Raw genomic sequence first — 72,089 nt, forward strand, 5'->3', positions numbered from 1 at the left:
TTTTCTAAATGTGTGGGGGGTCCTTGGAGGCCAACTAGCTCACCAGGCACCTCCAGTAAGCGCCACAGAGCTGCGTTGCAGAGAGGTGTATAAATGGGGCGTGGCCTCTGAGCACCTCCCTGATGCATACTGGAGGTACCTGGTGGGCTAAAACACGCAATGGGGTGTGTTTGCACACATGTCACCTCAGGCTCTGCCCCCTTCCTTCACCACTGTTTAAACGCGCCCCCTGGTGAGTTGTAAGTTGGGGAATTAATTCCCCTTGAATAATGAGGGCCCCTGGGTGCCTTTGCGCAGTGGTAAAGGGAGGGGGCGGGGCCAGAGGTGACGTGTGCAAACACGCCCTGTGGCGCGTTTTAAGTTGGGGAATTAAGTCCCCACCAGTAGACCACAATGTACCTCCAGTAAGCACCACAGAGCTGCATTGCAGAGAGGTGGTCCGAGGCCATGCCCCATTTTACACCTCCCTGCAATGCAACTCTGTGGCACTTACTGGATATACCTGATGAGTTAGTTGGCCCCCAGAGACCTTCAGGATTCAAGGGGACGTTAACCCCCAACTTAAAACGGCCACAGGGCATGTTTGCACACATGTCACCTCAGACCCCCACTCTCTTCACCAGTGTGCAAACGCGCCCGGTGGCACGTTTTAAAAGATAGTTTTAATCCCCCTGCCCTATTATGTACTAGGGGTTTACAGAGGAGGTCATGCTAATCACAGGGGTACCCCAACACAGAGGGTTCCCTAGTGTATGTAGGTGTTTTCACTGTACTCTGAGTGTCTTATAGCATACCACTGGCTCTAGGCCTGGTTAGTCAGAGTCACTTACCACCAGTACCTGTCTGAAAAAGTTGTAAGCACAGGATGATTTTGTAACAAGGCCTCTTTCTGCTCCTCTGTTGGTTCTTTATGCACATGTCTTGCTTCTTCCTGCACTTTTCTATGTCTTTGAGGACTTCTGTTGCTTCTTCTGCATTTCTCTTGCTTCTTTATGTGTGTTTTTCTTCTTTCTTCACATGTCCTACCTCTGGAGGCATAGTTAGAAATTAGCATTTAAAAAACTTTAGAAATTCACTGAAAAACCATAGGTTTCAGGAGATTTATAGTTAGTTGGACATTTTCACTCGTACAAAAACCCTAGAAATGAGTGGATGTGTTGTGTAGATCTTGGAATTAATGAATAGGTGTGTTGTAACTGGTATTGGTATGCCCATTGTTTTGAAAATATAGGTTTCTATTTTTGATGGGGGAATTTCTAGGGTTTTGTATGAGTGAAATGTCCAACTAACAGTAACGCCCCTGAAACCTATGGTTTTTTCAGTGAATTTCTAAGGTTGTTTAAATGCTAATTTCTAACTATAACGCACCTGAAACCTAGGGTTTTTTTCAGTGAATATATATATGTGCAATTGCAATGAAAATAAATGTTGGCAACACTATATAGTATTTAGAACAACGTTACTAATCAACACAAAATCATTGCTGGAAAGCACTGGTTGAAATCCAGGTTATTATCTCAGTAGAGCCAAACTGACATGATTCATGTTACATGTATCTTATACTGAGAAACACCTATACAAATAGGCATCCTCAATGTGAATTTATCCATTCCATCTTAGTTCTGGACAAAAGTATGCTTTTTAGTAAAACAAATGTAGAAGAAAAATGTCAGAGCACAAACTATATAAGCAACTGACTAAATTAATGTTTATTAATTAAATGGGTATAGCAGAAATCAAAGCATACATGTTTGTTTGCTCAAGTGAATAGATGGACATGCAAGCACTCAGATCCTTAATGCTTTCCAATCACTTTCCACAGGAACATGCCTCCTCCTCAGGGTATCCATAGACCTCCACCTCACAGGGTGTAAGGAAGTCCGCTCTGCCTCGGGTGTAGAGGTTCACATACCGGCCGACCATCCCATTGCACTGAAATGTCTGTGTACCACCAGAAGGGATTGACGAAATAGTTGCACACCTATAGTAATAAAAATAAGAATATGAAAATAATAATAATCATACAATGTTTTTTTCTACACTACGCTCTTCAATATATAGAACAAGGAAGGACTTAGTGTCTTGTCATAATTCCAGGCTCCACTTTCCACTGTCACACAGTGGAGCTGCATATTTAGGAGTATAGTGCAGTGGTGTAAAGTGGGCTTTAGTTTGGTAGAGTGGAGTACACTCAAGTGGGTAGTGTACAGTGGAATAAAGTGTCATAGAAAGTGGTGTGTTGCATGAGTTTGATGCTTTGTTCGGTTTCATCAGATGCCTAATAGGCAGGATAACCCACCACTACAAATACCAAACCATGTGCTCCATCATACTGCGCCACAGGCATGTAGTTTTCCACCTTCGGCCAAAATTACGCTAAACTGCAAAAAGTAGAGGAAGCAGAAATCATCAACCTTGTTGAAGGCCACACACAATGGGTTTCCCCAGCTCTCCTGTAAAGTAAGCTTTAACTACCCCACAGAGTGCATATATTCGCCTCTAAATACAGCAATTGAGAAGGAAATCTATGTAATAGAAACAGTGGATGAACTAGAAGCTGAAGTCATAAGTGCTTGGGTAGTTTTGTTAGCTCGAGCAGAACTCAATGTATCACCAACATTCCCCACACACATCGTACAGGTACATTACGTCGTTCTCCACTTACATGTAACAAAGGAAGAATAAAGGGATACATTTTGGAATTCTGAGTACGGCAGTGGTATTTCAGGACTTTATCTTTCGATACAGGGAGATAAAGACACATCACTTTCATTCTGTTGAAACACCATTGGCTCTCCTTCCCAGCCCACACATCTTCTAAATCAGCTACATCCCTTTACAAATCCATCAAAACCAGCACTCCTGCTTATCTTGCAGACAAGCTCACAGTTTCTTGCAGTTCTCAGCCCACCCACAGTGAGGATTCCATCAGACTACAGACCAATAAGCATAACAAAGAAGGAACAAGGCAGCAGGCCATTTCCATCTATCCACCCAGTCTAGAACAACATCCCCATATCATAATGCCCAAATGCAGCACCAATTTAGGAAAGTGTTGAAGACTCACTTCTTTAAAGTACACTACAACACAATGCATTAACCGTCTACAACACAGCTTCCTCTACTCTTACTCGCTGTCTTTAACCTTAAACCATGTTCAGCTCCCTGCTGCCTTTTGGCTAGGTTTGCACTATAAAAATAACATATACATACATAATGGAATTGGAAATAGTGCCTCGATATATTAATAAACATACCACTCTTTCAAGGATTGGAACTAATGACCTGCAGATTGCACACTGCTCTCTGTATTAGAGCTAGACACATTGATCCCATGCTTGCCTCTCTCAATTTTTGTTGTGTCTCAGCTATACATTTCTGGTAGTTTTCTAAATATATCATTCCCAGTGTCTACCATACAATTTATATAGAGGAATGTGGGTCAACACCTTGTTTCTGAATGGATTGGTTTCTTGTCCTTCTCACTTTCATTCTCCTTATTCATTGGCATTTCTCTGTATTCTTGTGTGTAATGTCGCTCAGCATTTCTCTTGTACTATGTTTCTGACTTGTACTTTTATTGGTTTCTGCACTCCATTGTACTGCATCTCCTTGCTCTCCTCCCTGTCACTAACTTAATGTACATATTTTTCATTTAATGAGGGCCTAGCTAGTGCAGATTCCTTAGCGGCTCAGGTCTCTACCACTTCTCAGCAGCCACATTTTTGGGGGAAATTCACCGTTCAGGGATAGCTATCTGTGAAGAAGTACATCTCAAATATAGGATGATGAAAAAGGTTTCTTTATTCTTATCACAAGAAGAAAAGGATCTCATCCACAGGAGACACAGGCTGGCTGTAACTGACTCTGTCCTAGCCTCAATTGGAATCTTAACATAACTACATCATACATTCTAAGAATAACATTCTGTAACCAACAAGTCAGACACTCATAACATACTGAAGAAGGATACCACACACCTTCCCCTGAAACATAAAATTTGTTACTTTAAAACATAGTCACCAAGAGCTGCAGGAGCACGGACCATAAAAATTGTTATTTTAATACATAGTCACTAAGAGCTGTAGGAGTACAGACTCGACGTGTACTTTTCCTGACAGGAACATCAGACTCAACATTTTTCTTTTTATTAACTAAATTGCTATTTGTTAAAGTGTTTTCAGCAGAAATATCACTACTATTCGACCCTTTGTCTTTTAAAGCAGAACCTGAAAATGAAGTAACACGATTCAGATTCCAAATCCTCCCATCATTTAGCTTAACAGCATTGTGAAAGAGTTTCGTGACACAAAAAGGAGGAGAGTACTTCGGCCCTGAAGATCTAATCCCCAACACACACATTGGAATGAGCAACTGCATGCCTGCTATCAAAGTTCTTCTTCCTCAGCTTAGATTTCGCCTCCTGTCTCAATGAACTTAGGCCCCTGTTGTGATTCACCGTTTCCACCCCTAATTTTCTCATCCAAGTTTGAAATATCGAAGTGTTTGGAGTGCGACCTCGGAAAATTTCAAAAGGAATCTCTCCCGTAGTAGAATGTGGTGTAACTCTATACACCATTACTCTTTCCATCAGGTTATTTTTCCAATCTGAGCCCTGATCTTTAGAAATCTGAATAGACTCCTTAAGTACTCGGTTGAACCTCTCCACCATTCCGTTACTTTCCGGATGGTAAAGAGAACAACGCTTATGTTTAATACCTTTATTCGCTAAGAAATCCTCCATCTCCTTTGATACCAGCTGTACACCATTATCTGTAAGGATTGTTTCAGGGAAACCTTCCCTAGCAAAAATATCTCGTAAAAATTTGACAACATCCTTGGTCTCAATGTTTTGGGTGATTTTTATCTCTGGCCAACGTGAGAACATATCAATCAAGACTAACACATACCTTTGACTAGTCCCAGAAAAAATCGGACCCAGAATGTCTAAGGCTACATCCTACCAACACCGTACCGGTATCTCCCTAATGACCATTGGTTGCGTCCTTGTCTTGCATACTTTATCAGAAGAGTTACATTCAACACAATCACGAATCAAACGTTCTACAAAAATATCTATACCAGGCCACCAGAAATGCAACCGTATTCTCTCCTTAGTTTTGGATATGCCTTGGTGCCCCTGGTGAGCTAAATGAAGAATTTTTTCTCTTATCAGTGAAGGTGGAATAAGTCTAGTGCCTCTCCACAACAACCCATCCTTTAAAGATAACTCGTCTCTAACATTCCAGTATCACTTGGCAGTAACGCTCAAATTCTTAAGACAAGGCCACCCTTTACTCAATAAATCACAAATTTCCTGAAATTCAGAATCTGTACTCATGGCGTCTCTCCAATCATTCTCCTGAACAATTCCTTCTACAATTTCACACACTTTGAATTCATCTACCGCCCATGAATCTTCAGAAGATAAAGAAGTTTGGTCATTCCGTTCCACAACTAATCAAGATAGACAATCAGCCACTTTGTTATTCACCCCTGGTAAATACTTCACATCAAATTCAAAATCTTGGAGTGCAATTACCCATTTACAAATACGTGAAAAAATGGCATCTAGACCTTTTTTGTAAAAGATTTCCTTCAATGGTTTATGATCAGTGTGAACCACAAACGAATTACCCCAGAGAAACGTCTTCAATTTCCTAATTGCCCAATAAATACAAAGAGCCTCCTTTTCGATTACAGAATATGATAACTCAGGGCCGACTAAAGCTCTAGGCAGAAACAAGATAGTGATTTCTTTTCCACCTCTCATTTGCTTGAGCACAGCTCCTAAGCCCCGAGAACTAGCATCTGTGACCAAAATGGAATCATTACTTACATCAAAACTCTGTAAAGAAGGAGCTAGACTTAAATCTTGTTTGACAAGTTCATACTCCTTTTGACACATCTGAGACCAAGAAAATGTTGCTCCTTTTTTTAACAATTCTCTCATGTTAGATGTCCTGTTCGCAAAATGAGGCACAAACTTGTTATAATATTCTGCCATACCTAGAAAGGTAATCAATTCTTCCCTAGATTTTGGCGTAGGCAAACTGTGTATGGTCTTTACCAATTTATCCTTAGGTTTTACACCATCAGGAGTCAAACAGTGACCTAAATAGTCAATCTCAGTCAAGTTAAATCTACACTTATTTTCCCTTAGAGTCAATCCTCTGTCTTCAAAACGTTCCAGAACAGATCTAACTCTAATATCATGTTCACTTTGTGACAAACCAAAAACAAGTACATCATCCTGATAAATTTTAACTCCAGTAATACCCTTCAATACATCTTCCATTACTCTCTGAAAAACAGAGGCTGCAGAGACTAAGCCAAAAGGTAGACGAGTAAACTTATAAGTGCCAAAGGGTGTGATAAAGGTTGTGAGACCCATGGATATGTCATCAATCCTGACTTGATGGTATGCAGCCCTAAGGTCCAGTGTGGAGAACATGCAGGCATCCCCAAGTTGAGTTAACATGGTATTGATATTTGGAAGAGGGTATCTATCCGCTACAACCTCTCTATTAGGACCTCTAAGGTCAACACAAAAACGAATTTCGCCTGAGGGTTTGCGCGCTAAAACAACAGGCGAAACCCACTCACTTGCTTCAGATTTCACAATGATCCCATCACTCAAGAGTTTCTCCAATTCCTGCCGCATAGGCTCCTGCATAGCTAAAGGAACGCTACGCACTTTACATGCCACAGGAACTGCATTTGTCTTTAAGGTAATATTATGAACATAATCAGAAAGACAACCTAGTTTGTCACTAAAGACATTTTTAAATTGACCTTGCCAGTCAGGATAAGATACCTCATTTGTATTCAGATCAGTGCCTTTTTTCACACTTACAACATTGCAGCTAGTTGAGCATTGGGACACATCATTTGAAACACCATCATCCCTCCCGGAGTGAGATATTATGTCTCTTAGAACAATGCAGGGGTTTTCACCAGGAACTAAAGCGACATGTAAGTCTGCCTGATGGAACCAACTTAGAATGCTGTCTCCCCTGCAGGAGATGTAAATTTTCCCCGCAGTGAGTCGTCCCTTGTAATCAATTTGCTTGTTAAAATAACCTACAAGTTTAATAGGCTTTCTCCCATAGGCCAGTGGTCTTATGTCAGGCTTAAAAACTTTTACCTTTCCAAAAAGTTTTTCTTCAAAGAAAACTTCGGGTATTAAAGTGATTTTTGCACCAGAGTCAAACAACATTTTGACTTCGCAATTATCAATGCGTACAACATCAACAGCACCTTTACACTTTTTTCCATCAGATAAGGAAATTTCACGACAAAGTACGTTGTCTGAATCAGAATTAGCGTCTTCACCAAATAAGGAAATTTCACCACAATGTAACTCCTCTGAATCAGAATCTGAGTCTTCATCAATTATCACTTCTTTCACTTGTTTTTTTTTCCATTAGTTTGAGACCTGCAAGCCTTCGAGTAATGCCCAACCTTACCGCAATTATTACATTTAGAAGATAAAGCAGGGCAGGACCTATCATTGGCCAGATGATCAGAGGCATTACAACGAAAGCACTTTAGCTTGGAACTAGTGGGGGATCTGTAAATTTTAGAAGATGAAGGAGTGGAATTGGTCATTTTCTTAATGGTTCTAGTCGTAGTTTTTTGGTCTGGTTTTTCCAGGGACTTATTCTTATTAACAACTAGGACTTTTTCCTCAGACGTTTCTTTTTCCTTCTTAAAACCTTTTACGCATGCAAGAGAGTGTTCTAATCTTTTGGCTATAGTGATGACTTCATCTAAATCAGGATCATCCTTTTGCCACAGTTCATCCTTAATTTTTCTAAACAACATCCTAACATGAACTGATCCCGTATTCTTTCCTCTAAAGTACCTTCAAATTTACAAGTGGCAGCCAATTTGCATAAAGCTGTAACATAAGTTTCAACAGACTCCTCATCTTTCTGCATACGCCTGCCAAAGTGGTATCTTTCTACGATGGTACAAGTAATGTTTATCTAGCTTTTTAATGTTGACCTCAAATTCGTTCAAATTGTTTGCCTCTTCAGTAGTCAATTCAGGCAAGTGCTCAAACACTTCCTGCCCTTCGGAACCTAAGCAGTGCATTCGAAGTGCTGACTTCCTTTCCGCAGAAAGAGAAGTGCCACAAACCCTCGCATAATTCAGAAACACTTTTTTCCACTTTGACCAGCGAATGGGAGGATACCCTGGTTTTGATAGGAAAAAGGGGGCAGCAGTAACGTTCTGCATAACTCACTATTAGAATAGAAGAAAACTGGGTTGAACACAGTAATAGATCAAACAAGTAGATAATATGAGTAAAGTATGTCAATGAATCTGTAAGGAAGTAAAAGTAAGTGGCATAAATTAATAGCATATGAATAATTTTTCATTAAAAGACACCAGATTATCAGTAAAACCTGTGAAAAGAAAAATTGATTAAAAGAAAGTACAGTATGAGTACAATAAATACACTCTAATAAAGCTGAGTGTGTCAGCGTAGATAAAGTCTTTGAAACCATACACACTACAAAAGCTGAGTGTGTCAGCGTAGAAAAGGCCCCTTTTTTTTTTATAAATTCCACAAAGCACAGTTTAATATTGAAGTGTTCTTGTTGTTATGAAATTAACGTTGTTACCGTAGACAAAATCTTCAAAACAACAAGTTCCACGAATTACAGTTCAGCCAGTATTCAGGTTTTCTTTCCGCTAGCAAATGAAACGCTGTCAGTGAAGCGCCGCTGTGAGCCGATGTACCGGCGCGGCGTTGTCAAGGAAGCCAGACGTTGCCAAGAGTCAAGGAAGGTTCATCCCTTTTTCAAGTGTGACGCATGTGAAATGCTGCGTAGAGAGGCTTGAAACGCGGCGTCAGGAGCATGCGCGTATGGTGTTAGTAACGAGCTTGGAGCGCGGCTGGAGATGGAGGTAATTGTTTACTTCTAAATTTTCTCCGTTGCAGCCTCGCGGTCATTCAAAGCCCACATTTACACAAATCAACACTTAAAAGCGATTAAGGGAATATATATATTTTCTAACAGACTATCCATCCCTTAGGAACGAGAAAGAAACTCGGCAGGCAGTCATAGAAACGTAATAAATAAATGAATGTTCTCCGTGAGGCGAGACTCTAGCTTTCCAAAACTTCAGGGGTTGCAAATATCTCCAAAGCCAGTAAATGAAAGTTATATTAAAGGAAAGCCAGGGAAATCTGTCACTTTTAAACGTGTGATAAGTGGGCAGATACTTTCAAGCCTCAAAAGAAAGTACATTTTAAATTGATGTAGAATTTTCCTTTCCTTAATTTTTAAAGCCCAACAGGAAAACGAATTTAGTGTAAAGTACCTTAAGTTGAGGTTTGGTGTTGAGATCCTTTTGAGAATTTCCTTTTTCCTTTTTTTTTTTTAAAAGAAAAGTTATCCTTCCTTTTCCAAATGAATGTTGAAAGTTGGAAGAGAAATCTTCATCCCGTCCTCGTCGCCAATGTGAAGAAGTACATCTCAAATATAGGATGATTAAAAAGGTTTATTTATTCTTATCACAAGAAGAAAAGGATCTCATCCACAGGAGACACAGGCTGGCTGTAACTGACTCTGTCCTAGCCTCAATTGGAATCTTAACATAACTACATCATACATTCTAAGAATAACATTCTGTAACCAACAAGTCAGACACTCATAACATATTGAAGAAGGATACCACACTATCTTTCTGTATCAGTAACTAAAAATAAAGTTAAAATTCAATGCCTAGATGTCTGGTGTGCATGTAGGCGTGCGATGCATGCACCAAGACTGCTTCCTCAATCACACACTAGCATACAAGTCTACATTGCAGTCAAACAGTATGAGTGTTAAAAATTCAGCTGCAAGCAGTGGTCCTAGGCTGAAGGCAAATGTGCTATGATACATGCGATTCTGTAATCCCTGTATATTAACCTATCTCTAATTTCTTTTTAATAAGAAACTTGTGAAGCACCCAGTCGCCTACTATATGTAGGATAAAGTACTCCCAGTCTTACATACTTCAGATATTGCAAATCACAGTAAAGTTCCCTGACAATATGGAGGAAGGAGGCCAACGGCTGAGTTTCTTTATAAGGTTATGAAACTCCCAGGTGACAGGCAACATCCTCATCATGTTCGGTACAGGTGACTTTATTCTTAATAATACATAGCCACAACTTTACCTTTCCATAAACCATTTAAATCCTATGTGCATAGCTCTTTTATATGAAAGAGAGAGCAAGTTTGCAAACCTGGAGAATACAGTCTCCATTGCAAAATTAAAAACATCAAAAAAACTTGTTAAATGTTTCCTGTAAAATTATAATAAAATTAGTTTAATGCAAGTCATCTGTTTAAAAAAAGGTGCAGTAGCTTGGAATGAGTAGAAATATGGAGAAAGATTCTAACTTTTCTGTTATTACCTAAGTAATGCAAAAAATAAACATGCTGGCATAAATGTATCTGTTCTGCTTGTCACTGTACAGCAACAAAACAGAACAGCAGCAGTTTTTTTTACATTAATTCTTCAAACAGCTGCTTGTATTATGCTCTGTGTTCTGACCTGCCCTTCTCATTAGCTACTGGCACTGGCAGAAGGTATTATAACGGTATAACTCAACTGTAACAAGGTATTGTGGTGAAGCACTGACATTGTGGCGAGGCACTGTCATCTCCTCAATCTATACAGAGAATTACTGTCCTATTACACAATGAAGCTAAATATTTTGCAACACTTGTTTTTCAAGACTTGACTGCATGGGCAGAGGCAAAACAGGTAATTCCAACAACTGAAACTGGTTTTAGAAGGGGTTCAGGCGTTTTCCCAAATATTTTGGCGATGTCAATTCTATTTGACCAAATAAAAATGCAGCATTGTATGACTTATCTCTGGTTTGTTGACTTTAAGGCGGCTTTTGACTGTGTAAATTGAGCGAAGCCCTGTGGAGGTAGCTTAAGGCTTAGAGCATCGCGTCTCACCGGCTTAGAATCAAAGAGCTTTGTGCTTGGGTGTGGCTCAAAGTTGGAAATGGCTAATTTCCATTAAGAAAGCTCTATACACATCATGGCTTAAAGCAGGGATGTTTGCTGGCACCATATCTCTTCAATCTCTTTGTGACTGACCTCTCCCCAGCCTTTGATGCAACTAATAAGCACGCCACTTGCCTAGGTCTGCAAAAGCTGATAAACACCTTGCAACTGCACCGGACGCAAAATAATTTAGTAATGTTATGCTATAGATGCACAAATACATAGAGGTATCCAGGTGCTGCCATTGATAGAGGGTTTGAAGCTCAACTAGTTGTTAAAAATCCAAGTTTTTAGAACCTTTCTGAAAGACAGAAGATCAGGCATGGATTTGAGGTTCAGAGGGAGGGTATTCAACAGTATAGAAGTACCCACCACAAACCTTTCCCCATTGGGAGCATTTGAATTTAGGGACAACAATGTTTTTGGCAGCCTTGGAGCATAGAAGCCTGTTGGGATAATACCACTTAAAACTACCTTTGAGATATTTCGGGCCTATAACATGCAGTGATGTGTAAGTGATACACAAAGCTATAAAGTTGATTCTTTCTTTAATAGGTAGCCAATGAAGCTTCCGCAACGCAGGTTTAGCTAATTGAAATTAGAAACCTTTGTTGTGTTGTTCCTAGAAATCCCCAGGACCTGCATGTTTTGGATGACCTAAACTGAGGGCTTGGTGTCCAAACTGCTTTAAGACAACCGCTCAGGATACGTCGGCTGTTAGACCAGCTAGCTCTACAGTGCCACTACCACCCCCCCCTGTATTCTACAGTGGTGTAGGTAGTTACTGGCAACCGTTGAACATGACACACCGATTCCTTAGGGATCGTGGAAAACAGTACTGTACTTTTAGCTCAGTAACTCATGCTTGCTTAATCTCAGAAAATACACAGGATGGTGGTTAGGACGTTTCAATAAGTATTTATTGATCCAGCGTCAGTCTTGTGTAAAATATATCTGCTGCAACAATCTGGAGACAGAAGCATATAAAAGAAATCGCAAATATTAATATAGTAAACAGTAGATACATTTCTACCATAGTGCTAAGAAGATGAACATATATAGTTCAGATAAGACAGTAGCACTTGCATACTCCTATAGCGCGTGCACTGCATAATTTGCCAAACGTACCTAGCCTATATATGTCGGTGTGGCATGTATATGTGTGTATATACATATAAGTTCTTTTAAGTGTTTTATGAGATATATGAAATATGTTTTTCTAATGGAATTTCCCTTTTTCATATTCTCTCTTTTTTTTTCCTCTTCCCTTATTTTTAGAAAAACAAATATACTGTGAAGCACTTGCACTTTCGATAGTTTTGTACTGTATTTAAGTATTCAAGATTGGTGTAAAAAAACAATCATTTCTTGTTTACTAAAGCACTGGCACTTTATTTAGATGATATGATTATGAGAAATATGGTTTACATTTTGGGAATATTCTCTTCCTCTAATTTGAAAACAATCATAAATGTTTTGAAAACAATCATCATTTTTTGTAAACAATGCGATCATGCACAGCAGGCCTGTTGGTCATGGATGAAAAAAGTGGTGACCCTTTTACAGAACAATAATGCAGTGCCTGAGGACATGTTTATGTACATCAGGTACAGGGATTATGATAAAATACTAAGGGGGATATTTACTACCTTTTTGCACTGTGTTTGCATCACAAAAGTGACGCAAAACGACGCAAAATCTTTTTTTTTGCAGTTTACTTTCTGGCAAAATAACGTAAAAATAATGCGGAGCAGCACATTATGCTGCTTCGCATTACTTTGCGCCATGGGGGCATACCAGGGGTGGTGCATGGGCGTTAAACCCAATTTACTATAAACAGTAGATTGGGTTTCACATGAGAATACTGCGCCCTTTTCAACTAGGCACAAGGAAGGAGAAATGCTTTCATTTCTCCTTCCTTTTCCGACTATGCATGCGTGCTGCACTGTGCAGCACATATACAAAGTAAGAAAAGATTCCTCTTGTGTCTAGCATAGATTTTTGTATAGGAGGGGTAACCTTCCAGTACAAAACCTATGCTAGACTCATGCATCATGCACCCTAGCGCTGCGGCACTAATGTGTGTGCATGGCGCACAGCAGCTGTATTCAGTGCCGGCGCAAGGAAAAGGGGAGGAGATAGGCATATCTTTGAAGATATGGATATGGTGCTCTCCTGCTCCCTCTCTGTCACGCAATTCAGCGCAGCTTCGCGGGGGCTGCTCTGCATTGCATGCTTTCTTTGTAAATCTCCCCCTAAGAGCATGGTGTCGAAGAGACAGGAGCAAACTACTAGGTAAAATGTCCCCTATTCAGAACCGTCATTGTCTTGTGGATGGAACAATGTTTGTGAAAAGGGGCATACATGACAGGACTAGCCTAAAGGACATGACACCTTGCCACTGCATTTTGAAGGGAGTGGTGCTTGTTTGCAAACTGCAGTTGCATATTCACAACTGGTTTTAGCAGGGCCAGTAGAATATAATAGAAGATTTTCTTCTATGTTTTTAGTCTGTAGAAAGAGAAAGAGATAGTGGCCTTCACTTGATCCCCAAAGGCGAGCTGTCCATTAAAACCCATAGGCTTTAACCTTCCTGGCCAGTATTGAGAGATTTCCATGTTCTTGAATCTACCACGATGGTTACCAAAAGGAGACCTCCTTGCCGAATAGGAGGACCTTCATCTTCCCAGAGGTTAACTTCAGGCAGTTTTTATCCTTCCAATCGCTGACTGCTAACATACAGTTATGGAATCTATTACTGGTGTTGTCATCATTACTTGAAAGAGAAACTACAATCTGGGTGCCATCCACATAGGATGTAAGTGAGAAGCCAAATGATTTGATCAAGCTGGCCAGTGACCATATATATAAGTTACACAGTGTCGGTCTCAGCAAGGACCCTGAGAGACTCCGCAAGTCAGGGGAATGGGTTCTAATTCAAACCTCTTTTTGCTCTTTCTCCCTGAGGAAGTATCTCAGAAGGGCCAGTGCAGCTGTCAACCAACAATCCATAGTTAACCATATCGAATGCAGCTGAAGGTCTCATAGGATGAGACGTGCTCTTCCACCCTTATCAAGAGTAGCCCTGATTTCCTCACTGACCACTATCTGCTCAGTTTCCATTCTGTGGCCGATTCCAAACCCAAATGGAGAAGGATTTAGGAGCTCATGGTTCTGAATAAAGCGGGTTCAAGGCTTTTTCAATAATTTCCAAAGGGGAACAGAAGCCTAGAAATCAGGCGATAAATGTTAGGGTCCGTTGTATCAAGGTTAGATTTTTTTAACAAAGGAAGGATTGATGCTTTTTTCCATTGTTTAGGAAAATAGCCAGATTTTATCAATGTATTACCAATTTTCATAAGATGGTTAGCGATTATATCAGGGGCCATCTGAACAATGTAAGCAGGGTAAGGATCAATGAGGGAGCCAGATTTAATGGATTTGATCAGCTCTATTACCTGTTCTTTATTAAGAGCAGTAACAGCCACATGCATCCAAGTGCCCATTTGCGATTTCTTAATTGCGACAATTAAGGTATCGCAATTAAGAAATCGCTAATTGGTATGCATTAAGAAATCGCACTTTTATTTGTGATTTCTTCATTTTCCTTAATTGCGATTCACAATTTGCGAATCCAAAAGGCCCGTAGGAATGAATGGGAAGACAATCTCAAATTGCGATTCGCAATTAGCTAATCGCAAATTGAGATTGCGATTTCAAGGGTGCAGGGGTGTCCAGAGGACACCCTGTTGCACCCCTGAAATCAATCTATGCACAACATGACAGTTAGAAAAATGCACAAAATTGCATATTTCTAATATTTCGCAAATTACCATGAGGTCCAACCTCATGGTAATTTTTTCCTCCTAATTGCGAATTTGCAATTTTTTTAAGTGTCATGCATTGCATTTAAGGAATCACAAATTGCGATTCCTTAAATGCAATCGCATTTTTAGAAATCGCAAAAAATAGCGATTTTTTGTATTTTTTGTTAATGCATCCCAAATAGTGATTTAGGAATCACAAACGGCCGAATTTTGCGATTCGCACCGTTTGCGATTCCTAAATCCTTTGATGCATGTACCTGTATATTCTGTAAACATGTTTTTTTCTGTATTATGGGAAGCAGGCCTACTTTCCTTTGAAGTCGGTTTAGAATTACAGGAGAACCTGTTAGAAATCTGTTCAACTTGGCTTTTAGCCAACGAGTTGCAAAAAGATTGACTACTTTATGTTGTGTTATTATAGGGATCAGTGGGCAGTTTCTTAACTGTCTGAAACTTTTATTTCACTGACTTTTTGGCTATTTCAATTTCCTAGGTAAAGTACAGGACTGTTCTTCCACTAACAGGGATCTCATAATCTGCGACACACTGTTTGTATTTGTCTTTCTCTGCCTTATGATAGCTTTTCCTCCAATTCCGTTTTTTCCGGCATTCTTGTTTCTGACTTCTCAGCTGTCCTAAAACTATGGCGCCTAAGGCTTACTTCCTCAGTGATTAACTGGATTAACAGGTGCCATTGCAAGAGAAGTGCAATGAAGCCAGTTGGAGCATTTGGAGGAGGATTGATCTAAATCTTCAATCCAATGGGGCTGTGACTCAGTTAGGAGCTGATTGCATAGAACAGCAGCCCAATGAATTTGAGGTGTGCAGCTGTGTGGCTCTGCATCCATAATGAGCAACCTTTATGCCAAATAATACTGCATTATGAGCAAACCAGCTCAACAGTAGCATGTCTGATTGGAGTCGAACCACGCACCACTTGGATGAGACCAAGAAATGACATTATGTCAGTCAAAGCCTCTGAGTCTTTGTCCATATGCACCTCCAAGTAGAGGCTTAAGTCCCCTAGAACTGTAAAATCTGGGGGATATAAACAGGGTTTCAGGAGGGTTGTGACCTCTTGTTTTAGGCCCCGGTGGATGATAGAGTTACAGTCCATTACATGACTGAGTTTTCAATAGTTCAATACTAAAAGATAGTGCTTTGCACATCATTGAAGATATTTATTGAAAAATAGCAGACGTGTTCTCGATAGATTACCGCTAACTCACCACCTCTCTTATGAGTCCTATCCGATCTGTGAAAGGAATGGTGAAGGGGTACTGCTAAAACCAGGTCTGGGCCGAAGGTGGGATCTTCCCATGTTTCTGTTATAAAAACAAAGTCAAGATTGTAGAGATATAAAAAAGAGCAAATTTCATTGTATGTTTCACTAGTGACCTCGTGTTTAATAGGTCACAAGTGCATTTACCTTGTTAAGGGTTCTTCTTAATATGTAAATAGGATCCGGTTTCCTTGGTTATAGCCATTAACACAAATTGCAACTTCTACAAAAGGCTAATACAACCATGGCTGGTTAAGTTAAGGGCAAACCACAGAACCTGGATTAATTCTGGTGCAGCTATTGTCCTTACCTGCAATATTCAGTGGCAGTAATGCCTCACAGTAGGCCTGAAAAAACCGCCAGGGGATAAGGCGCTAGGCATGATCCGGGCATGGACAGGTGCAGAAGGGCTTGCCTTAGTCTCGCCTTCGGTGTGCTAGCTGATCACATCTGTGACAGGGACTTGAAATAGCCCGCCATGTGAGGGGAAATATCTGGGGATGTAGCCAAGTTCTGAATATCTCATCGTGTAGTGGCCAAAACCAAGAGGGAAAAATAAAAACGCAACCCAGAGTTCAGTAACCCCTCTTACTTTCTGAAAGGTCCCCTTTGGGAGGAAAGATACTGGTAAATGAAAGCAAGTTAAAATAAAGGTGTGAAAATGTACTGATAAAAGCAATAAAAATAAAATAAACCCTCTACAATAAGGTCCCCTCTGAAGCAGGAGCCAGGCACCTCTAAAAAGGGCTGAAAAGTCCCTCCAATTAAATGGAAATGTGGGCTGAGCAAACCTTTGTATCACGGCATCAATAAAGGTGATGATGGTCAGGACAGTGGTCGAGAAGACTGGATCCTGGTGTTTAGGCACGCACACCTTGGACACAGTAAAAGAATAAAGTGCTGAGGAGTTTTATTGGATAATAAGGAAACCTTCAATCAATAGCTACAAGCAATCTCCAGTAGGAGTATTGCCTTAATGATGGCCCTCAACACTCTATACAACACTCAACCCATTACTGAGGGTAATGGCGGTTAAGGTCCTGCCAACTTTAACTTACAACAGCGAGTCCCTTCATGGTTGTGATGCAGCTCTACTGGATAAACTTCAATAAAGGTATGTCTTCAGCATAGCCCAGAGCTCCTCCCCTAGTAGATATGCTTGGAATTTGGTATTTTGAGGCAATCAGATAATAAGCAGGGCACAACTGTCAAGTGCTGACTAAGCTACAACATTTTGCGGCCGATTTACAAGGAACTACATAGATGCGTCAGTTTCCTTGCACCAGTGCCAATTGTCCTTGGCTACCATGGGTACACTGTATTTACAATACTGTGCTCCATGGTGCAAGTATTAACAGGTGCCTCAGAAATAATGATGCATCTGTTGGCACAAAAGTGAGGCATCGCTGGAGTTACTCATGAAAGTAACGCCAGCAATGTGCCACAACAGATAGGTGAGTCCCATACAAAAAGCCCTGAATTATTCCTTTTGCCTGGTCTGAGCATGTGTAAGGATTTTGACGCAGTAAAGTTGTAGAGTGACACAGTGAAATGTACATTTCACTGTGTCAGTTCTACATGGCTTTTTGTGTGGGAACACCTAGCCTACATACATTATACCTGGTGCAGGTAAAACGTGAAGCAGGGCTTTACAATGTGAGCCATCTCCCTAGATGTGTCACATTTTAAATCGGTCGCATTGTTTGCCCCTTAGTTGCGTCCAAAAAAGTGACACAATGGCAGGGCAAGGGGCTTGTAAATCTGCCCCTTTGAAGCTAACACTCCAAATAACAGCAGCCTAGAAACAAAGGCAATATTAACAGCAGCAGATTTAAAGAGTATCTAGACCAATCTCTAGCAAATTTACAATTCAGAAATGTATGGGCGCTGGAGGTTACATATCGGTACAAAAGGGGGTGGTGATGGACGAAGCATCTGAACCAATCAAACACTCACCCCCAGTCAACAGATCTGGGTTTAATCCATCACCGTTCTTTAGCCCACTCTGCCACCCCAGTTCAGACATGGCCATATGCAAATCAGTCTGACCCTGTGCCTCATGGGAACAGTCCAGCCCAAACTGCCAAGCCAGGTCTTCCCTGGACCGGAATCAAGCTTCCTACGACCGGTTTCTGGCATTCCAGCCGTCTTCAGCCCGGCTTGTTTGAATCCAGTGGCAAAGTGAGCAAGGGACTCACGTCTGAGCATACCCTGCCAACTTATGGCGAACAAAGCGGTACAAAAGGGGGAGGTTACATATGACATCTTTCAAAAATCAGTTAATACAGTGATGGCCGAGCTCTCCATACATATAGATGAGCTTGTGAAAAGATCTCAAGTTTGGACAGTGATAAACAGCTATTCCCAGTTGAAGTGGGCAAATTATTTGGGATGCACGTACCCGCTATATTTAATATTATAACTGCTACAGTGCCGGCTGGGCTCTCCTACTACCCATGTGGAATAACCGGCATGGCAGCATACTGATAAAAGAGGCTGTCGTCTGTGTGCTTCAAGCAAGGAAGATGTTCCCCACCATACATGCATTGTCCTGAAATGGCCACTGACAGGAGTGGTCTTCTCAAAAGCACACTGAAAAACAAAGCTCCCTTCAATATTAACCCACACAGCTGCACTCTAAGCTGTTTTATAATTATGTGGTGTCTTGCCCTATTTACATGTACATTTGCTCGATGTTCCTTTACTTTTGGTTTGCTTTTGACAGTACTATGTTCCAGCCGGATGTATACAGAGACATCTTATACTGTACTACTATTTTGTATTGTTTTAAACTGATTCTATTAACTTGAATGTTTTGTACATATTTATTGCGAGGGCTTTTATTAACTCGTGTAAAAAATAAAATATACTTAATTTACTTTAATAAGTTATTACAGTTGAGCTCTAATAAAAAATTTTTTTTATAGGTGAGTGTGCCACGCTGCCGATTATAGAGAAAGGGTTTTTATTTCAGTGATCACAAAATCCCATGCTTTATATATAAAAGACATACAGCCAGATTCATCATTCTCCCGTTTTGCGAGCCCCTAATAGCGATTCATAAGGAATCGCTATTAAGGACTTGCAAAACGGGATTCATATAGGAATTGCAAAAAATATTGCGATTTCTACTTGTTCCTTATTTGCGATTAGCAAATTGCTAATCGCAAATAAGGAATAACTCCCCATGCATTCCTATGGACCTACAGGCCCATAGGTATGAATGGGAAGTTATTCCTTATTTGCGATTAGCAATTAGCTAATCGCAAATAAGGATGCGATTTCAAGGGTGCAGGGGTGTCCAAAGGACACCCTGTAGCACCCCTGAAATGTAATCTACATTGGTGTTGCGCACACACATGTCCAAAGGACATGTGTGTGTGTAACATGCAACTTAGAAAAATGCATTTAAATGCATTTTTCTAAGTTTTTGCTATTTACCACGAGGTCTGACCTCTCGGTAAATAGCGGCCCAAAATTGCAATTTCGCAATTTTAAAATGATTCATGAATTGCATTTAAGGAATCTCAAATAGAGATTCCTTAAATGCAATTCTTCGCAAATGTGCGAATTCTTTAATAGCGAATTTTGCATTTGGGATGATGAATCCCAAATGCAAAAATTGCACTCGCAAAAGGCAAGATTCTGAGAATCTTGCCCTTTGCAAGTGCAATTTAGCTTGATGAATCAGGCTGTTAGCTACCTAATTGTGATACTGGACACTGTCCTTAATGTTACAAACTTACAAGCTAAATCCCCGTAAGGGGAGAGGAGTTGGTCTAATGGCTAGGGCGGTCGGCCTCGCATCTGGGGAAATGGTTTCGAGTCTCGGCAATGACGCTGAACATCCTGTGATTCTGGGAAAATCACTTAGGGCCGATTAGGATTGCGGTGAATCCGCATCCTCCTGGCCGGAGGAAGCCACCGCCGGATGGGAGGATGCGTATTTACCGCCGCAGTGATTGAAAAGACCCCCCACCAGATTAGGATGGCATGGGGGTTATCTGCGAACGGGAAGACCGTCCACCGCCTTTCCGCTGCGGTCGCCTTCCAACCGTGGCGGAAAAGCTCTAATATGCTGGCGGTGTCTATCAGACACCGCCAGCCATATTAGGATGGGGCAGAAAACATGCTTTTCCACGGCGGCTTTTCTGCCATGGAAAAGCATGTGGTCTTTGGTGTTTGGGGGCCCGTTGCGGGCCCCCAGGGGTGATGAGGAGTGGGAGGTTCACATGCCTTTTGCATGCACAAAGCGGCAGGCACCGCGCGGTGCCTGCCGCTTTGTGCATGTAAAGGGAAAACATGTATATTTAACATTGCGGAGGGTGCTGAGGGAGGAAAAGCCGCAGGCCCTGCGGACAGTCCCTCCACCTCGGGGTGGCGGACGGACGCCATCCTAATAGGCCCCAAATCTCCCCTTGCTTAACAAAATGAATGTGTCCTCATGTAACGCAACTGGTGCTATGTAAAACGCTCTGATACCCGATTCGGGTCAAGTTCGCCCGATATAAAAATCTCTTAAAAACAACTAATAATACGTTATTGCAGTTGAGTTTTGATGTCACAATGAACTAAGGAGAAAGGCAGGTCAGGTCATGGAGCATAATTTAAGCAACCACTTAAAGATTGAAAACAAAACATTGATTTTCACTTTTATGATCTGTATTACTATGTGTACAGTGACAGGCAGCAAGGAGATAGTGAAGCCAACATGTTTATTAATTGTACTGTATAGACTATTATGGAATTTTGCTGCATGTTTCAACACATTACAATCACTTGTAACTAGGCCTAACCAAAAGCTAGACATTCCCAGGCCTCCTGCATCTGCTAGGGGGCAGGACTATGGGATCTTTGGGCTGACAGACAGAGACAATAATTTATAAAAAAAAACATTGGCAAAGCCAAACTATGAGCAATCTGTGTCAGTCAGATAGCGCCCACCAGAGGAGTTTGTGGACGTGGCGAGGAGCACCTCCTGCAAAAATAATACATATAATAATTAAGAAATAAAGGAATCAAGTCCAGTGTGTATTTGCACTACATTAAGAAGTGTTTACATATGCAAAATCCCATGGACAACCCTGCCAGCCAATGCCAAAAGCTAGCTAAATGATAGTTGCCAATGACAAAAGGGGGCTCTCCTTTCTGTATATTTGTGGGTGCATGTATATGTTTTGTTTATATTTAGTGGTTAGTGTTGCATGGGGAATTGTGTGATGGTGTGATGAGTGAAAGTAAAAGACCGAAAAAAGACATACAATTATCCTGGACCTCTTTTGGGATGAAAAGTAATGAAGGCTTAAACTGGAATTGACTTAAATTTCAAAAAAGGGCTCAACCAGTGGTGGTTTAGGGGAGGCATGGGTTAAAAAAAAAACTTCTGACTTATAACTTTCCGCTATAAAAAAGAAGAAATTAGGTTCTCATGGTGTGTGTCATTTTCTAAAATCAGGTTTAAATAAAAAATGGCAGAATACATAAATATATCTTACCAAAGCCTTTGAAATAGATTCACCTTTATGCATAACTGCAGTACCTTTTGAGTGATGATAATATCTTAAGGAAATAGTGGCGTTTACCTTGAATTATTGTTCCCATTGTTCGCTAGAGAGTTGCCAATGAGAAGTTCAACACCATTCATCCTTTCCGGGGCAGTTTCTGTGTTAGTGATGGTTATATACTGAATCCTGTGCGGTGTCAGCAAGTCAACCCTCCACCAGGGAGACATTTCATTATTTGAATGGGCGCAGGATCCAGAAAAGACATCAGGATTTAGGTTTCCATCAATGGCATTGATTGCATGTCCAAGATAACCGGTTGCAGCGTGTGATCCCGCAAGGAGGCTCGACATTGCGGCACGGCCACGAAGAGCAACATTTTCAACTGAATAAAAAAAAAAAAAGACATTATCATCAGCACCATCACTCATCATCAATTTGAATTTTAAAGCTTCCATCATATTAAGCATGTATTGGCTCACACTATGGAGTGTGGGTATGAAGATTATTTACATTGAAACATAACTGGTTTAAACTCAGGACAATCCATACCCCGGGACCGAATTGCAAAGGCAGATTTAATTTACTGATGTAAATTTCAAATCAAACTTTGCTAGATGTCATGTTCTAAAAATGCAATAACTAATGCAGAAATTGTGCTAATAATGCCTTCACAAGCTTGGAGAAAAGGAAATTGTGGACGTTTTTGGATGTAGAAATAACTTTCTGGGCATTTACCAGTATCTTGTTATTTCTCATCCTGGAAGGCTTGAGTGGAGTTTTAAGCTGGGGCCTGGAAGTTAAAACAATGGCCCCAATTCACAAAGGTAAACTGAGAGGAAAGTTGAACTTTACGACTTTCGGTATTGACAATGAACATTTACCACTCATAGATGCCCTTTGTGAATATCGTGAAGTTTGACTTTCGGTATTCATAAAGGACATTTACAAGTAGTAGATGATCTTTGTGAAAATCAAAAGTCCTACAATTTGACTTTGGGTGCTGCGCGGTAGTGTGCCTTTTTTGAAAATATGACTCTGGCTTGGCTTACACACATTATTTTGTGATGCTTGTTACATCTGTGAACATTCTCTTTGAAATACATCCTAATGTGTGACTGATATATTTATTTGTTTCGATATTTAAAAAACACTCCTTGCCTCGTTTCTGTCACTTCGGAGTATGTGATAGATGGGTGAAGGGGTACAAAGATTGAAAGGGCGGAGTTTAGACTGATGAAGAGGTAACATCTTTTAGTCATCTACTCTACTCCTTGTTGAGATCATTCGAATGCAAGCTTGAGTGTGTAATTTGTTGAAAGTTTTCTATACTGTATGGAGCTAGATTCAGTTCGTATGGAGTTGCCACACCCCTCGATGCTGGGGAGACACGCTGCATCCCCCCTCTGAGCCCAGCCAAGGCGTTACATAAAGCGGCAGTGACGTGCTCAAGGTGGTATGCAGACAGAACATCGAATTTGAAATGTCGACTTACACAAATATCGAGTTGGAAATACCTTGACACAGAAATATCAACAGCAAGAATATCGTAGTCAAGAATATTAACTTTAAGGAAAGAAATATAGTTAAAAAACATATCTAAGTCATTAGTATAGTTTGCAAAAATATAATTGTTTAAAATATCGATTTTTTAATTAGTGTTATGTATTTTAGTATGTATTTTAAATGTATGTGATCTATTTTTTGTATAAGTATTGTTTTAGTTTTTTAATATAAGTGTTACATTTTTAGTAGTTATTAATTTTATTTAATTTAAATTTTGTGGTTTTTGGTTCTGTAGCGGGTTGTGGGTTTATAAGGGGATGGGGTGGGAAGTAATTTAATTATAATTAGGGCTCCCAGATTATGGTATTTATTTTTTGGACATTTCCGTCTGTATTTATCCAAATTTCTTTTTTTCTAATTTCAACTGTATTTACCTATATTTATTTAAGGTTTGTGAAGAAATGAAGCTGAAACTAGTATATTTCCACATTTATTTAACCGGTAAATATGCACTCATACTTGAATACCTACCATGTTTCAATGCTGTAAACACCTGCAAAAGATAAATCAATGCACTTAAATGGAAATATGCAAATTTCAGAATCAACCTTGGGCATATCTACCTTTGTTACAGCCTCTTTACTAAAATTCCTTTCTTTTATAGCCCCCTAACCTACCAGTCCACACAGCCATAGGCCTTGGAGTCATGGCAAAGTGTATTTATAATTACTCAAAAAGCAACCCATTTCTGTGTTTATCTACATTTAAAAATAAATACAGACAACAACATTTATTATCTGTAAAAATCTGTAAAAATGGAGAACAGAGCGGCTTAATTATAATACATTTATTTATTTATTAATATGTATTTAATTTAGATGTTATAGTGCTAATTGTGGGAAGTAATTTATTATTAATTATTACTGAATTGGTTGTTAATTATGATTAATTAATTGGTAATTAATTACGGTAATTGTGTCATTTTTTTTAGGAGCGGGTGGTGGGGTTTATAGGGGAAGGGTGGGAAGTCATTTATTTGTAATTAGTTAATAAGTATTTCTTAATTAATTCTAATGAAGTAATTTCAATTCAAATATGGCACTTGTCTAATTAATTTTAGATGTGAGTTGTGGAGTTTATGGTGGTAAAGGGTGGAAAGTAATTTATTTTTCATTAATTAATAAGTTTAAAATGAATTATGGAAATTGTATGATGGTTTTTAGGTGTAAGTTGTGGGGTTTATTGGGGTAGAGGGTGGAAATCAATCAATCAATCAATCAATCAGACATTTGTAGAGCACACTACTCACCCGTGAGGGTTTCAAGGCACTGAGGGAGGGGGGGGGGCTGCTAATGTTCGAACAACCAGGTCTTGAGAAGTCTCCTGAATGTCAGCAGATCATGGGTCAATCGCAGGTAGAGGAGGAGGGTGTTCCATGTCTTAGAGGCGAGGTGGCAGAAGGATGTACTGCTGGAGGTCGTTTGGTGGATGCGTGGAACGGTGTCAAGGGGAGGTCAGCTGAGCGAAGCTGGCGGTTGGAGGTGTAGAAGGTGAGTCTTTTGTTGAGGTATGTTGGTCCGGCGTCATTGAGTGCTTTGTGAGCGTGGGTGAGGAGCTTGAAAGTGATCCTCTTGTTGACGGAAAGCAAGTGCAGGTCCCTCAGGTGGCAAGTAATGTGGCTGTGGCAGGGGATGTCGAGGACCAGGCGTGCAGAGGTGCTCTGTATTCGTTGAAGTCTCTTCTGGAGTTTGGCCATTGTTCCCTCATAGGAAAGTAAATTATGCTAAATAATTAGTAATAGTTGATCATTAATATTAATTCATCAATTGATAATTAATTAGGGTAATTGTTTATTTTTTGTGTGGGGGTTTTGGTTTCATGGGGTAACGTTTGGGGAGTATAATTAAATTGTATCAGTTTTAATTAGTGTTTTAATTAATTATGGTAATTATAGAGGTTTTTAAAAAAAATAGATGTGTGTTGTGAATTGTGTGGTGATAGATAATGGGTTAGTGTATGTGTTCACAAATGCTTTACACACTGCCTCTGAGATACGCCTTTCTGCTCGTGCCAAGCTACCAAGGGGGTGAGCGGGGGTTATTTTGGGAGTTTACCCCTTACTCTGACTAGACACAAGGGGCCCTATTTGTCACAGATACCTACCTATGCCAACTAGAGACCACCAAATCTAACAGTGAGGTAGGATAATTTCTTTCTTTACATTTTGTGATCATCATGTTTTTGTTTTTTTCGAAGATTTCATTGTTGGATGACATTCTTTTGACTCTCAAAATCTGCGAGTATGGTAGGTGTTTTTTCAAGGAAATTTGATGACAACTGGTAAAGTGCAGTGTATTGTTTTGGTCGGTGTTTTTTCTATAGATGTCTGTAGTACATTTTTTACCTTGTTTAATGATTAGTACATCCAGGAATGGTATTTGAGTCTGATTCGTGTTGTATGTGAATTTAATTCTGTCGTCGATTGTATTCAAGAATAAAAAAAGATTACATTTATGTAATAATTGATGTTTTTGTTTATAAATAATTGTTGGGGTGGGCAATGTGGTGGCAAACGATGCAGTAATGGAGTGGTGCAACGGGGGTTCATTACGTTCATGTTGTCTTGTTTTACATAACTATAATAGTGATAATGTATAAACTTAATGCCAATGACAATGGTTTGCAATGTATAATATGGCAGATGTTTCCTGTGTTAAGGAGTGCTGCTTTGTGCTTGACCGTTGACATAAAAAAATGTGTTTATAAAAAATTCTAATTAAAAATAGTTATTTGTTTGTAAATTATTTTTAAATGTATTCTCATATTTCTAGATGTTTGTTATATATATTTAACATTATAATATGTTTCTATCTTTTTTAATTTGTAATATTTTTATATATTTTTGATTTAAAAAAATATATATTTTGTGCTTTTATTGATATTTTGTTTGTTTTTAATTTTGAACTGACTGCAGTGGGAATAGTATTTTTTACCCCTCTGCTTTGCAAAACTTTCCCTATTGTAAGCTAACTGAAGTGGGAATAGTATTTTTTACCTCTCCGCTATCCAACACTTTCCCTATTGTTGCACTAACCGGAGTAAAAAGAGTATTTTTTACCCCCACGTTATTCAACACTTTCGCTATTGTTGCACTAACTGGAGTGGGAATAGTATTTTTTACCCCTCCGCTATCCAACACGTACCCTACTGTTGCACTCACTGGAGTGGGAATAGTAATTTTTACCCCTCCACTATCCAACATTTTCCCTACTGTTGCACCCACTGGAGTGAGAATAGTAATTTGTACCCCTCCTCTATCCAACACTTTCCTTACTGTTTCACTCACTGGAGCGGAAAATTTAAGTTTAAAGACTTTTAAATCGTTTAATTTTTTAATTTATAATAGAATTTTTTTAATTATATTCTAGGCTATTGGTGTATGTGTATATATATATTTATATCCACACAGAAGAGTTGCCCCCTCAGAAAAGCCTCAAACAGGTAGGTTTCAATTGCCGCTTTAATGTGGAAGCTGCAGCGTGGTAACAGGATATCGTGTACAAATTTCTCAGCCTGACGCGTTTCGTGTGATGACACACTTTCTCAAAGGCATACATCTTTTCACAGCACTGAGCATCAAATTTAAAAGTCTCAAACACCCGCCCTTGTGGGCGTCGGCTCTCCCAGAGCCTCATGGTATCAGTAGTTTTACTTCATTGCTGCCAAGTGGGTTGCTCACCGCGTTGTGCATGTCGAATATAAACCCCAGTGGGTGTGCACAGAGTCCAGTATTGTCCGCGCTGCACGTTATGACTTCCAGCGCGACCTTCCTGCCCAAAATGCTGTCCATCGTTTGGACGCCGCATCGGACCGCTTCTATGCGGCTGGGCTCTCCCCCGGCTGGGCCAGCCGTAACAAATCCACACAGAAGAGTTGCCCCCTCGGAAAAGCCTCAAACAGGTAGGTTTCATTTGCCGCTTTAATGTGGAAGCTGCAGCGTGGTAACAGGATATCTTGTACAAATTTCTCAGCCTGACGCGTTTCGTGTGATGACACACTTTCTCAAAGGCATACATCTTTTCACAGCGCTGAGCATCAAATTTAAAAGTCTCTAACACCCGCCCTTGTGGGCGTCGGCTCTCCCAGAGCCTCATGGTATCAGTAGTTTTACTTCATTGCTGCCAAGTGGGTTGCTCACCGCGTTGTGCATGTCGAATATAAACCCCAGTGGGTGTGCACAGAGTCCAGTATTGTCCGCGCTGCACGTTATGACTTCCAGCGCGACCTTCCTGCCCAAAATGCTGTCCATCGTTTGGACGCCGCATCGGACCGCTTCTATGCGGCTGGGCTCTCCCCCGGCTGGGCCAGCCGTAACAAATCCACACAGAAGAGTTGCCCCCTCGGAAAAGCCTCAAACAGGTAGGTTTCAATTGCCGCTTTAATGTGGAAGCTGCAGCGTGGTAACAGGATATCTTGTACAAATTTCTCAGCCTGACGCGTTTCGTGTGATGACACACTTTCTCAAAGGCATACATCTTTTCACAGCGCTGAGCATCAAATTTAAAAGTCTCTAACACCCGCCCTTGTGGGCGTCGGCTCTCCCAGAGCCTCATGGTATCAGTAGTTTTACTTCATTGCTGCCAAGTGGGTTGCTCACCGCGTTGTGCATGTCGAATATAAACCCCAGTGGGTGTGCACAGAGTCCAGTATTGTCCGCGCTGCACGTTATGACTTCCAGCGCGACCTTCCTGCCCAAAATGCTGTCCATCGTTTGGACGCCGCATCGGACCGCTTCTATGCGGCTGGGCTCTCCCCCGCCTGGGCCAGCCGTAACAAATCCACACAGAAGAGTTGCCCCCTCGGAAAAGCCTCAAACAGGTAGGTTTCAATTGCCGCTTTAATGTGGAAGCTGCAGCGTGGTAACAGGATATCTTGTACAAATTTCTCAGCCTGACGCGTTTCGTGTGATGACACACTTTCTCAAAGGCATACATCTTTTCACAGCGCTGAGCATCAAATTTAAAAGTCTCTAACACCCGCCCTTGTGGGCGTCGGCTCTCCCAGAGCCTCATGGTATCAGTAGTTTTACTTCATTGCTGCCAAGTGGGTTGCTCACCGCGTTGTGCATGTCGAATATAAACCCCAGTGGGTGTGCACAGAGTCCAGTATTGTCCGCGCTGCACGTTATGACTTCCAGCGCGACCTTCCTGCCCAAAATGCTGTCCATCGTTTGGACGCCGCATCGGACCGCTTCTATGCGGCTGGGCTCTCCCCCGGCTGGGCCAGCCGTAACAAATCCACACAGAAGAGTTGCCCCCTCGGAAAAGCCTCAAACAGGTAGGTTTCAATTGCCGCTTTAATGTGGAAGCTGCAGCGTGGTAACAGGATATCTTGTACAAATTTCTCAGCCTGACGCGTTTCGTGTGATGACACACTTTCTCAAAGGCATACATCTTTTCACAGCGCTGAGCATCAAATTTAAAAGTCTCTAACACCCGCCCTTGTGGGCGTCGGCTCTCCCAGAGCCTCATGGTATCAGTAGTTTTACTTCATTGCTGCCAAGTGGGTTGCTCACCGCGTTGTGCATGTCGAATATAAACCCCAGTGGGTGTGCACAGAGTCCAGTATTGTCCGCGCTGCACGTTATGACTTCCAGCGCGACCTTCCTGCCCAAAATGCTGTCCATCGTTTGGACGCCGCATCGGACCGCTTCTATGCGGCTGGGCTCTCCCCCGCCTGGGCCAGCCGTAACAAATCCACACAGAAGAGTTGCCCCCTCGGAAAAGCCTCAAACAGGTAGGTTTCAATTGCCGCTTTAATGTGGAAGCTGCAGCGTGGTAACAGGATATCTTGTACAAATTTCTCAGCCTGACGCGTTTCGTGTGATGACACACTTTCTCAAAGGCATACATCTTTTCACAGCGCTGAGCATCAAATTTAAAAGTCTCTAACACCCGCCCTTGTGGGCGTCGGCTCTCCCAGAGCCTCATGGTATCAGTAGTTTTACTTCATTGCTGCCAAGTGGGTTGCTCACCGCGTTGTGCATGTCGAATATAAACCCCAGTGGGTGTGCACAGAGTCCAGTATTGTCCGCGCTGCACGTTATGACTTCCAGCGCGACCTTCCTGCCCAAAATGCTGTCCATCGTTTGGACGCCGCATCGGACCGCTTCTATGCGGCTGGGCTCTCCCCCGCCTGGGCCAGCCGTAACAAATCCACACAGAAGAGTTGCCCCCTCGAAAAAGCCTCAAACAGGTAGGTTTCAATTGCCGCTTTAATGTGGAAGCTGCAGCGTGGTAACAGGATATCTTGTACAAATTTCTCAGCCTGACGCGTTTCGTGTGATGACACACTTTCTCAAAGGCATACATCTTTTCACAGCGCTGAGCATCAAATTTAAAAGTCTCTAACACCCGCCCTTGTGGGCGTCGGCTCTCCCAGAGCCTCATGGTATCAGTAGTTTTACTTCATTGCTGCCAAGTGGGTTGCTCACCGCGTTGTGCATGTCGAATATAAACCCCAGTGGGTGTGCACAGAGTCCAGTATTGTCCGCGCTGCACGTTATGACTTCCAGCGCGACCTTCCTGCCCAAAATGCTGTCCATCGTTTGGACGCCGCATCGGACCGCTTCTATGCGGCTGGGCTCTCCCCCGGCTGGGCCAGCCGTAACAAATCCACACAGAAGAGTTGCCCCCTCGGAAAAGCCTAAAACAGGTAGGTTTCAATTGGCGCTTTAATGTGGAAGCTGCAGCGTGGTAACAGGATATCTTGTACAAATTTCTCAGCCTGACGCGTTTCGTGTGATGACACACTTTCTCAAAGGCATACATCTTTTCACAGCGCTGAGCATCAAATTTAAAAGTCTCTAACACCCGCCCTTGTGGGCGTCGGCTCTCCCAGAGCCTCATGGTATCAGTAGTTTTACTTCATTGCTGCCAAGTGGGTTGCTCACCGCGTTGTGCATGTCGAATATAAACCCCAGTGGGTGTGCACAGAGTCCAGTATTGTCCGCGCTGCACGTTATGACTTCCAGCGCGACCTTCCTGCTCAAAAGCTGTCCATCGTTTGGACGCCACATCGGACCGCTTCTATGCGGCTGGGCTCTCCCGCGGCTGGGCCAGCCGTAACAAATCCACACAGAAGAGTTGCCCCCTCGGAAAAGCCTCAAACAGGTAGGTTTCAATTGCCGCTTTAATGTGGAAGCTGCAGCGTGGTAACAGGATATCTTGTACAAATTTCTCAGCCTGACGCGTTTCGTGTGATGACACACTTTCTCAAAGGCATACATCTTTTCACAGCGCTGAGCATCAAATTTAAAAATCTCTAACACCCGCCCTTGTGGGCGTCGGCTCTCCCAGAGCCTCATGGTATCAGTAGTTTTACTTCATTGCTGCCAAGTGGGTTGCTCACCGCGTTGTGCATGTCCAATATAAACCCCAGTGGGTGTGCACAGAGTCCAGTATTGTCCGCGCTGCACGTTATGACTTCCAGCGCGACCTTCCTGCCCAAAATGCTGTCCATCGTTTGGACGCCGCATCGGACCGCTTCTATGTGGCTGGGCTCTCCCCCGGCTGGGCCAGCCGTAACAAATCCACACAGAAGAGTTGCCCCCTCGGAAAAGCCTCAAACAGGTAGGTTTCAATTGCCGCTTTAATGTGGAAGCTGCAGCGTGGTAACAGGATATCTTGTACAAATTTCTCAGCCTGACGCGTTTCGTGTGATGACACACTTTCTCAAAGGCATACATCTTTTCACAGCACTGAGCATCAAATTTAAAAGTCTCTAACACCCGCCCTTGTGGGCGTCGGCTCTCCCAGAGCCTCATGGTATCAGTAGTTTTACTTCATTGCTGCCAAGTGGGTTGCTCACCGCTTTGTGCATGTCGAATATAAACCCCAGTGGGTGTGCACAGAGTCCAGTATTGTCCGCGCTGCACGTTATGACTTCCAGCGCGACCTTCCTGCCGGGTGTTAGAGACTTTTAAATTTGATGCTCAGCGCTGTGAAAAGATGTATGCCTTTGAGAAAGTGTGTCATCACACGAAACGCGTCAGGCTGAGAAATTTGTACAAGATATCCTGTTACCATGCTGCAGCTTCCACATTAAAGCGGCAATTGAAACCTACCTGTTTGAGGCTTTTCCGATGGGGCAACTCTTCTGTGTGGATTTGTTACGGCTGGCCCAGCCGGGGGAGAGCCCAGCCGCATAGAAGTGGTCCGATGCGGCGTCCAAACGATGGACAGCATTTTGGGCAGGAAGGTCGTGCTGGAAGTCATAACGTGCAGCGCGGACAATACTGGACTCTGTGCACACCCACTGGGGTTTATATTCGACATGCACAACGCGGTGAGCAACCCACTTGGTAGCAATGAAGTAAAACTACTGATACCATGAGGCTCTGGGAGAGCCGAGGCCCACAAGGGCGGGTGTTAGAGACTTTTAAATTTGATGCTCAGCGCTGTGAAAAGATGTATGCCTTTGAGAAAGTGTGTCATCACACGAAACGCGTCAGGCTGAAAAATTTGTACAAGATAACCTGTTACCACGCTGCAGCTTCCACATTAAAGCGGCAATTGAAACCTAGCTGTTTGAGGCTTTTCCGAGGGGGCAACTCTTTTGTGTGGATTTGTTGCGGCTAGCCCAGCCGGGGGAGAGCCCAGCCGCATAGAAGCGGTCAGATGCGGCGTCCAAACGATGGACAGCATTTTGGGCAGGAAGGTCGTGCTGGAAGTCATAACGTGCAGCGCGGACAATACTGGACTCTGTGCACACCCACTGGGGTTTATATTCGACATGCACAACGCGGTGAGCAACCCACTTGGTAGCAATGAAGTAAAACTACTGATACTATGAGGCTCTGGGAGAGCCGACGCCCACAAGGGCGGGTGTTAGAGACTTTTAAATTTGATGCTCAGCGCTGTGAAAAGATGTATGCCTTTGAGAAAGTGTGTCATCACACGAAACGCGTCAGGCTGAGAAATTTGTAAAAGATATCCTGTTACCACGCTGCAGCTGGTATACACCTGTTACAACGCAATTTTTACTCCGCACTACCACTACAACGCGACCATTACTCCGCATACTATTACAACGCATTGCGCTGGGGGGCGCTCTAGGATAGGGAATAAGTTTAATTTTCTATCCAACACCTTCCCTAGTGTCCACGGGGACTGGAGTTGGAATAGAAAATTATACTTACCACTATCCAGCACCTCTAAGCGCTATGCGTTGTAACGGTATTCGTTGTAAAAACCGCGTTGTAATGGTATGCGGAGTAAAAGTATGCGTTGTAACGTCATACATCCGCTGCAGCTTCCACATTAAAGCGTCAATTGAAACCTACCTGTTTGAGGCTTTTCCGAGGGGGCAACTCTTCTGTGTGGATTTGTTACGGCTGGCCCAGCCGGGGGAGAGCCCAGCCGCATAGAAGCGGTCCGATGCGGCGTCCAAACGATGGACAGCATTTTGGGCAGGAAGGTCGCGCTGGAAGTCATAACGTGCAGCGCGGACAATACTGGACTCTGTGCACACCCACTGGGGTTTATATTCGACATGCACAACGCGGTGAGCAACCCACTTGGTAGCAATGAAGTAAAACTACTGATACCATGAGGCTCTGGGAGAGCCGACGCCCACAAGGGCGGGTGTTAGAGACTTTTAAATTTGATGCTCAGCGCTGTGAAAAGATGTATGCCTTTGAGAAAGTGTGTCATCACACGAAACGCGTCAGGCTGAGAAATTTGTACAAGATATCCTGTTACCACGCTGCAGCTTCCACATTAAAGCGGCAATTGAAACCTACCTGTTTGAGGCTTTTCCGAGGGGGCAACTCTTCTGTGTGGATTTGTTACGGCTGGCCCAGCCGGGGGAGAGCCCAGCCGCATAGAAGCGGTCCGATGCGGCGTCCAAACGATGGACAGCATTTTGGGCAGGAAGGTCGCGCTGGAAGTCATAACGTGCAGCGCGGACAATACTGGACTCTGTGCACACCCACTGGGGTTTATGTTCGACATGCACAACGCGGTGAGCAACCCACTTGGTAGCAATGAAGTAAAACTACTGATACTATGAGGCTCTGGGAGAGCCGACGCCCACAAGGGCGGGTGTTAGAGACTTTTAAATTTGATGCTCAGCGCTGTGAAAAGATGTATGCCTTTGAGAAAGTGTGTCATCACACGAAACGCGTCAGGCTGAGAAATTTGTACAAGATATCCTGTTACCACGCTGCAGCTTCCACATTAAAGCGTCAATTGAAACCTACCTGTTTGAGGCTTTTCCGAGGGGGCAACTCTTCTGTGTGGATTTGTTACGGCTGGCCCAGCCGGGGGAGAGCCCAGCCGCATAGAAGCGGTCCGATGCGGCGTCCAAACGATGGACAGCATTTTGGGCAGGAAGGTCGCGCTGGAAGTCATAACGTGCAGCGCGGACAATACTGGACTCTGTGCACACCCACTGGGGTTTATATTCGACATGCACAACGCGGTGAGCAACCCACTTGGTAGCAATGAAGTAAAACTACTGATACCATGAGGCTCTGGGAGAGCCGACGCCCACAAGGGCGGGTGTTAGAGACTTTTAAATTTGATGCTCAGCGCTGTGAAAAGATGTATGCCTTTGAGAAAGTGTGTCATCACACGAAACGCGTCAGGCTGAGAAATTTGTACAAGATATCCTGTTACCACGCTGCAGCTTCCACATTAAAGCGGCAATTGAAACCTACCTGTTTGAGGCTTTTCCGAGGGGGCAACTCTTCTGTGTGGATTTGTTACGGCTGGCCCAGCCGGGGGAGAGCCCAGCCGCATAGAAGCGGTCCGATGCGGCGTCCAAACGATGGACAGCATTTTGGGCAGCAAGGTCGCGCTGGAAGTCATAACGTGCAGCGCGGACAATACTGGACTCTGTGCACACCCACTGGGGTTTATATTCAACATGCACAATGCGGTGAGCAACCCACTTGGTAGCAATGAAGTAAAACTACTGATACCATGAGGCTCTGGGAGAGCCGACGCCCACAAGGGCGGGTGTTAGAGACTTTTAAATTTGATGCTCAGCGCTGTGAAAAGATGTATGCCTTTGAGAAAGTGTGTCATCACACGAAATGCGTCAGGCTGAGAAATTTGTACAAGATATCCTGTTACCACGCTGCAGCTTCCACATTAAAGCGGCAATTGAAACCTACCTGTTTGAGGCTTTTCCGAGGGGGCAACTCTTCTGTGGGGATATATATTTATATATATACATACATATATATTTATTATATTATAATAAATATATAATATAAGTGAATTTCTAAGGTTTTTTAAATGCTAGTTTCTAACTATGCCTTCAGAGGTAAGAAAGAAGAAAAAACGCACAGAAAGAAGCAAAAGAAATGCAGAAAGAACCAAGAAGTCCTCAAAGATTAAGAAAAGTGCATAAAGAACCAACAGAGGAGCAGAAAGAGGCCTTGTTACAAAATCCTCCGGTGCCCACAACTTTTTCAGATGGGTATTGGTGGTAACTGACTCTGACTAACCAGGCCTAGAGCCAGTGGTATGCTAAAAGACACTTAGAATACAGTGAAAACACCTACATACACTAGGGAACACTATGTGTTCGGGTACCCCTTGGGGTACCCCTGTTATTAGCATAGCCTCCTCTATAAGCCTCAAGTACATATTAGGGCAGGGGGTTAAAAACTACCTCTTAAAATGAGCCACGGGGCGCGCTTGCACACTGGTAAAGGGAGGGGGGTGCCTGAGGTAACATGTGTGCAAACACGCACTGTGGCCGTTTTAAGTTGGGGGATAAAGTCCCCTTGAATCCTGAGGGTCCCTAGGGGCCAACTAACTCATCAGGTATGTCCAGAAAGTGCCACAGAGTTGCATTGCAGAGAGGTGTAAAATGTGGCATGGCCTCGGACCACCTCTCTGCAACGCAGCTCTGTGGTGCTTACTGGAGGTACATGGTGGACTAGTTGGACCCAGCAACTCTAAGGATTAAAGGGGACTTAATTCCCCAACTTAAAATGCGCCACAGGGCATGTTTGCACATGTCACCTCTGGCCCCACACCCTCCCTTTACCACTGCGCAAAGGCGCCCTGAGTCACGTATTAAGGGGCTCATTAGGATCGCGGATTTCCCGCATCCTCCGGGCCGGCGGAAGCCACTGCCGGCCCGGAGGATGCGGGAAAACCGCAGCGGATGCTTTAAAGACCCACCGCCAAATTAGGATGGCTGGTGGGTCTTTGAATCTGTCCGCCGCTTTTCCGCCGCGGTCGCCTTCCGACCGCAGCGGAAAAGCATTAACATGGCTGGCAGTGTCTATCAGACACCGCCAGCCATATTATGATAGAGTAAAAAGTATGCTTTTCCACGGCGGCTTTTCCGCCGTGGAAAAGCATAGGACCTTCATTTCAGGTGCCCGTTGCGGGCCCCCTGGGTGAAGGGGGGGTGGGGGTTGCACATGGGGGGTACCTATGGTACCCCCCTGCATTTGCGTGAACAAAGCGGCAGGCACCGCGCGGTGCCTGCCGCTTTGTGCACGCAAATGCCATGCATGCATTTTTAACATTGCGGCGGGTGCAGCTTGAAGCTGCACCCGCCGCAATGTTAAAAATAGAGGATGTGACCGCCACCCTGGCGGTCACATCCTAATCTGTATGGAGGGACCGCCGCTGCCCCTGCGGACGGTCCCTCCTACTCTATGGTGGCGGACGGACTCAGGTCCGTCCGCCATCATAATCGGACCCTAACTTAGGGGATTAATTTCCCTTGAATCCTGAGAGTCCCTGAGTCAGACACCGCCAGCCATATTATGATAGAGTAAAAAGTATGCTTTTCCACGGCGGCTTTTCCGCCGTGGAAAAGCATAGGACCTTCATTTCAGGTGCCCGTTGCGGGCCCCCTGGGTGAAGGGGGGGTGGGGGTTGCACATGGGGGGTACCTATGGTACCCCCCTGCATTTGCGTGAACAAAGCGGCAGGCACCGCGCGGTGCCTGCCGCTTTGTGCACGCAAATGCCATGCATGCATTTTTAACATTGCGGCGGGTGCAGCTTGAAGCTGCACCCGCCGCAATGTTAAAAATAGAGGATGTGACCGCCACCCTGGCGGTCACATCCTAATCTGTATGGAGGGACCGCCGCTGCCCCTGCGGACGGTCCCTCCTACTCTATGGTGGCGGACGGACTCAGGTCCGTCCGCCATCATAATCGGACCCTAACTTAGGGGATTAATTTCCCTTGAATCCTGAGAGTCCCTGAGTCCAACAAGCCCACCATGTACCTCCAGTAAGCACCACAGAGGCCATGAGCCCCCGCAAATATTTTTGAAAATCCCCAGAGGGTGTCGGTCCCTGGGGCTGGGGGGCCCAAATATAAACAGTGCCCCCGGGACTTGGCTCACCCGGGAGCTAAATAATAACGAAGGGCGGGAGCCTGTGCTTTGGTTCTTTTTTTTGAGGCAGGATCCGCAGATCCTCTACACATTTCGCTGCTTTTTTTAACAGAAATGCTTTTTTGGGCCCTGGGGGTCCTTCTGGGACCCCCTGAGCAGGCCTAGGGGGTCAAGGTGTTTCTACCCTGCCCCCTTTTCTCGTTTTGCACGTTTCTTTTACTGCTTTCTTGTGCCTTGGTTCTACCGAGGCACAAGATGGCTGCCAACACTTCCTGGTGATCGGCAGGGTGCGCGGATCCACCGCGCCTCTATATCGAAACGTTTATTTTTTAATTTCTCAGCAACTACTGAACCGATTCACACCATTTAAGAAAAAGAGTTCATTCTCAGGCAAGGGCTACCTTCATGTCAAATTTGGTGTAATTCCGTTCAGGAGTTCAAGCTGTAGCCGTGTCTAAAGGTTCCTATGGGAAATGCATTTTCTCAACTCTTTTTCTTGAATTTCTCAGGAACTACTGAACAGATTTACGTTATTTAACAAAAAGAGTTCTTTCTGAAACAAGGGCTACCTTTTTTGCAAAATTTGGTGTAATTCCGTTCAGCAGCTCGGGCTGTAGCCCTGTCAAAATTTTCCTACGGGAATGAATATGGAGAAAACACGTTTTGGTACCCCCTTTTTTCTCAACCCCCGCTTGACCAATCACCCTGAAACTTTCAAGATACGAGCTGAGCGGAGTGCCCCATAAGCTTTGAAAGTTTTGCGAAGATTCATCAACCGGCGCCATTGGGAAAAGAATGTTACGAATTTCCTATGGATAATAGGTCCTAACAATAACTACCTGTTGGCAACCTCCAGTAGGTAATTACATGTGATATACGTTAAAATGTTAAAATGTGTATTACATTTACATTTTTTTAAGTTAATTTTATTATTGAATAATATTTTTATATATATATATATATATATTAAAATCGATATTTTTTTCTTACTATTATAAATATAGGATGTCGATATTTTTGATTTTTGATATTATAACTCGATATTTTTGTATGGGGAAATTCTGGGGGTCGATATTCTATCAGTAAACCGCTCAAGGTCACTGCCATGACAGTAGACCACTGAGCTGTGCTTGCAAAGGGACCTGTGGTGCGTCACTGTGTTGGTGATTAGGATTGTGTTGAGGCCCACCGTTATCGAGGCTGAATTGACCTGGAGTGAAATGTTAAATGTTTGCACACAGTAAATTAATGAGGCTAAGCGGGCACAGTACACACGGGCAGTAGTCTGTGGTGTAATGGCCAGATCTTTAGCCTTTTGAACTGGGAAACCAGGTTCGAGTTCCAGCATTAGCAGCAGCACTCTGTGATTCTGGGCATATTTACAAATGTAGTGGTGCTGCACTGCCATGAGTCAAATGGAAAGGGCAAGAATGCACAATATTTATCGAATGCAGCCCATTTCTGTCCTTTTTGCTGGTGCTGTTTTGTCAGCCAAGCACCAACACAGGCACCTTCATGCACCCAAAAAAAACCTGAAAGGCTTTTTCTTTCTTCTATGTGTGCTACAGAATGCAGCACATGTAGAATTAAGAAAAACAAGGAGAAATAAAGATATTTCTCCTTGTTCTGCTTCTCTTAGAGAGGCCTAGGATTTGGGAGCCTTAGTCCTTGTAAATCTTGGCATGCCTTAAAACCCATGGGAATTGCGTAAGAACACCCACTGTAAAGCCCATAGAATACCTCCCTTGCACAGAGTAAGGCACCACAGTGACTCGCGCTTTGTTGCCCCCAATGGAGGGGAAAGACCCCTGGGAAAGCCTGCAAGGTATCTGAGCAGGAGGAACCCCCACTGGAAAGACGAATCCAAGCATGCTGAGAAGTTAGAGGTATGACTTATGATCGAACACGATCCCAACGAAAAGGCCTGCAGGACTATTTTTGTGGTCTCTGGCAGAAATATTGACATTGTGGTTAATGCAACCACTCAATTGGGAAGGCATGTAGGAAGCCACTAAGCCTCTACATGCTGGAGAGACATGCAGCACTCACCCAGAGGCTGGGTGTGACTGCGGAGTTTAATACAGTGAGCCACTTAAGGTCACTTCCACAACAGCGGATCACTGAGTCATGTGGTCATTGCTGGGGCCATGAGGGGACCTGTAAATGTAAATGTAGATTGTGCTTATATAGCGCACGGCTACCCGCAGTGGGTGTCCCGGCCCTTGCTTAGGGAACCCGTCCTGATATTCCCCTGTGAGATAGCAGGGTATCCACAAGGTGAAAGTCAGGCATCCCGCCGCGAGGGGCCGTTGTGGAGATTAAGCAAGCTATTGCCCAGAGTCGCAGAGTGTGAACCCGTGAGTCGAGGAGGCACCGGGGCGAGAATTATCGAGTCCGTGGAATTTTTAGTCCAAGACCCGCCGAGGCGGGGAATTGAACCCTGGTCCAGGACCGATCTCAGCTTACGGGTCTGCCGCCTCTAACCCCTGAGCCACGCTTCTCCACACTGTGGCGTGCCACTACCCAGTTCTCAACTTCAGATTGGGAGCATTCTAGGATCATGGTCCATTTACACCCATTGAACGTCCTCCAAGAATAATTGAGTGATTGAATGAGGGGCAATGAATAAAGGTCCCTGTTAGGGGCATAGTGAGGTGCCGATTTTTGATAACTGCCATTGTCTGGGAGCCAACAATGTGGTTTAAGAGCAGGTGTGATATGATCTATATTGCATTATTTAAAGTAGAGCCTGGCAATCTGGGTTGTATGTGAATTTCAAGAAACACAATTTCATTAACTATCATTACTGAGAAACCATTTCACCTAAGCAATTTAATGGAAATCTGCAGAATGAATGGCATTCACCTTTTTCTAAATTGGCTTTTGCATGTCTGTTTAAGTGTTAATGTAATACCTGCAGGTCTTATTTTCATAAACATTTTTATCAGACATAAATATTGCTTTACTGCAGGTGATATTATTTCAGATTTATATCTTTTACACCGTCAAACATTTACTATGTATGCTTTTAATTTGCTAAACCAGTTATCACTTCTAAACACCACCCATCCCTAAACCCCTCACAGTCTCAACAAATCATCCACCTTTGCCTTCTAAAAAACTCCCACTACTCATCCAAGACCCTTAAACTCTACCTATGCCTAAAACCCCTTCATTATTTATACCCATCCCTAAACCCTAAAACTTCCTTCTACCCCTAAACTCCATCCATTCCTAAACCCTAAAAAACATATCTATGCCTGAACTCCACCCATAACTGACCTCCTAAAAACTCTCATCTTCTAACAGCCATGCCTGATACATTAGTAATCCCTTACTACCCCCAACCCCATCCATTTCAGACCCCAAAATGTGGTTTCTCAGTGTTAATTTCTTCCATTAATTCACATAGTTCAGGCAATCTGCAGTCTTTGTAGTCTAACAGGTAATTTTTTAGGAGGTCAACCTACATGACATCACAATAGTTGAGAAATGCAAGAATCTGGACTCTTCTCAGTCCTGATCAGTGATCAATGTAAAGTAATAGAAGGATTTTTCAAATGCTAAATAGATCCACATTTTCTCCTTTTGTCAGTGACCTGACTGTGGTACCAAATCACAGGTCTGCATTGAAGACGATCCCCAGGTGTCTCACAGTGAAGCTCTGAGGAACTATATTTGATGGCAAGACAGAGATAAATCAAGATCAGTGTCTCTGGTCCCTGGGATCTAGGTCTTGGTGCCATTCATGGAAGGTTAGTTCTCCTACATCCAGTGGAATATTTGAGGTAGGCAAGTAAGAATGTTGGTTGGGTTTTCTGGCACAGAATCCAGTGAGGAGAGTCAGCATAGAGTCAGAGGGTCACATGAGTCTGCTGGATCGATGCAGCAGCCTGGCTGTGTGGTATGAGATTTTTGCTCACCATGCCACCTCAGGTGGGTGAGCATAAACTCACCACACACACATTTTTAGTTCTTTTAGGTCGAGCTTTCGAGACCTCTTGTACATACTTTAGTATATTCTTATATGTGTATTTACTTTGTAGGCTCTGGAGATCAGCCATAGTACCTGTCTGCCTTTGCTTTGGGACTTTTTTTTCTGTTCAACTGCCTCTATTTAGCTGTCTTGATAGAAAACGACCGGTAGAGGTCAGTAAAATACCAGATTTGCTTTCTGCTGAGGAACTTTCTTTTTGTTCTTTTTTCTTGCAACTGCCTCTATTTAACTTTTTTGATAGAAAACGACCAGCAGAGGTCAGTAAAATACCAGAATCACTTTAGCATTCTCTAGATTCCAGTCCAAAGAAATTGCCTTCCATGAGCACCAATAGACAGTAATATTATTTTCAAATCTTGTATTTTCAGTGACCACCGAAGGCCTTGATTTTAAAAACAGAGCTGAAAGGCAATATTTCTCTCCATGTGTTCCCAAACCTGGCGTGTCACGCAGGATGGTGCTTACTTTCCCTCCATGTTAAAGAACAGTAGATGTTTCGGAATCCAGGCTAATGTGCTGCATAGCTAAATACATATAAGGTCCCAAAGGCAAGACCGATTGCAATGCAAATGCTTGTTTTTCTAATCAAAGAAAATGTCCCTGCCTGGTGTGACAAAAGGGAGAACCACAACCAACAGCTCAGACCAAGAGAGAATAGCTGTCGCCAAGACATACTGAGCCATATGAAGGCCAACACTTATATATTATTGAGAGGAAGGTTACATTTATAGGAGGTAGTGTGGACGAATTGAAGAGGCCAGTGGCACGAACGGAGACATACATTGATTGATTAGATCAGCACCCAGCGAACCGCGAGTGTCAGTCGCAAGATCATGACACAGCCCTGATGCAGCAAGACAGGTTTTATATGGTTTGCATGGAATGAAAGATGGAGGTATTGGACATTCATTCCTGGACCGCAAGATTGACACTGTTGGTTGTGCTTAATAAATCTAACATTAGGGCTTTGATTCTGCAGATTCTACAAGGTAAGTTCCTGGGTCAAGTGACTCCGGCTCTAATTTTTGTTCACAAGGTGATTTGCCTAAGTGAGAGGGGCTGTGGTTTACCTAAACAATTAGGTTGCAACTGGGTTCACCAGGGTAACCTGAGGCTGTTACTAAGGTTGCCTCTAAATAGAAAACTGAAATTCTGAGGTCACAAGATATTAGTGTTCCTTGCCCTTGCATGAAAACTCTGACCAAGAGAAAGGATCTGCAACCTGTTAGAACCCCATTGCTGGTGGCAGGAGTCAAGTGTTCTTTATACTCTGGAAGACTGCATGCTTCAAGTGAGGAAAGCCAGCTGGACGAGCATCGGACTGATACCTTGAAGAGTGGGGGGGGGGGGGGGGGACTGCTGTTCTGACCTGTTAGTTGTCTTTGTATTGACTAAGGCTAGTTTCCATTTTCCTTCCCCCTATATCATTCTTCTTTCATTGATGAAACCCACAGAGTATATTCTAGTTAGTAGTTGGGTACAATTATCATTGATCTCGACAAGCTTCTCTGAGCTGATGAAGATTGTTTAAAAATGGGACATTATTGTGCTACTTTTCAATAAATTCTCTTTGTGTAACCAATAAACAATAACTTTTTGCGGACATAACATAATACGTTTTACACAGTGAACCCGAGACAAGTGCAAACTAGCCGTTTGGATAGTAGAAGTAGTGACTGCATTGAGACTCAAGGGCTTTGCTAAATGGATGGGCAGGGTATTTACAATAATGGAAGACTAGGATCATCAAATCTTTTCCACAGGATTTATATGAAATATGCCTTACTGAAAAAGAAGAGATTTTGCTACTACCGAAAAAAGGCATGTTGCACTACAAACATTTATTGAGAAAAAAGAAATAATGGTTCTTATTCAATTTAAGAAGGGGCTGCAGAGTAAAGGCAAAGATGTTTGTTTCTAACCGGACAAATGCACAATCCTAGCCAAGCAATAACCGATCAAGAAGAGTTATTTTCAAGCATCTTGGGAAAAAGTGTTATGAAAACAGATAGTTGGGGAAGACAACTTAACAACATAGCTAAGAGTAAACCCAAAAAGAATGCATAGTATTGTTTGTACTACATATCTGCAAGGATACACACATGATACATCTGATCTGTGGTGAAGGGGTGTAGAGAGGATGGGTGACTAATGTATGCCTTCAAGGGCTGTCCTAAATACTACACATAGGAGAACACACAATGTGCAGTATATGAAATACATGAGATTGTGCACTAGAGAACCCCAGAACTTATTTTTTGTGTTTCCCGATACTTCAAACCTCTGTGTCTCCTGATGCTTCTAACCTCAATTCACATTACGCTCAAAGGAAAGCTAATTTTTCCAATACTATTAGCCCCTAAGAAGTTAATTTCTAGATATTTTGGAACAAATTACACCAAGGTTGAATACTTCACTGCAGCACATGTGGTGACTGTTCTGCATGTGGAGCTTAACCTTTGTATTAGAAAGACATGACAGAGTTTAATAAAAGATGAACACCCTTGATGGACCTTTTAGTAATGGTAGGAGCTACAATCAGGTTTCTGAATGGTGAGGTAGCCCCCTGAAGAATCTATTGCATAGAGTTTTTATCTCACCCTGCAATGTTCACCAGACACATTTACCCCAAAAAACAAAACTGTCTATGTGTAAATGATCCGATGGAAGGTGAACCATAGAAAGAAATGCTTTATGATCCGCCCACACTAAAGAAATGGATGAAAGTTATGAAACAAAATTGGGTGGTGGGAAAATAAGTGAAGTCCTGCTTGATGTGTGGGGAAAAACATCTATAGTGAGCAGCCAATAAAACCACTGTCTGTAATAAACCATAACCTTTTCAGCAGGAAGATTGGAATCGACACAGAGAACAACCATTGAAACAGAAGCTCCCCAGCCAACGAATGTAAAGAGGGTTATATGTTCTTACAACGCATTCCGTTGCAACGCATGCCTTTACCACGCATGCGTTACAACGGAATGGTTTATCAACAAATAACTTTTTCCTCTAATTCGTGCGTGGTGACGTCGTACGTCGTTAAGAAGAAACGGAAGTTTCTTTCCGTTTCCTCTTAAACGATGACGATTGCCTGCACATTCCGACGTGATTTCAGGTGAGGTTTTTATTTGGGGGGGAGACCCCCCCAAACCCCTCTTGTTTATTTTGAACCTTTACCACATATGCCTTTACTACATACCTTGTAGTAAAGGTATGCGTGGTAAAGGCTTTCGTGTTAACCACGCATGCGTTGTAATGCATGCGTGGTTAATGTATTCGTGGAAATGGCCGCGTTGTAATGGCCGTTTCCCTTGTAAAGAGTATCATACAAGTTATTAATGGGTAATGGTTAAATGCTCAGGAAATGCGGGTACTGTGCCGTGGCTGCAGCAAATGTGTTGCCTGCACCTATGAAGCAGTGTAGAATGATAACTTAGGACTAATGCGACAAAGTGCAATGTGGTGGATTAACACCCTTAAAAAACACGAAAATGGATAAGTGTCCAGAGGGCTGCAACGGAGTGCCTAAATAAACCACTTTTTAAAATAATATACTAAACAAAAATATAAATTTTCATTACAGGGATTCTTACTGTGCTACCCAACATTAATACTCATGGTCGGCTTGATAAATGTCAAATAATAGGTCCAACTGGTATAAGGTGTGCTATGAACAAAAATTATCTAAATTACAGGCTATAATAAAAGATAAACTGATGCAAAGTTACTGTCCTGTAATATACTTCAAGGATAAGCATGTGCAACATATTAGTGTGACCTGTTTAAATGCAAAGCATGGGTGTAAGATGTATGACGTCTTACTTCTTTAGGGACAGATTAACTGCATGACCTTTGGTAACATGCAACATGTCATATGTATCCTACACCGTGATGCAGCCTTGAGATTGGTATATTAAACATTAGTAAAACATACAGAGCTGGGACCATGTACTTAATTGTTAACATTTTGAAGGACGGTCAATGTGTGGCTGGTAACCTACTGCTGCTTGTTGGGGTTTTCCAAAGGGTGAAGGAGGTACCAACTTGACATCAAAGTAATCTGTTAGGTCATTCATTGGCTGATGCATATCCAGACTGCCTGTCCTCCTGGGTCAAGAGGGGTCAGATGCAATATGAACATACTGATATCTGCGGCTAAAATATTATAAATTGTAAAACTGTAGCTGAATTTTGTTTAAGTGTCAACATAAAGTCGGTTTACCATTGTATTCAATAAAGTATTAATTACCTCTGTATCCTATAGCAACACCGAACAATACAACATTAACAAGCAGCGCAGCAAGGAAACTGTTCATTCTGTGGAAATGAAAATGAATAGGTTTAGAGATCGATACATACGTCACAGATAAGTATACACATGCAACTATAACAACCCATATTCAAGTTGACTTACAGTTGCAGTCAATCATAAGTATTTATGTATAATGACACAGAACCTATATGTAGACTGGCATACATTTGTAGTAGATACAGCACTCATCAATACTCATACACGACTATTCAAACTAAAACTAAACAACAAGCAGACCAGTTAAAAAACTTGAACCACAACCATATTCATACACAACCACCCTTGAACATATACGGAGCAGCCAATAGAACCACTGTAATAAAGCATTACCTTTTCAGGAGGAAGTCTGGAATTGACACAGATAACAACCATGGAACATATACGCATGCACACACTCTGTAACACACAATGTACAGGTTGGAACATACAACTACAATGCAACATATAGAGAAAGAGAAAAAGAAACAATCACGAAAAGTGTCACGTTACCAAATAATGGTGGATTAGATCTAGTACATGGATATCTTACCTGTGCTGCAGGGTCTGGCCCACCTCTTGTACTAGTTCAGTCAGGGTTGTGTATCTTCAAAGTTCATCAGCTGCAGAGACCAGGTTTATATACCATTCAGAATCCTGGTCATGTGGTTACCTCAAATGCTCCCTTAGCACACTATTTTTCAACTGTTGTTTCCTTCTTGGAAAAGAACAGTCAAAGAGCTGTGAGGGTGTGTAATCATCAAAATACTTCCTCCTTACAATTCTAAGAATGTTTCTTGAAACCACGCCAGTTTCTATGACATTTTGAAAATCAACAACCTTATCATAAGTCCTGGATCAAGGTTGTATAAGCCATACTCATTACGCAATTCATGCTGACATGGGAGTGGCTGTATTTCTGCACGTGAAACTTCCTCAAATTGAGCAAAATATGTGAAAATGCACTTCTTTACATTTCCCTTCCGACTATGGAGTGCCGCTTTATTTAGAGAACCTAATTTGGCACACTAATCACTACAATGGTGACACATGTTTGGTTCCTAACGAACATCTACGTAACTTCCAAAATCCAATGTTCCACTCTGTTAGGGCTAAAGACCTTAACAAGCTCCACCTCTACCGTTTCAACCATGTGTTCTTTGTCCCCCATCATAGACTCATTTTTGGGGGGGTTTGTGGGGCTTCTCCACCCACTTTTTGGCAGGTGTCTAGTTACTATCAACCTCAAGAGGATCAACTTGGACTTACGCAGTGGCTTACCCTGGAGGGACATGAGATAGGGAAAGTGAAAAAAATGTTCATGTAAGTTGTATAAGAGGGAGAGGAGGAGAAACAGAAGCCCAAGAGTGAGGCGACCATAAGAATAAAAGGAAGAAATGGAGAAATGGACTCTGACTGCAAGAAAAGAAGCAGTAAGGAGATTCATGGAGAGGCATAGATAGAGAGCTAAAAAGAAATACGGTTAGAAAAGTCGATAAGGACAATGCAAGTATTGTGTCCGGATTTCTCTCCTGCAGCTGGCTATTCAGTTGTGTGCATGCAAAATGTCCTTTAGATATTTGTGGAACCTCAGTGTGGTCAGTGAGCTGCCTAAAGCAGCTCAGTGAGCAGTGTGCAAGAGGCTAGGGGGATGTTAAGCAACTCTGGCACTAGCATGGGGAAAGAGGTAAATGTAGATGAGTAGGCATTGAGTTCAATAGGTTGCATTCAGTTCAGTTAAATACATTAAGGTTAATAAGGGAAAATGTATGCGAATGTCCATTGCATTGTGTGCAGTAGAGTTCCCCTGCAGTGAGCACCTGACTGAATATCTGGTACACTGATTTTTGATTTTGGCCACACTAATCTATCATGTGTGAAGGGGTTGTAAAGGGGCTGTACACAAAGGTGCCCCCATTGACAGACAGAGGTCTACTGTCACGGTAAAGTACATAAGAGCGGTGGTGGCAGCGGACCATGTTTTGTGACTCCATAGTTGTGACTAGGTCTTTTTATATGTGTCTCTGAAGTAGAGTCCAACTCATGCAAAGTTCTACTTATTGACTCATAGTGCTAACATTCCAAGTGCATGGTGTGCATGGAAATGTATGTTATGTGTGAGTGAGTGAGCCAAAGAAATGTACACCCGCAGGATCTATTTTTCATTCCACAGCCTGGGCTTTGGTCAAGGTGAAGGTGAGGGACGCCTTTCTAGACAGAGGAATTTATTTCTGGCATAGTGAAACTAGAGGGTAGAGACCCAGGTACCGAAGTAAGGGTAAAGGAGGCAAAGCTGCTCTAGAAAACTGATTAGCATTTTGAGCTTAGCAAGGGCAGATGAGAGGAGTGAAGGTTGAAACTGCAGACTCTGCTATTCAAGATGAGGGGATTCTTTAGGTGAGGTCTCATCTTGCCTTTGAATTTTCTTTCTCTTATTGCACAACCAAATGCACAAACCTTGCACCACTTTGTACCACTAGGCTGGAGACTCCCCTACTGTGGGAAATATAACTATACAAAATCTGCATCTTGGAGAGCATTCTGAAAAGGACTACGTCAGAAGATGCAGGCAATGGATACACATTTTTTTTCATAAAATATTTTTATTTGCATTTTCAACCAATACAAAACAGCCAGCGTGTCACAATTAGCCACAATCCCGTCAAAGCACCCACATACCACCCACCTCAAAGGAACTGCACCCCGCAGTCCATGAACCCGTTAGACACATGGTCTCTTTGCAGGTCTCAGATCTGGAAGGATCCTCTCCTTCCTCCTTGTCTTCCCTAAGGGATGGAGACACTGGCCCAGTGACCCTCCCAATCTGGAGCCCAGTGAGGTCCAAAAACCGTATTATGTTAGTCAGCTCCCAAATCTCCATCCAATCCATTATATTTCCTCCATTTCCCCCACACCTTATGGAACTTCCGAGGGCACCCTCTTGCTTTGTATGTAACCCTTTCTGCTGCCATATACATGTCCATCCCCCTCCTCCATTCCCCTAGTTGGGGTGGTAGCGATGCCCCCCATGTGTGCCCCATGCCTCTCTTTGCTACCACCAATGCCAGTACTGCAAAAATAAGCTCTGGGCGGCCTGAGTCCACATCTGCCCAGCAGTGCAAATTCAGCGTCTAGAGGTAATGTTTCGTCAAATACTTTACTCAGTTCTCCCAATACTTGTACCCAGTAAGCGTGTTTGATAGGGCAGCCCCAAATAGTATGATAGAAGTCCCCCTGTGACTGTCTGCAACGCAAGCAGTGAGGTTCGCTGGCTTGGCCCATTGGGTGGAGGCGGGCCCTGTCTTAATACACCCTGTGGAATATCTTGGAATAGTCGGAGGCTGGAATTAATCGCCACCTCCCTGTGGTGCATCAGGGCTGCCTCACAGTCCACTGTTTCTAGTGTGCCCAGGTTTTGCTCCCATGTTTCTCTCAGTTTCCACAGTATATCTAGCATGTTATTATTCAGTGTACGTTAATGAGACTGCCTTGTTGGGTATCTGCTCTTGTAATAGGCGTCCCTCCAGCTGGGCAGAGACTGGCAGGGGAGGGGATAGCAAACTTTCGGCAGTCAAGGCATGTCCTAGTTGCGCATATTTAAAGATTTGAGTAGAGTGCAACCCAAACTTCGTTGACAGTATCTTTCCCAGTCTGCCAATAATAGTTGATTCTGATATGCAGGCTGAATAGAATAGAAATAGTTATATCTTGATTGCTTCACATTTATGCTGGCCCTTTGCTGGGCACACTCGCTGGTGGGAGCTGACATACTTGCCACAGAACACCCTGTTGGAACCTCCTGTCCCAGGGTGCACCGCACCTAAATTCTGCTGCGGCTGCTGATTAGAGGGAGATGTGGCCATCACACTTATAGCGCTGCCTCCCCCGACACAGCACTGGACGGTTTGCTGGGCACACTCGCTGGTGGGAGCTGACAAACTTGCCCCAGAAAAGTCTGGTGGGACCTAAATTCTGCTGCAGCTGCTGATTCAGGGAGGTGTGGCCATCGCGCTTATAGAGCTGCCTCCCCCCACGTGGCACGTGACGCGCTCAGGCGTGCCTGTCCGTGCCCATCATAATGCAGAAGAGGCTGGGCTGGGCCACCGTTCTAAGGGTCGTATTATGGACAATTAAGGTACTGTGAGCATCCTTGTATTTTAATTGAGGGGCTATTCTATTGGTCATTCAATCATTCGGATCCCATATTCATTGTGTTTCAAAGCTATCTGTGCTGAAAGGTGTTGCCCTGAGTTTAGTTCAAAGGTCAGGAATGGAGAAAATGAAAGCTGCAGATGGTGGGGGCAGGGTGATGTCGACGAAAGCCAAGAAAGTTTAAAAGACCCCGAAGCACGCAGGGGGGAATTGCATACTCGATCGCATTGATAGTCTCTTGGTGGAATGTGAGGAGATTTTAGACCGACCTACCGTTCTGTCCGCTCACAATTTAAAGAATCAAATGCAAGCCATCACTCAAAAATCATTAAGAAATGTTTAAGAAATCCAACATATGTAGCTAGAAAGCAGTGAAATGTACGCTAGATAACTCTGAAATTAGCACAAATCGATAATCTGCTGGTCTCAGGCCTGCTCGATACAAATATCACCTGCAGAAACAGGTTTTTACCATTACAAGTCATGGCTGATGATTCTGTAACGATCGTGGAGCGGGGGACCAAAGGGGTTTCTCTTCACAGACTAGGTTGCCTCCTCCCCCCGACCCAGATGTTTATAAGATCATTAGCGACCTAAGGTCTGAAATAGGTACCCTCAGGTCCACCATAGGGAATCCCACTGCGCTTGTGAACCAGCTGCTAGCAAGGGGTGGGGGGGCTGCGTAAAAACAAAGGTATTGCCCCTGAAGATCAGCAATACACCTGTCTAATATAAACCTCTTGAGCCCACAGGGAGGTTTTCAAGCCCCCACAGAGATGTACATGCAAGCGAACATAGACGTTTCTTTGTTCTGTGGGCAAGTATGTCAGCTCCCACCAGCGAGTGTGCCCAAGTAAAAAAACCTTGGTAAAACATGTTGAGACGTCCCAAGCAGACTTAGTATTCTCCCACTACAGCAGACATGGCCGCAGCATGGAATCCCTGGCCAGAAACGCACCAAGGCAGCGATCAAAGGTTCAGGAGCATTTAGACCACTATGCCGCCGCAATATTTATATGACCAATGTGGCTAAAATTGCCATACACCAGGGTTAAGAAGGAAAGGATTTGTTCAGAAACAAAACAATTAATTGGATCTGTCATGTGGGAGGCTGTAGATCCGTGGTCATCAGGGATGGTACTTCTAAGGGCCTGAAGATGTGTGCTACCCAATAGCTCCACAGACTGTATTGAACTGCGTTTAGTGGATGGGAGGCTGGTCGACAATCTAATAGCTTTGGAGGCTAGGACATGTCCCCGTATAAAGTCAAATATCCATTCAAGTATCATTTGGCACAAAGCCCTTCAACACTCATCCTTCACCCACTTGTTACTTGCCCAGACTCAACTCTCGCTGTAAACAACTGACTACAGAATTAAGGAATTTGACTAGATACAGAACCCTGCCCAAAAACGCTTATTCTTGTCCTGAGCATTCCCCTGATCTGTAGGTTGCCAGAAAACTTCATCACTAGGGTTGGCATTCCTCACCTGGAATTGGTGAAGAGGGATTTGGTGGGAACAAGAGGTGACCACCACAACAGAAACACCCATTAATCAGTTTAATCTATGTGCTTCAAGACAGCTACCCAGGTAGCCTTGAGTTTTTACCATCCCCTTCCTTTGATGGTACATCCACGCTTTTGATAATTTTATGGAATATGGCTGGGGTGAAGAGTAAATTGTCCCAGCCTCACTGAAATTATTTCCTAGAAACCTATGACATTTGAATCCTCCAGGAAACTTGGAGTGTAACACCAGTGCACTTACAGGGTTATGGAACCTATTGCTGTCCTGCCACATCCAACTAACCAGGGAGTCCACAGGGATATTGCTAATATGGGTAATGTTAGCCCTGTGTTGTAAAATCCTTCAGCTTCCCTTTGACAGTCCAGAGATCCTAGGAATACAACTTGAGGGTCATTCAGGTCATATTCTAGACATCTATAATATTTATTCTAGAGGAACCAAGGGGAAGGTTATCAGCCAATATAAAAAAAAAACTCGAAGAGCTACTGGATAAAAGGGATTTCCTTGCCCCCTTGCTATTGGCGGATGGTTTTAATGTGACCTTTGAACCATTGAATAGGGAGGATGGGTATGAAGTGAGGGAGGGAGACAAAATTGTGGTCCGTCTCCTCCTTAAATCTACCCCAGTCAAGAAATAGTTGCAAGTTGTTCTGCAACTAAAAGCCTTATCTATTGAGTTTGATCTGAGGGCCATAAATGGAAGGACAAAATTCGACAAAATGGGAGCTTTACTTTTAATAGAACAACGGTAGGAGCCGTATTGATTATTTTTTGTTAGACTTAAGGCTTTGGCCTTTGGCAATAGACATGACCGTGGGCCCGACAGTAGAGAGTGACATTAACCCTTTGAGTTTGAGCTTGGTGTCCCCTTGGGGACACCTTTTAATCTCTATGGAGTTACATCCACTCAATGAGAAGCCCTGTCTCAAGTGACAAAAAAATATTCTTAATGAAGATAGGCTTCACCTCATCAACTGGGATATGTTAGCATGCATGTCAGGAGGAGTGGACGTGATGTCTGACCTCCATTCCCCTTTTTGAGTGATTTGAAGAGTACAGTGAGGTGCCCTCACACCACTCAAATGTCAGATTAAAGAAAAAATGCAAAATGCCGGGTTTAACTGAAAATGTAGACAACTAAGAAGCCAACTTTCTTTGACAATGAAAATTAAGAACCTAGCCTCTGTAAGAGTGTTGAGAAGGTCTTATAAAAAGGATTTACTAAAAGCATAGAGGGAGAGGGACGAGAACAGATGGAGGCTTATCAGGGAAGCATGCAACCTTAAACAAACCAAAAATGTGTGGTACCTAGTGGTGTGGGGGACCACACAAGGCAACCACCCCCAGCCAACAACATCTCTGCCACTGCTTGGCATAATCATTTTAACACCTTATACTCAGGAATTGGCTTGTCTGACACATAGGTAGCTCCCCTTGTATTATCCCCAGCTGTTAATAAGGTGCTGATCACCTTGAGTGAAATTCAGGTCTCTATCGACTCAATTGCTCAATCAAAACTCTAGGCCCAGATGGCATCCCCGGTGACCTCTTTTTACATGAAAGAGACAAAAGGTCACTCTACATTTAGCTACTTTCGAATGCCATAACTGGGGGTTCCCCAAATCCAGGCTCTTGAAAGGGTCCAGAGGTGATGCCCCTATTCGAGAAAAGAGACAGGAATTTATCCTGCAACTACAGGCCTATTAGCATCAACGATTCTATTCAAAATGTGTTTTGTCAGGCCCTTTTGCCCAAGATTCAGGAATGGATAAAGGACAATAATATTTTAACACCATACCAAGCCGGTTTTAGTGAGAAGACTAGGACAATAGATCAGATGCACTGTTTCCTTCTCATATTTTTGAAAACTATGGGGGATATTCACAAGGAAGTGATGGAGCGTGGCGTTAGACTCCTTGGCTTAACACCGCACACGGCCACTTCTGGAACGCAAGTCTGCACCATATTTACAAGAATGTGGTGCAGCCATGTGTTTCCTCCTGCGATGGCGCTAAGTTTAGCAACTTAGCACCAATGCAGGCACCCTTGCACCATAGTGAAAGGGTGTCATGGTGCAGGGGAGGATTGTTTATGTGTAGGAAGGTGTCCCTTCCTGCACATAACCCATCATAAAATTCTATTCTGTCACTTTCATGTGTGCTGCTTCATGCAGCACACATGAAAGTGACAAAATGGCTTTTTATTATAGAAGATTGATTGATTGTTTATGTATAGAAAGGGATACCTTTCTGTACATAAATAAACCATGGCATATTGCTTTTTCCAGTTTGAACCCAGCCATATGCAAATCAGTCTTGACCCTGAACCCAATAGGAACAGTTCAGCCCGAACTGCCAGGCAAGTCCTCCCTGGACTGCAAACATGCATGCATGGACCGGTTTCGGGGTTTCACCCCTCATTAGCCAAGATAGCTTGACTCCAGTGGTATGGAGAGCACAGGACCCACGTCTGGGCATACCCGTCCCACTTAGGGTGACAAATGCAAAAATAACAATTGATGGACAGAATGCAGAACAATGTCATACATTCAACCCAGTACTGAGATCTGGGCATAAATCCATTGTTTGTCATTCCAGTTTAAACCCAGCCATATGCAAATCAGTCTTGACCCTGCACCCAATGGAAACAGTCCAGCCCGAACTGCCAGGCCAGGTCCTCCCTGGACTGGAAACAAGCATCCTAAGACCAGTTTCGGGGTTTCACCCCTCATCAGTCAAGATGGCTTGACTCCAATGGCATGGAGAGCACAGGATACGGGAACGCATATGGAAATTCTATCCTTAGTTATTCGTCTCCATGAGGCTAACTTTGCTAAACTGCAGTGGGGCGAGCAAGGCCAGCTTACAGTTGCAATCAATGTCAACATGGGCGTATGTCACGAGTGCATATTGCCACCAATGCTTTTTTCCCTCTTTAGGAAAAACGTATTTCAGTTTCTATCTCAGATCCCAGCAGATCCGCCCATACTGGGGAGGGAAAAAGTTGTGATTCTTCTATGTGCAGACAACACATTGTAAAAATCACCATGGGGGCTCCAGCTGCTGCTAAATCAATTTAAAGACGTTTGCGGCATTCAAGGTCTAGCGATCAATACATCAAAAGCTTAATTTATGATGAATAATCTACACAGATCCTATAGAGGGAGACCAACTCTCAGTGGTGTTTTGTTCGAGAGGATCAGTACTTTTGATTTACTGGGCATAAAATTGTCTGAAGACATGTCTTGAAAACTGCATATGGCTAAGATGATTCTTAAGCACAAGCAATTAGTTGGGGCTCTAGGGAAGGAACATCGTACTTTTACTAGTAAACCTGTTGCTGCTATCCTCCAGATTTACAATACAAAAGCTCTGTACGGGGTCGAACTGTTGGGCTTTGATAGAATGGATTACCTGTCCAGATCCAAGCATACGTTTATGAGGAGTCTGGTGTTGTTACTCTCTAGTACACCTCTCCATCCTTTAAGGCAGGACAAGGGCAGGAAACCCGTTGTAGACAAAGCAGAATTATGGGCACTGTTATTCTGGAGGAGAATCGGGTCCACTCCCAAACTGCTCCCCTGCGCCAATATTCTTAAGGAGGTCAGCTTCCTGGACAAATATAACAAAATAGCTCGATAAGAAATGTGAAGCACCTATTGGCTATGACTGGGTTGCAGGAATATTATGACAATATTGATCCTTTATCGCTCCCTCCTAAAGATCAACTGGAATCTCAGTATTGGGTATTGAGTAGCTCAAGTTGAACTCAGACTCTCATCGGAGGCAAGATTAACATTAGAGTCCGTGGACTTTAAACTGCTGATCTCCCTGGAGGGTTACTTAGATATCATTCAGATAACGAATGACAAGAAATTATATATCAAGTTTAGGTTCCGCACACTTTCCCTTAGCTCACTCACAAGTACTTGGCACCATAAGCCAGCAGCCTCTCAGCTCTGCCTTAGTTGCAACACAGCCTCTGAATCAATTGCACTTGTATTGTTTGCTTGTCCAGCTTATGCGCATTCAAGATCAAAACGGCTAAAATCTATATGTAAGCAGTTAGGAACTCGCAATCATGTGGAAACCTTGCACATTTTAAGATCAGATGCAAGACCCCTATTTGCATAATCTATCTCAAATGTATTGGGTCATATGCGGGGTATTAGGAGAAAAGTGCAACAGTCTTGAAGCATTTGGCATAGCATCTGATTAGTAACTGTATAATCTTGAATTATATCTTTCAGTTGGTACTCTTTTATCGGTGAACTCATCTTTGGCATATTTAAAATATGTTTTATTTTAAGTTTAAAAGCTTTATTCAAATAATAAGAAATGCAGAAGACCGGCAATACAAAGTGGAGCATAATAAGATAAAACGTATAACGATAGATTGGCTAGTATAAAAACAAGAGAGAAAGCTGTTTTAAATTTTTTTAAGGAAATAAGGGGGAGGAAGGAGGAAGAGAGGGGAGAGAAGGGGTTTAAAACTTTTACAAAACTGATAAATGAGAAACTGCATATTACACAGGAATGAGAGAGAAATCCTAATCAAACTAATATATACAACAAGTCAATAAATGCAAAAGGCAAGGAACAGAGAAGAAAGGCATTCAAGGATGTTTAACATTTTGAACATTTAAACAAGAATTATCTATTAACACTAGATGATCTAAATAAGTAGTAAGAAGTAACCAAAAGAGATTTCTATTAACCATTGGTTTACAGGAGGAGGCAAAAGCAATATCAAGTCGATTAAAGTGACAAAGACTATTCCACCAGTGAAAGTTTTGTAAGTGATTTCTATTTGAGAGTGATGTGCTGAAAAGCTAAAGCATGCATAAGGTCAAAGAGACTATGTTTGTGAGAGAGAAGATCTAAGGAATTGGAAAGACTCCTAGAGAGAATAGGGATGGAATAAGGAAGGGAAATATTAAACAGCCGAGAAATATAGGACCAAACATTCCCCAGAAATTAGAAACCAAAGGGCAAAGGAAGAGAAGGTGTAGAAAGTCAGCATTTGAAGAGCCAGAGGTCCAACTGTTTGTATTAGTGGAGTGAGAAAATCTAGTTGTAGAGATAGGGGTAATAAAGAGTCTGTGATATAGCAAGAACATAGATTGAGTAAGAGAAGCAGAACAAGAGATTTTGAGGGAACAAGACCAACGTTTGTCCCTGAAGATGATAAATCATTCACATCCCAGGTCACATTCCCATGAAAGTTCCAATTTAGTTTTAATACGATCTGGATTGGGTGCTCAGAAGTGTTTATAGATAAGAGAAGCTTTGGATAGCAAGAGAAGAATCTTGAGAAGAGAGTTTTGAACAGAGGGAATAGTGGAAGATGGAAGAGAATAGAAAGTATCAAGAATGACTGGCATTAGAGTAGTGAATTTCTGCAGGAAAGGGCGAGGAAAATGAAATGTGGCTTAAAATTGAGATTCTCCTATTACCATGACTAGAGTATCTGGATTTCATTAAAGACACGGAGGCTGACATTATGCATATTCTTTTAATGCAGTCTCCAAGCAGCCACATACATCTAAATATTAAAGGTTCTAGAATAGAACATTGTAAATGCATTAAGGACATAAGCCATCAACAATCTGCCTATTTTAAATGTGAAGAAGAGAAAATAAGTAAGTCCATGAATTTATAATAAACGTCTAAATGTCCAGACTTCTAGACTTAGAACTTCAAAAGGATCCTCGGGTACGCAACACGAAGAGAGAAGGAAATGCGAAGATGGATCCGAGAGGCCTCGTAGTTGAGAAGTGTTCCCTGGAAAGAGAGAAGTAAATACTTCCTGGATGAAATACATAGTATGAAGACATCACAAATTATACTTGGACTGTGTTTCACAAGTTATACTAGCACTGTTTTAAATAGGCAAATAAATACTATACTGTAAGAGTAGTCATCCCAGGGTGGGATGGGTGGGATAATGTCAGCCTCCGTGTCTTTAATTAAATCCAGATTCTCTAGTCATGGCAATAGGAGAATTGCAATTTCATTCCGAGAACAGAGGATACATTATGCATGTTGGTAGCTTTGCAAGACTACATCAGACATATGCTCGATAGGCTTGCAGTAGTGTTGTGCAAAAGTGCTAGCGTTCGACCAGTCGGCCGCTATGAGAATGTCATCCAACTTACCTCCAGACCAGAGAGATTTACTTGCCATAGCACCTCTAAGAGAATGAGTTTGACATTTTTTTAAGTCAATACCTGCTAAGTTCATGATGGTTTTAACCCATCTAGCAATGAAGTTGAGGTTATAGTTTTGTGGGGTTTAACAAAGGATATGAGCAATTGGTTCACCCCGGGGTACGAAGGTCAGACATTCTGTGATCAAACTATCTCATACAATCAACTACACAAAGTTTAGGGCAGAAATCGAAACGTGGTTAGAATTTTGAATCAGACATAGTTTTTGTTCTTCTATAAATCTTGAATTTAACAACAAACATATTATAGGATCTATTTGAAACCTCTAGAGCTTTGACATCGGAGACTCTTTGACAGAAAATTAGGCAACGCTGAGTTGCAAGCTTGATTGAAAGGTATTTTCTATTCAGGAGAGTATTATCTGGCCAGAATATGAAAAGGTGTAGAATTAACTTAACGTCCCTGAGGGTCTCGTATATGGGCTTAGGAGGCCTTCTTAGACAAATGATTTTCATTACTCTGCAAACAATGACATTTTTACCTAACATTTCAACATTGACAAGGATATAGCCAGCAGAGATAGCTGATCTATGATGGAGCGGTAACTTCTTCTGGTAATTTCTCAATGTAAAACCCTCATGCTACCTCTATTTTACCGCTGAAAAGGTGTTGGGCCCTTCACACCATGTATTACCTTCAGATGCCCTTCCAAATCTCTGATAACGCCGGACATGAAAAAAGCATATGACAAATATCAGCAGCCTCTAATTTGCATTTAGGGCATCTTGTGCGTTCATTTGATCGATTATCTAGTACCCAACTGGAGATTCTTTGAGGGGTATAGTATAATTGACAAACAGTTCTGTAAAACTGCAGTTTAATACTAGAAGACTGTACTACTCGGTTAATTCGGATAAAGGAAGCAGATATCTGCTTGGGAGTTATATTTAATCCTAGCCTATCAGGCCATTTGGATGCTAATTTACCATACTCGTCTCCCTTTGCCTGGTTCAGAAGGCAGTAACCTTCACTGATAAGTGACTTAGTACAAGCATTGTAAAATATCAGAGTATCGGATTTCTTTAACGTTCATTCTCCGGACTAGAAAATCTTGAAGTTGCATATATTTAAAGTACATCCTATCATCCAGATTATATGTTAATTTAAGTGATGCAAACCCTAATAGGCCATCTGGCCCATAGAGATCTCCCAGAGTATTAATGCCGCAGCTAGACCAAACTGTCCCTTCCCCATCTGAAAAGATTCCAGGAAGTCCTGGGTTCCCCCATAACCTCCTTAATTCTGCATTAAAAAAAGATATCCTATCAAGAATCATTATCTGTTTTCAAATTTGTACGATATGCTTAGTAGTCTTAAACTTAACTTGTTTAAAGTAGTTTGGATCATTTACTCGGGCCATAAATTGTTTACTGTCATGTCCCAACATAAACTGGTGAAAAAACAAGGAGTTTTCATTTCTTAGCAAACTACGAATCCGACCAAAAAAAGAGGCAAAAAAATATAGTCTGAAATCAGGGAACGGTAAACCCCCCTTTTCAATTGGGAGCTTCAAAAGATTTATTGCTCTCCGAGATTTTTTATAGCCCCATATGTAACTGCCACAAACTCCATCGAGTTTTTAAAAAAAGGAGTTATTTAGATGTAGAGGTATCGATCTAAATAAATAAAGAAATTTGGGTGCTATTTTCATCTTTATTAAATTTATACGCCCTACCAGACTTAGCGGTATCTTGTGCCATTTTTTTAAAGATTTAACAACTTCCTTCACTAATGGATCATAATTAAGAGTTATTTTTTCGTCAATTTTTGCAGATATTTTAACATCCAAATAAACTGCATTGACACACTGACCTAATACCGACGCTGATGGGTTATAGTTGACAATGACCTGAGTTTTGTTTATATTTAATTTGTGCACAGATACCTTTCCAAATCCTTTTGCTTCATTTGTTACTGCAGGTATAGCTTTTACTACATCAGTAGTAAATATCGCGGCATCATCCACATATGCTGTAATTTTTAAGCTATTCCCCATATGCTGAAGTGGGATAATATCGTCTTTTGCTAGAAGTGCATTAAGAAATGGCTCCAGTGATAGCGCAAACAACAAGGGTGAGAGAGGGCACCCCTGCCGGGTTCCTCTTCCAATTGGGAAACTAAGACAGTTCCTTGGTTGATAATATAATGACCAAATCCACCCAAGGTATTTGCCCCCAATGCCTAATGCTTCTAATACAGCCCATAAATAATCCCACCCCACTCGGTCGAACACTTTTTCAGCATCTAACATGACCATACCGAGTGGGGTGGAATTAATCGATGCTACATCGAAAGCCGTAATAGCCATATTGATATGAGCGGTGGTATCTCGTCCTGTAACAAATTTGTGTTGCTGCGTGTTAACCAGTTCAGGCATAGGGGGAGCAAGTCGGTTTGCCAATATTTTAGCAAAAGCCTTAGCATCCGCATTAATCAAAGATATCGGTCTATATGACCCACACTCATCTGCAGGCTTTTTTTTTTTTTTAAATACTATCTTGGCTGTTCTCCAAGAAGAAGGAGCTCTCCCAGTTTCACCAATTGAATCTACAACCAACTTAAACAAGGGAAGTAATTCCTGTAAACAGATTTTGTAAAGTTCCATAGGGAGCAAATCTTCCCCAGCTGCCTTGCCCGAGGGAAGAGATAAGAACGCAGTCTTAATCTCATCAGATGTAATTTCTGAGCTTAACAGCCTAACAGCTTCTTTCTCTTGCTGTGCCTTCATGTGAGAGCTGAGGTATAATAATATATCATCCTTAGTAGTAAAATTTTCTGGAGTGTATAAATCACGATAATAGTTAGCAAACTGTTCTAGTATCTGATCTGGCTGGTTATAAGTAGCCATATCGCTGCCTTTAATTATTTTAATATTAGTCCTAGCTTTCTTATCTGCTACCTTATCAGCAAGGACTTTTCCAATTCTGTCTCCACTCTCATACTGTGTCAGATGATGTTTATGAAGTCTAGCACTGTTTTTCTCCCTCAGGGTCTTCTTAGTGTCTGATTGTAATTTTACTAAATCCATTCTTAATTTATCACTATTATTGGTCAGCCACAATGGCATGAGGTCTAACCTTACCGACTCATTGAAAATTCTAGAGCATACCAGTTTTAACAAAAGAAGCGCAAATGATTTAATACATTTTATATGTTTGCAACTTTTACGAGGAAAAATGTTTGTATTGTCTTCCTTCCTTCCTGTCACAGGGCAGCAGGACGGATACTTTATCTAACTGGTACATTGGCACAATCACAAGAATGTTTCATAGTACAAAGATGGCCTTGACTCCTTCGTGGCTTGAGGAAAGCTGGTTTGCAAGTCATAGCATTGATGGATTCACAGGCAGCCATGTTCTCTAAGGCCCAAAAAACAAAGCAAACACAAAGAGAATATTCATTTCATGTAAATCAGCCCATTATGTTTCACTACCTCATACTAATACCCCTTGAAAATGTTTACCTAGCCAAGCTATTAGTTTCAAGCAGTTTTTCTATTATTTATGAAAACATGTAAAATAAATGTGCAATGTGCAACATAGCATTTTTATGCTTTAGTGTAAAATTTAAAAGCACACACAGTTAATACAGCGCACACAGTTAATACAGCGCATACAGTAAACACAGCACACATAGCAACATGCTTTAGTGTTTTAGATAGCTTTTCATGCATGTGCATTATTAATTCACACACATTATAAAAAGAAGTGTTTTTAACTGAAAATGTTTATCAAAATATGCAACAAGTCAAAGTCTTTTAAGACAGAAATAGTGAATTTAGATTACAAAGGATGAGCTGGGAAGAGAGAAACACATTCTAGTAATCTTCAAAGCTAAAAAGGCCACTTTTCTCTACACTGCAAAAACACATGTTAATTCAGCACAAGCATTTCAGACTGACTTAGGCTTCACTTTCATATTTTCCATGTGCCATGTTTTTAACTTGCACCCAAATGTGCGTGGCAATTTATATGCAGTCTGTCTCAAGCACAAAAAAATAAAACAATGCCTGACTCCCGGTGAAATCTGCTCCATCAGATCTATAGCAAATGATAGATCTATAGCTGAGACCCCCATCAAATTGTTCAACAAGAAAGTTTACTAAGTTAGCGATAGGTGCCTCCAAGGAATCCAGGTTCCTTCCCAGGTACCAACGAACCCAGCTTCTCCAAATGTTGTTGTATCTGTAGTGAGTGCCTGGAGCCCAAGACTCTCTGAGGAGAGTTGCAGCTGTTGACAAAAGCCCTGAGATTTAGTTGGATCTCCTGACACTCTCCAAGCAAGAAGGTTCAAACTCCCTGTCTGAATTAGGAGGTGACTTCCTCCATCTACGTCTGTTAGGAGATATTCTTGGGTAGGGAATAATAAGGGGGTGTTGCCTGCTTGTTCCAGAGTGGTGGGGAACCAACCTTGCGATGGCTAGAACGGAGTTATTAGGGCAAGGGAGAACTGGTCCTGTCTCACTGTCTTTAAAACCCTTTGAGTCATGGCAAAGGGATGAGAGGCGTAGGCTTTGACTCCTTTCCAAGACAAGAGAAAGGCATTCACTGCCAGAGCACCCGGGTCAGGCATCCAGCTGAAATAATTTTCCTATTGAAACGTTAGTCTGCTCGCGAATAGGTCTATTTTCAGGGGAGTTCTTTTCAGTGTCCTGAACACAGAAACATTGAGTTTCCAATCGCTGTGATCTAACAGGAATCTGAAGTTCCAATCGACAGAGATTTCCCGGGAAGGTATTCTGTTTTGAGAGCAATATTGTGCTCCAGACAGAACATCCAAAGTCTCTTGGCTAAATTGGCGAGGTCCGCAGATTTGGTACCTCACAGGCGATTGATATGGGTTACCGCAGACATATTGTCCATCTTCAAGATAATTGACCTGCCTTGGAGAGAGTTCTTGAAGCTCATGAAGGTGTAAAGCATAAAGAGCAGCTGTTAGTTCCAAGTAATTTATGTGGTGAGAGGATTCCTCTTGCGACCAGTTCCCACCAGTGTTCTGATCGAGAAAGCAAGCTCCCAACCATGGAAGCTCTCGTCGGACTCTAAGACAAATTCTGGTTTGGAGCCAAATATTGCTTTGCCATTCCAGGCGTCTAGGTTTTCTAGCCACCCGGTTAGTTCTGATTGGGCTTCCTGATCCAGGGTAATCCTGTCTTTGTACCAGAGACCAGATCTTATGGCTCTCGCTTTTATCCTTTGGAGGGCCCGATACTTTAGAGGGCCGGGAAAGAGCGCTTGAATTGAGGAAGAGAGGAGACCGAGTAATCTGGCTAATTCCCTCAGGGGAATGTCTTGTTGTTTCAAAACATGTCTTATTTCTTTCCTGATTTCGGCTATCTTCTTGGAAGGGAGTAGAAGAAGGCATTTGGAGGTATCTACGGTCAAACCAAGAAACTACAGAGATCTGGAGGGAGTCAGGACGGATTTTTCTTTGTTTATAATGAACCCTAGACTTTCTAAGAGATCCATCACGGTCCTCAAATCTAGCAGTATTTGTAAGGGGTCTTGTGACATTATAAGGATGTTGTCTAAGTATCTGATTAGACGGATGCCTCTTCTCTCTCTTAGAAGGTGGATGCCCTCCATCTTCGAAGTGCCTGTACACCAGATTTTTGTTTAATTCCCTTAAGTTTATGACAGATCCCCAACCCTTCACTTTTTTCTGTACGAGAAAGAGCGCACTTATAATTCTTAAGTCTTCTGGAGGGACCTATATGATAGCTCCTTTCTGGAGCAGCGAGGAGATATCCTCCTCTCAGTGGCAGTTTCTCCATGGGGGCGTTTGGGCGCCGCCCCCCCGGCTTTCTCGCCGTGCGAGAAGAAGGCAGAAACAAATGGTAGTTATTTATTTATAACTACCATTTGTTTCTGCCTGCCCTTCTCGCACGGCGAGAAAGCAGTCAGCAGATTAGAACTTCCTGCCTGGTTACTAACTCGAGCCTCAGGGCAGGGGGGAGTGGCTTGGGGGAGTGGCTTGCCCACTGTTATTAATACTGACTGTTTGGACAGCCTGAGAGGCTGTCCAAACAGACAGTATTACCAACAGTATTACCAACAGTGGGCAAGCCGCTCCCCCAAGCCTCCTCCCACTCTCCGTTCTGCAGCCGGCCGAACCAATCAGCGCCGGCTGCCATGGAGCGGAGGGAGGCTGCCTGCAGCTGCAGCCTTCAGTGACGAGAGCGGCGGCATTCAAAATCCAGGACGGCGGGAGCAGTCTCGGGACTCGAGTCGGGAGTCAGCGCGGGAAGCCAAGGTAAGTTTTTTATATTTATTTTATAAGTCTAAGCTTGTGCCCCGGCCTCCTTTATGTTGTGAGTGACCTTGTAATGCAGCAGCAGCAGCGCACTAATATGAATGCAATCTTTGTTGCCCCGTAGCATTTCTCATGTGTTACGTCCTGTTTCGATTAAGAGGAGTAACAATAAAAATCTTTTTCAGCGCCAATAATTTACTTTACTGACGCCTGGGGGCCCGGCCGGCAGGGTGACTTTGATTCCGCGTGGCGGTAGTTGGGGGGGGGGGGGCGGCGTTGGTTTTTTAGGCATTGCCCAGTTTGAGGCCCTGTGCGCCTTCGTTTGCCATTCTTAACAATTTCCTTCATAAAGGTAGAAAGACGAGTAAACACCAATCTCCATGTACCATGTTAAACGAATAGGCAGCAGTTTGTCTTTCAAGCATCTACGTAAAAACGCAATTTGTTTGATGTTCAGCCCTATTACCCTTAACCTCATTAATGAATACCATATTGGACATTTTGAACTGCCCTGGTCTTTTTTTAAATATGCAGGGCCGGATTGAGAGATCAGCAGTGAAGTGAGGGAAAGGGCCTGTTGATGTGGGCAATGAGTAGGAAAAGCTATGTGGTGAAAAAGGAAACAGAACTGTTAGTCAGTGGGAGTAAATGAGTAATGTTTGTGAATGCTGAAAAGGGTCGAAAAATGTAACAGAAGACATATGGAATTTCTTAACTGATAAATAATTAAATCGTATTCCTTTATTAAGTTCCTGCTTCCTCAAGTTTGCTTGAAAATGTATCATTTGTCCACAATTTCCCCTAAAAAAAACCTGTAGGTTGTTCGGGCTCGCTCGGTACGCTTGCTCGCCATTGTGCAGTACGACAATAAGTTTACGCCCCGCCACTTTCAAATGTCACCAGCCGCCGCTGCCTCCTCTATTATTTGTTGGTGGTCTGGGGAGAGAAGAATGTCTCGAGGGAAAGAGGTTTGTGTAGGTGTTTCTGTAAAGTCTATCATGAAACCATTCACGGTGTTTAGAACCTATGGGTCTTGTGTGATTAGGCTCCAATTCTGGAAAAAGAGTTTGCGTCTGCCTCCCACTTTTAGGGGAGAAGTAGGGGGAGGGGATAGTACTCACTTGTAAAGTTGGTGGTGTTTGACGATCCGCTGGATCTAAAACCTCTGGAGCAAAAGCCTCTCCCTCTTTGGGGGTAGAATTGAGACGTGTTGTACTGTTGATAGCCTCTTCCGAAACCACGTGATCTTGAAAAGGGCCTTTGGTTGAAGCGGCCGGAAGAGAGGCCTCTTCTTCTGGCCCTGCCAAAAAGGTTGGGTTTAAAGACGTTGCCCATGTTTTGTTGGGCCTTATGCAGGGCTGTAAATGTTGAGACATTGAGAAAGATTTAATGAGGTCTTTTCCAAAAAGTAAACCCTTGGGGTGTGATGAAGTTTCCTTATTCACCATGTCAGAGAGTTTCGGGTTAATTTTTGTCGGAACAACTCTTCGTCTTTCAGCGTTCAGGCTTGCATTGGCGTTGACTCCAGCCCCCTATTAGTTCCGTATTGAGAGGGGAACCATTTATATGGCTTTCCTCAACTGAATCTAGGATCCTTGCTAAGCGGCCCAGGACGTCGAGGAGGAGGTCCTGGCACCCTTTAAGGGATCTTTCCATCTCTTCTCTTGTATCCCGTCCGAGTTTGAAAAGGAACTTGATCAGTTCCGGGTCCAAGTTAGGGGTATGGCATGCTTTGTCTTCCATTGAAGGTCTAGAGCACTCGGTTCTAAGCCTGTTTCTCGTGTCTTGCTCAAGGAGGTTTCGTAACCATTTTTTCATGTATTTGGCCACGTGGTCTTGGGGCCACCACTCCGAGCTTCTGTGATGTTTAAGGTTTGGGGGTGAGAACACTTCATCTCCCAAGGGGTCAATGATATTATTGTTAGATGATGATGGGAGTTCTTCTGAGTTATAGAATTCTTGGTCGTCCTCGTCTAGATCAAGAATATATTCTTCAGGCATATCAGATGAATTGTCACCTTTAGATCCCCTCCCACATAGGATCTGGAAAGAATATGGGGAGGAATTGCAATCAGTCTTTAACTACCGATGTGATTCCCACCAAATGGAAACAAGCCCTGGTGGCTCCTCTGCTGAAAAAAACATCCTTAGACCGGGAATGTGCAAAAAACTATAGGCCCATTTCTTTGCTACCTTTCCCCTCAAAAATTGTAGAATGTACTGTTAGAACTGCCCTCTCTGCATATTTGTAACAAGCTAATGTACTGGAGGAGGCACAATTCGGCTTTCGACCGGCGCACGGGACCAAGTCAGCACTGGTGACTGTCATGGATGAGCTTCGGAGGCGGACAGACAGGGGTCAGGCAGTGGCATTGGTCCTGCTTGACCTGTCTGCCGCTTTCGATACTGTAGATAATAAGCTCCTGCTGTATAGACTGAGTGGGGTCGGAGTGAGGGGTTGCGCCTTACAGTGGTTCCGCTCCTTTCTGCAAGACAGACAGCAGGCGGTGTCTCTCCCCCCATTTCAGTCTGCTTTCTCTGATATACAGCATGGCGTGCCTCAGGGCTCAGCAATCAGCCCTACTTTGTTTAATGTTTATTTAAGACCTTTAATTGATGTTATTAAAGCACACAACTTTAGCATAGTAAATTATGCAGATGATACTCAGCTGATCCTATCTATGGAGGGTGAGAACGCGACCTCTGGGGAGGTAATTCACGAGTGCCTTCGGGATACAGCCTCCTGGTTACGAAAAAACTTAGCGCAATTCAATGCCGGAAAGACAGAGGTGATTCACTGTGCAGCATCTAAGATTCCTTCCCCTTTCCTGAAAATTTCTGGCCTCCGGAAACGCCAATGACAATACAGCCAGTGCAAACAGCTCGGAACCTGGGCTTTATATTTGACAATAGACTTACGTTAGAAGCTCAGGTAACTAAGACGACGGCTTCTTGTTTTGCAATTATCCGGTCTCTTCGAAAAATAAATTCTTTACTCCCTTTTCAGGCTCGGGCTCAAGTTGCACGATGCACAATACTTAGCAGGCTCGATTACTGCAATGCCTTTCTGCTAAACTCTCCGGAATTTGTACCTGATAGACTGAAGAGAATCCAGTCAGCAGCTTCCAAACTAGTACTGGGTCTTCCTAGAAGAGCCTCAACATCTGCAGCCCTAGCAACACTCCATTGGCTTCCCTTGAGACAGAGAGTACAATTTAAATCTCTCTGTCTGGTTTTTAAAGCTCTTAATGAGACCGGTCCACTTTCCCTGCGTAAAAAATTTGATTGGTACACTCCTTCTAGAAGTCTTCGCTCCTCCTCGACAAGACTGGTGAGGATACCTAAATTTAGAAGAGTAAGAATGGGAGTTAGACTGTTTGAAGTGGCTGCGGCTAAGCTCTGGAATAGTCTGCCCTGTGAAATCAGACAAATTCAAGAGCTACTCAAATTTAGAAAAGCCATTAAGACCTAGCTATTTCCTACACTCTAGTTGTCGCCACACTGTGCACACACTCCCTTCCTTGAGCTGTTCAGCGCCAGTATACCTGCTAGGTGATAGTGCGCTTTATAAGTTCTATAAATAAATAAGAATCATTGTCTCCCATATTATGATGAGCACTCTGATATATTGTGCCTCTAGGGACACCCGGATATTTTGTGCCGCCAAAGACACCCAGATATGTTGTGCCACTAGCGACACCCAGGGAGTTTGAGGTGCGATGACCTCTATTAGAAATTGAGGTGCTAGGACCTCTCAGATTTGATGTGGTGCTGGGATCTCCCATGGTGCTCTTGAAGGTAGGATCTATGTTTTTACTTTTCCTTTGTCTTTTACCCCTCGCCTCGGTGGTATCATTAAAGAGGATCTTTGAGACCTCATCGTCCTCCATGGGGATCGACCTTTTTCAGGACATGACCTGGTTCAGGTTCTCAGTCATGCAGTTCCTCATCTCCTTTTTTTTGGAACTTTTTAAAGTTTTCGCTGGCTACATTAGCTGTAGGGGCGGTAGCGTCATCTGACTCTCAGTCAGACATTGCGCAGGTCAGAGAGTCAAAAGGTAGAAAACTTTAAGAAGTTTGATAATAAATTACGGTAGATGTAAGCTAAACAATATGGGTGCAGGGGCACTGCAGAGAATATCTGCTTATTAATATTAGAGATCCATTTGGAAATCTGCTTATTAGTATCGGGAATCATTTTCCACCCCTTTTCCTTTTTTATGCAGAAATGAAATACAGTTTGAGTTAGGGGTGGCAGCAGCTGATTGACATTCCGAGGTCGAGTAACTGACGCATGCGTGGAATCGATAAGCTGCTGTGCTATCCTGTTGTCAGGGGAATGGCTTTGAGCATGCGCGTGTGAGCGATCAGCTAGACGCCAGGTGTGTAGGGGAAGGGACCTTGGCAATGGGAGGACATAACGTCTCCACTGCCAAGGATCCCTTCTTTAATTTGGCCCGCGATGCAGGCCTAAGAATGAGTCAGCGGCCTGCATCGGGTGAAGAGCGGGAGGGGTAAAAGCAAGGGGGTCGCTGCCAGATAAAAAAAGATAAGTGACAAAAGCGTTATCAGTGATTAGCCTTAAAACGTCTTGATATAAAAAAAGCTAAGCTGAAACAATAGAAGTGGTAGAGGGAATACCTACCTCGGGGAGGTAAAGGAGGGTTAAAATAGGCACAGAGAGAGAAATGAAAGACTCACGCGATGGTGGGTCGATAAAAAGGGGGTGGTATCCATAAATTGAAACTCGGTATGGAGGCAGGGAGGGAAGGGTGAGATTAACCCATACATAAAATAGCAAGAAGAGGTAACATTTAAATAGTTAAGGGTAAAGGAAGTGGAGTCAACTTATCTGCTCAGAGATGCATTTAAAAGAGTCAGATTGTTGATGGCTCATGCCCTTTATGCAATTTATAAAGGAATACATGCCCTTTATGCATTTACAATGTTCTGTTCTGGAACCTTTAATATTGTGATGTATGCTGCTGCTTGGAGACTGCATTAAAAAAAAAAGTCATAATGTCAGCCTGCGTTCTTGTTATGAAATTGGGGAAAGGGGCATGGAAAAAGGCCATTGAAAAGGTTTTTAACCCACATTATGCCCCTTGATCTCCAGGAACTCCAAAAGATGGATCTACCATTAATAGTAATAAGGGAGTTATGCCAAATAGGAAAATCAAAAAAGGATTTTCTAGAAATAGACTTTGGATGGGTCAAAGGTTTCAGTAAGGAACAAGTGTGTTTAAACAAAGGGAGAGAGGTAAGAGGTATTTTTGCCGAAAAAGGCTAGAACTTGCTTTAAAGAGAAGGGTAATAATAAGGCACATTCAATGGGAAGCCAAAGGGGAGTGAAAGGGGAAGGATCAGAGAGGAGCCATTTTGAGGCTTGGCAAAGGCAAAATGACTTATGATAAAGGCGAAAATCAGGAAAATTTACACCCCCATTAGGTTTTGTCTTGCAGAGAAAAGATAAAGAGATCCTTGTTTTTTTATTTTTCCAGAGAAATTTAGAAAGGCAAGATTCAACTTGTTTAAAATAAGAGGGTCGAATAGGGACAGGAAGCATAGAAATAGTGTAAATCAAAATAGGAGTAATCATCATCTTAATTGAGTCCAACTGACCCCACCACAAAAGAAAGAGAAGGATTCCAAGACGAAAGTAGTTTGGCAATCCAAGATAGGGCCGCAGTCATATTTAATTTAATAGAAGAGGCAATGGAGTTGGAGAACCACATGCCTTAATACTTGATTTTAGAACCATTCCATTCAAAACCAGTGGAAGAAAAGGAATGTGGAAGACAAAATTTAGTGAGAGGGAGAAATTCTGTTTTATCTGAAATGACTTTATATCCAGAGACAAGGGAAAAGGAAGCAAATTCATGTAATAAATGGGGAATGGAGAACTCAGGTGCAGAAATAAAAAGTTGGATGTCATCTGCGTAAGCGGAAAATTTTAAATGTTGGTCACCATAAGAAAAAAAAGATATGGAATCATTATTACGGATTGAGGATAAGAAGGGTTCCAGACCTAAAACAAAAAGAAGGGGGGGAAAGGGGGCAACCTTGACGGACTCCGCATTGGGGAGGGAAATAGGATGCAATACAGCCGTTGACTAGCACCGAGGCTCTGGGGGCAGAATATAATAAAGAAATAAGAACAGTGAATTTGAAACCAAAACCATGCCATTTCAGAGAAGCAAATAAAAAGGACCAATCCACTCTATCAAATGCTTTTTCAGTATTGACCGAAATGGCCGCTAGGGATGTGGAAAGGGAAGGAACTTTGTTTAAAACATTAATAAATAGTAGAGAGTTGCCTTAGGTCAATCTGACCCTGACAAAGCTGGATTGCTCCTTGCCAACCAAATGCGACAAAAGAGGATCTAAACGTAAATCAAGTGTTTTGGCAAATAGTTTATAATCACATTGACCAGACAAATCGGCCGATAGTTTTTACAAAACATAGGATCTTGTTCCTCTTTATGTATAAGTCAAATAGTGGCCTCTTGAAAAGTATCCTCTGACTTACCAGATAGAAAGAAAGAATGAAAAAGATTTAAGAGTTTAAGAAGTAATAAACTAGAAAAATGCAAATAAGATTCAACTGAAAAACCATCCGGGCCAGGAGTTTCCCTTTCTTTAAAGCATTTAGAGCAGAGGATAGTTCATTGAGGGATAAGTCAAACTCAAGATCAGAAAGCTTAAGATGAGGATTAGATGGGGTTGGGAGATTATCAAGTTAGGACTGAATGAGGGAACTGAAGGGAGGGGAATCTGGAGTGTAAAGATCTTTATAGAATAGCTTAAATTTGTTAAGAATGTCTTGATCTTTGTGGAGGAGAGAACCATCTGAAGTCAATCAAGGTACGGTCTTTATGGGTTTTCAGATAATTCGCTAAAAGTTGTCCAACTTTGTTATGGCCTGTGTAATAACGAGCACTACTGCAGAGACTAATGGAAGACGCATTATCCTTCGTAGTTTTATTAAATGCTAATTTGGCACGTATCAGAGCTGGCAGGACCGAGTCCGGCGATGAAGTATAGAATTTGTGCTCCAAGGCCTTAATATGAGCCAGGGTTGCATTATGTTGTTGAAGAAACCTCTTGTGGTAGCCTTAAAGGAATCCCATAACATATAGGGGGAAGACGTGGGGTCACTGTTTAGGTCGAAAAATTAATTTGCAAAGGTGGTGAAATTAGGAAGAGAAAAGTGGGTCAAGAAGAAGAGAATTAGTGAAATGCCATTGGGAGGACCTGGGATGTGGAGGAAGTAAGTCAAGATCAATTATAATTGGGGCATGATCAGAGATAACGATAGGTTCAATGGAGGAGGATAACATTGAATTGAATTGGCATTTATATAGCGCATGGCTACCCGGAGGCATCCCAGAGCTTTACAGTGACAGAGACAGATGAACAGGGCGGATTAAGAGAACATCCAAGTCTTAAGGGATCTGCGGAAGGAGAGGTGGTTGGGTTCGGCCCGGAGATGGTGTGGGAGAGAATTCCAAAGTTTGGCAGTGTGCAGGGAGAATTGACGGCCTCCACCTCTGGCTTTTTTGATTTTAGGAATGGATGCCAAGTTAAAGACTTAGATCAAAGGGCCCTGTTGGGCTCATACCGCTGAACAATGTTCTTGAGGATGGGGGGGCCTGAGTTGTGGAAAGATTTGTGGGCAATACATAATGATTTGAATTTAATTCTTTCCCCTACGGGGAGCCAATAACATGTTTTGAGATAAAGATTGAGAGAGAAAAACATAATCTAAATGAGAGAGGGAGTTGTGAGGAGGGGAGGAGAAAGAAAAATCAAGAGAATCGGGATGAGAGAGTCTCCAAGAGTCAATGAGATGTGCTCATGAGATAGTGTCAAGGAAAAATGCGTATGAGATTTTTAGGGAGTAAAGCCTACCTGAGATTGGCGGTCTAGAAAAGGGTCAACAACTAGATTGCAATCACCTCCTAGAATAAAGTAATCATCTCTAAATTGAATACATTTCTGTGTAATCAGGGGCCAAAGGAACAATCAGGATGAGTATGGCCATAAATATTAAAAACTGTTAAAGACATATTATTAATTTCACAACTTAGCTAACAACCATCTACCTTCTGTATCAATTTCTTGCGATATAATTTTACAGTTCAATTTCTTATAACGGAGAAAAAAAAGGTCAAGGTACAGAGGAGCTCGATATGGTCTTTTTCATCTGTGTCTATTCAAGGTTACTTAGCAAAACGAAACTTCTACTTTTGAGGAACCAGCAGAATTGAGGAAATTCATTCACTCGCACTCCATGTCGTCAATGGAAGTCTATGGTCCTCTCTCTTTTACGTCCTCTGTACCTTGACCGTTTTCTTCTCCGTTATAGGATTTAATTTGCTTGGTTTTACTTAATGTTTTTATCTTTGTAGGTTACTGTTCATAATTGTATCGTATAATTGTATTGCATCATTTCACTCTTATTTTTTCTCCTTCTTTCTCTCCTTCTATATTTTTGCAGGTATTTATCTTCCTTAACCAATTTCTTTCTCTGTTTCCCAAACAGGACCCTCCCTCTTCACCAAAGTCTGTTTCTCTGATATCACTGGACACTATCTTTGAGGAAATCCTAAACCTTGCTATGTTTGAATGATGGGTTCAATTACTATATATTCTGCTGTGGTGTGGGTCTGAAGTGAATACTTGCAAATCATTCATGTCTTTATACTTACTTGGCCACGCTTCTGAGGTAGGAGTTGCTAGGTTGAAGTGGGAGGGATCTATTGGGAATGATGTTGACAACTTTTCTAATTTCACACAAACAATTCCCATACAACTTGTTGCCTTGCCTCCAAATTCGCTGACCACATCCCCATTACACTCATCATAATGCCCAACTATATAAACAATCTATCATTTTGGCTAAATCCTCTTACTATTCCCAGAAAATCATTAGCTCTGCCTCAAAAGCTAAGGATATCTTCTCCATTGTAGCTGAACTCTCTCTCCCAGACCGTGTTACCGCCCAGCCCCAACCCTCTCAGGCTCTCTGTGACTCCCTCAATACATTTTTCATAGATAAAATCACTACTATTAAAAACAACATTCCTTCCCCTTCCTCGCCCAATGTCTGTGTTCTCCCT

General features: G+C 42.6%; 1 protein-coding gene across 1 annotated transcript; it reads right to left on the reverse strand.

Moving 5' to 3' along the window:
- Window positions 1-1,691: 1,691 nt before the first annotated feature.
- Window positions 1,692-45,472, reverse strand: LOC144764011 (fucolectin-like). Its single transcript, XM_078650143.1, has 4 exons — window positions 45,359-45,472; window positions 44,767-44,834; window positions 21,719-22,022; window positions 1,692-1,981 (listed from the first exon to the last, which is right to left on the reverse strand). The coding sequence occupies exons 2-4, from the start codon at window positions 44,831-44,833 to the stop codon at window positions 1,810-1,812; spliced, it is 543 nt and encodes a 180-aa protein (XP_078506269.1). The 5' UTR covers window position 44,834; window positions 45,359-45,472; the 3' UTR covers window positions 1,692-1,809.
- Window positions 45,473-72,089: the final 26,617 nt, after the last annotated feature.

This window comes from Lissotriton helveticus, chromosome 6, assembly GCF_964261635.1.
Source record: "Lissotriton helveticus chromosome 6, aLisHel1.1, whole genome shotgun sequence".
Classification (NCBI taxonomy): Eukaryota; Metazoa; Chordata; class Amphibia; order Caudata; family Salamandridae; genus Lissotriton; species Lissotriton helveticus.

Coding starts and splice junctions, on each gene's coding strand:
- LOC144764011 (XM_078650143.1), bottom strand. CDS start 44,833: ATGAACAGTTTCCTTGCTGCGCTGCTTGTTAATGTTGTATTGTTCGGT. Junction 22,023..44,766: donor TGTTGCTATAGGATACAGAG/GTAATTAATACT, acceptor TTTTTTATTCAG/TTGAAAATGTTGCTCTTCGT. Junction 1,982..21,718: donor AATGGGAACAATAATTCAAG/GTAAACGCCACT, acceptor TTATTACTATAG/GTGTGCAACTATTTCGTCAA.